Source organism: Helicoverpa zea, chromosome 20 (assembly GCF_022581195.2).
Source record: "Helicoverpa zea isolate HzStark_Cry1AcR chromosome 20, ilHelZeax1.1, whole genome shotgun sequence".
Lineage (NCBI taxonomy): Eukaryota > Metazoa > Arthropoda > Insecta > Lepidoptera > Noctuidae > Helicoverpa > Helicoverpa zea.
In genome coordinates, this window is record NC_061471.1 from 145,861 (window position 1) to 217,949 (window position 72,089).

Below are 72,089 nucleotides of genomic sequence, written 5' to 3' on the forward strand. Positions count from 1 at the left end.
ATTAAAATTCCATAAAAGACTGTACCAGCTATAAATAAGCGTAGAGCGAGGTTTTTACTCAACGCGTAGAGTTAAGCATGAAATATATCTCTCTGACTCTACAATGCTCTGACGTAGAGTCGCGATAAACATGTCAGCGGCTACTGAGCGTTATTAATAGTATTACCTAATATAATAATATTGCCGTGTTACATACAACCAAACAACTGTTTATTATATTATTCTGAAAACAAGAATTCAGAAATGATCGTCAATTCCTTTTTTCCCTTTAAAATGTCTTTGCATATTTATTTGGGTAGGTATGTCAGAAACCTTTCCCGCAGGTCCAATCCTCAGATGCTGAGATAAACCCTTGCATTTAAAAGATCAGTTATCTTTGAACCGAACCCACATAGTTGTGTCTTTGTTCTAAACCCGTTGTGTCCTCTAATTTGTACAACACGAGAGACAGATTAACTTAACTTATCGACTGCCTTTGTAAACGAACAAACAAACAAAACTACCGCTACTTCACATATAGAAAGCCACAACGTATATCACTCGAGTCCGATTGTTAATTAAAATCTAAAAATAAATAAGCTTTGGCATGTTTATCATTAAACAGGATCCGACGCTCAATTTCATTACTAATAGATTAATCAATATTAATCTCGCTCCATCAGTTTAACGGTTCGCCAATAAAATCCATTCCGATTCACGACCGGTCCGAGTACGCTCCATTACACGCGGTCGCAGCGGACGCCAATATTATGACAATTACTCTCGACAGATTTATCGACGTCGGCTAATCCCCGCTCTAATGTCGACGAAATCATTCGCACTCGAAATAAATGGCCGAAACGATCTCCTCTCAATACGAGTTCCTAATCAAAATAGTAATATCAGTTTCCAATTACGGCTCGTATATCTCCCGGCGGACATGTTAGAAAAGTTCGCGACGTTACTCACTCGACAGCGAATATAATTGAGCTGCGATTATCTGAGCACTCATAAATATAGTCGCGTAGTGTTGCGACACTTGCACAACAGTGCTGCGCGCCGGGCGTGTCGATGTGATCGATGTGTCCCGCACTAGCCCGCGGCGCAGCACTAGCGTGTGAACCTCACCATGAAGCCATTTGGAACACTCAAATTATACTGTTTTTGGTTTAGCAATTTGTTTGAATCATGATCTCGTCCAAAGCGAGCGCTGTTGCACAACGCGCAAATATTTGATTAGATTACATCTCGCATCGCGCTGCGCCCGCGCCGCCTGCGCCCGCGCCGGTGCCGACACAACAACACACACGCATATTATACAACTCGGATCGAGCAATGTGAATTATCTGTAGAGGAATTTAATTAAAATTACAATGAGGCCCTTACAGTTTACTGCGGCGATTAATGAACTAAATAGCGGGTTTTTAGAATTAATCAATTCCCAGCGCGCTTATAGTTTAAATTCCTATTTTATGGGTGAATAAAATCCACGTGTATGGCGATAATGTCTTATCGATAATCGATGTGAGCTTAATCTGCTATTAATTCAAATCGATGCATCGCGGCGTCGGTAGCATCGCCGCGGGTAAACAAACAGTGTGCGCGGGCGCAGGCGCGAGGCGGCCGCGGGACATTTGCTTATAATATAAATTACAGTGTTTGTGTGGTTATTTGCGGTAACCGTCAATAAACAATGCGCTCACTGCCGATAATGCGGCGACGAGGGGTATCCGCGCATGCGCAGTGGCACACCCCCGGGGAGGCCGCGGCCGGTGCGCCGGCGCACTCCGCGCACGACGCCTGCAGGGCACCCTGTAATGGCCCGCGCACCACCATACTACTGCGAACAACTACAGCAATGTATCATCATCCATCGCTGTTTATGCTTCACTTGACAAACAACAATCTATAGAGACGCCGCAATGTACGCGACACGACGCGGTGCGTGAGACACACCGCGCTGCGGGGAGGAGGGAAAATATAGGATTGTATGTTATCCATTAGCGCGCGTAATGAACGATGTCTGCAGGGCGACACTTTATGAAGACATTCTTCACGCTAATGAGATAATAAAATTCTTGGGAGTGTTCGCACAAGCTCTTGTTTCTTTTTCATATTATAATGTTCAGAAAAAACGTGAAAGACTGCGCCTGCACGGCCGCACACCGCCGTGAGAACGAGACACACGACGCGATACACTCGGGTTTAACGATTCAGAAGCTATTTTAAATTAGAAACGAATCATGTGTAGTTGTACGAAATGGTAAAAATAATAAAATTAACATTCAGTAAAGGAGCGTGCATGACATTAGCGCGGTGCGCGGGCGCAGACAGGTGTCGGGACGTGTTTACATACATACTGCGGTGTGCATCCATTAACTAAATGAGACGATTGGCTTGCCGCCGATAGAAGACTTACATTGCTGCGCTGAAGATTTAATTCATGCAAAAAACAAACGTAATTAACATGAATACCTCGATGAAACCCGTCAATGAAATTGATCAGATAATCAATAAGAATCCAGTTAATTTTAAAAGCTTTTTCAAATGTTAACCAAATACCCTTTTTTCCCACGAAATGATGTGAAACAAAGGCTAAGCGTGTGTGACATTGACGCTGTGAAAGTAAAGCATTTGAGATCAGTGCTCCAATTAGCCGAGCGATCACACGAGCTCGTGAAATATAATGATAGTCACAAAGTTGTTCGATACCGTGCGCCCACGCAGCGGCGACCATGCGGCAGAGATTGTCCCATAAAAGTTATGATCTACTTATTTCTACAAAGGTTAATAAGCTTTTAAAGTGAACAATAATGTATTTTTATATGTTATATTGGTTGGTCTTTTGAACAGCATTCTTGATATCTTAGTAAATAGCGAGCCTTGAACAAAGAATTTAAAGTTCACTGTTGAAAATGTTTGTAACTTTTCTACAATTGATAGCAAATTATATTATTTTCATTTCACTTCCCTTTTGACGAACTCGCATACCGACACCTCATGGTGACCCTACTTTCAGATCCAAAACACTTACTTCCACATAAGCGTCTAAGAGTCCGCCCACCGTCATATTGCGTGTGCGCATATCAGGATCATATGTTAGGCATTACGGGCATATTGAACTGGTGACAGTAACCCGCGTGACCGCGCGGCTCAGCGGGTGGAGCGAGTGGAGCCAGGAGATGGGATAATCCCTCATTGTACTATGATCTGTGACTTTATTACGAGTGCTCTCTGTTGACAGCGATGTAAAGGAAAACATACAGCGGCGGGATTAGTCTAATGTATGAACGATTCAATGAACAGATGAAAGCATTGAAGCCATAGTTGTCGCTTTCAAACTGGTTCAATCCAGATATATTGTGTTCTTACACAAATATAACGTTATGGTAGAAATTCTTGTTACTTAAGTGTTTACCTCTCAGTACAAATCATAGCGAATAGTATTCCCTCAGCACAAATAGGTCTGTCGAGCAATTTGTCAAGAATGCAGCCTGTGCCACTCTGAAGGCATAAACATGGCAACACCGGCCAGTGTTGCCAGCGTGTAATTTGCACAAATCATTGTCCGCCGCTTGCAGCCCACATGCGCCTGCGCAACGCAACTCGTGTGAGCCAAAACATTGATCTACATAGATCCTACGACAAGTGATGTAATGAAGCAAAACTAAGTAATACCTAAGCTGCTAAGCTACAGCTATATTGTGTTATCATCATAGACAAGCTATGTAAAGTTCTTCCTAAGGAGTTTACTCTGTGTTGCATAATTCCATGGCGAGGTGTGAACGTTGCGATACCGCGTTTCGGTCAGATTGTGCTGTGAGCAGTAATCGCGATAAATTACTTTGATGGATGTGTGCAAATTACACGCTCCGTGCTGCTCGATCAATGTTTAAACCATGTTATTGTAACTGTGCGGCGATAAATTCAGGGGAAAAACGTGAACTAAACCAAAATGAATCGACTGATTCACATTTTAATAACGAAAAAAGCCCACATTAATCTGTTTCATTAAATTAATTCAGCATAATAAGAGTGTATTGAAAGTCACGGCATCGTGACGGCGCGTCATCGCGTCCGCATTAATTACTTCACAGCCGAAATCCTCGACTCCTTTATATCGGTGGCAGCCATGAGCCACATAAAGAGCATGACTCTCACAATAATATAATCAATGAGTGGTTCTTAAAATTAATTTATTCAACAATGTTTGATAAAAACTCCACAGCGCAGCGGTTTGCTATAATTGCCGGTAATCTTCGTAATCTCGGTAGCCGCAGACACCACCTCACTGCGGACAGAAGTCCCACTTTCCTACGCTTTTGGAATTAATTTTTGGGAATGCAACAGCAGGTTGTTTCCGAAGATTCAGAGCAGAGTTCATGTAAGCAAAGTATTAAATGCTTAGATGCTACTCCTTCCACTTCGAGGTTAATGCAACAAACTGTTATAGCAAACGATAAAGTTAGCCTCAGTTCACTCAGACTATCAAAAGAGAGTCATAGGCTGTATGCCTTTCAGTTGGAGATTTGGAAATATTGACTGATTGGAAATGTTGATACGTATAAACAGAGTTTTAGACCTTCTGCACGTACACTGAGGGCTGCGCGCGCGCACGTTATAGGCGATTAATTCGGGACCGCCATTAGCGCGCATGACTTGACGCTACCGTACCCGCGCCGCTAGGGATGTACCTGCATATTACCTCCTTTATCGGTAATTATACTCAACTAAGAGTACAATCAGTCTTCAAGACATCCCAAATTATTGAAAGAAGTGGAAATAAAAGCATCGAATTACATCAACTACTTCTTTTAATTAGGCTGAATAAGTAACCTCGCTACAAAATTATAATCTCATATTGATTTACTCCGCATGACTTCTCACCTCATATTTCAAAAGAAAGTTACTCATTACGAATAGGAAACATATAAAATCCTGCTCCCATTTAATAACTGGACAAATCGACATAAAATATATTTTGACAGCAACAATTTACGAATTAACATCTATTTGTAATAATAGCTGCGTCCAGCCTGATGCTCGCGCTCGTCACTAGCCGCCGGGCCCCGGGGGGCATGAGGTGCGGGGCCCGGGGAGGCACGGACCCCGGAGGCACAAAAACGTGGCCCGCCTCCGAAACTCATCTCATTTAACGCTTCTATCCCAATTTAATTTCACTATTACGTGCTTTAGAAAACCAACTCGCACTTCTTACATGACAAGCAATCATCACCTTTATATTGAAGCGCATACGATTCACAGAGACCGCACTAAGTATCCTTAAACTAGTTATGCGAATATCGCCCTTAACTCTAAGCAGCTACAGCTTACGGACTAGTATCGGATTATGTCGAGTTCGGGTCAGCAGCCGCGCGGGCAATGGACCGATGTCTAATTGATGTTAATTGTGTAATTGTAAGGAGACGCGTGACGTCATCGCCTGTATTGCCTTGTTTATGTCATGTCGCTGATCCTCGCCTGACATACTGCGACACTCACACTTAAGCTCGTCACTTCAGCAAAGAACTCTTCAATCCTATTTAATGCAATCCATAAGCATTTCTTGGACAATAACTTCGTACGTATTCACCCGGGGTGGTCGGGGCTAAGACTGCCCAGGTATCGCAGGTTTTATTTATACAAACAATTACACACGCTGCTGATTATGTAGCAACAATCACATTGATGATGAGCTCATTGCAATATTCACGTGGAGCGGCACTTCAGTGACAACGCGGTGAGTACTAACGATGACAGACGAACAAACACAAGCGGTTAATGAATCGAATAACGATCGAATATGCAAAGCAGATAATTTGCACAAGTAAACTTCATTAGCTCAACATTTACATACTAAATTATAATATCTTTACACGAATGCTGAATTTATTAGCTGAACTAGCTGTTGCCCGCAACTTCGTCTGCGTGGGCAATATAGAATAGACAAAATACTACTTATCCCGTAGGTGCATTCTTTCACGTGACAGTATAATTAGGATTAGCACTTAGCAGTCGCATAGATTCATTGATCAAGGTTGTGTTGTGGATGTGACCATTTATCTAAACAAAAGAAGTAAAGTTTGTGACGTTGTGAATATCTCTGGATCTAGTCAGCCAATTTGGAAAATTATTACGTATGGTGAGTAAGTAATTTTCACAGGAAACAGCTATAATCTATGTCTATATGCTTTGGGTCTGACAAAGCTGTCATTTGTACATTTTCTGCAGCTGCTGCGACTAATCAGAAGCCAGAAAATCTGTCCGTCTTACCATGGATATCGTCTTGTGTAGTTGACTGGATTGAAGATAGGTAGATAGGTAGTCGCTCCAAGCAAAATATTGGTACTCAAACAGATTCGGTGACTGGAAGCCAACACCAACATAGTTGGGGAATAGCTGGATGGATGATAAAATGAGTCATCATCATCAGCAGGCGCATAGGGTAGGATAGTTTCACTTACTCACTATGGTAAGGCCGACCCCACATTAGGCGTGCGCGATCCTCGGGCGTGTGAGTAGCGCGGGCGTCGCGAGCGCGCTGCGTGAACGTCGCGTTTTGCTGCCCTGCGGCATGTGTGAAGTGAAGAGTGCAAGCGACGCGCTCGCGGCGAGCACGCGGCGCTCGAGTTGCGTTCTTACCCCTTCGCCCGCTATCCCCGCCGCCCGCTAAACGCCTTAGCAGTTAAACGTCAAGGAGAGCGGCGCGTGCGCGCCGCGAGCGCGCTGCAAATGCCGCAGGGCAGCAAAACGCGACGCTCACGCAACGCGCTCGCGACGCCCGCGCTACTCACACTCCCGAGGGTCGTGCACGCCTAATGTGGTGGCCTAAGCCGGGACTCCACCGAAATGTTTGCATTAGTTCACGAATAGGCAAAATGTACGTATCTGTGAGAGTCCACTTCATGTCTTCGTACTTGAAACCTGCAGTTTTGCCAAGATTTTCAAAATGTACGCTCGCAATTTGTCATTTCTTGGTGGAGCCAGCAAATCAAAAGAAACATAAGTGTTGTATATTGTGCGTCACTACCGCACACCGGGAAAATTTCGCTCTTGCGGAGGGCGTTTATATACCATATTTTGTGTCACACGTAAACAGGACGACAATAAGTATCCACCGAAACACTTTCAAAGATCTGATGAACGAACAAATCAGACCTGACTTGGTCACCTGGGGCCAATCAGAGCTCTATGAAGCGATAATACGCTTAGGCTCCTACTGTTATTGTGGTTTCTGAAAATTTATTCACCTCATTCAACGATGAATGTAATTCTGATGGTACTATTAAGAACACTTGCTTAGCGCAGAAGCTGACGTTGGCAGGTCAACTCTTTTGACTTCTCGAATAGGATACCATTGGTTTTTGTGCAATGCACACCTGCAATGCATGCTGGATTAGGATAGGATACAGGTGGATAGGATTTGCAACAGATAACAATTCTGTCTTTGTGATTAAATGACATCAAACGTAGTTTTATATAAAAGGTGTTTTCATCCCACCATCTCGGAAAGAGTAGTTTTACCCTTTGATATCTGAGCGCAAAAGCCGTTTTTATCCTCTAGAGCGGCAAAGTGATTTGAATTTAGAACATCGTGTGCAATACTCCATTTGTGACAATCTTGATAAGACTTTTCAAACAAATACATATTAAACAAATAAAATACTGCTTAAAATAATTATTCAATGAATTAAGTAATTTTTATTATTGTTTTTACATAGATTTTTAACTTCGTTTCATTTTTAAACTGCGTTTTCAAATAAATGAACTTTAATACGTACTTCTATTTATTTTGATATTCATATGTGCGCGCCATTTTGTTTTTTGCATTTCCTCGATGAGGTGGGATGAAAAGTTACGTGTTGCACTCGAGTGCAAAGATTTTTCACCTTGTGCTCTTTTGATTCCCTCGCTATCGCTCAGGATTCTAATTATTGAAACACTCGCTACGCTCGTGTTTCAATTTTAGAATCCTTCGCTTGCTCGGTCATCAAAATTGAGCACGCGGTTAAAAAGCAACTTTGCACTCTTGTATAACAAATAACTATTTTTTAGACTTGGCTCGGGTCTTACTGAGACTGTTCGTAATCGTGAACAGTGTATTTGCGATCAGAAGTTGAAAGTAAGCATGTCTCTGGTATGCGGCGCGTAATTTGTACGTTTTCAGACGCATAAAGCATTTTACGTGTGTATGGTATTAATCGAGAAAGCTCCCATTTCTTATCTGCACTTTGTATCTGGGCTTGTTTTTAACGCTTAGCAGCGCTTGCGAGAGATAGATCCTCATTTCTTCTAGGATTAAGTTTACATATTTTGCATCAGAAAAAATAATTAAGGTCTACTTAATACTACTCACTCAAAGTAATTTGTTTTAAGGCCACCACATTAGTGGAAGATAAGCTAAACTATGTTTATGAAAAAATCCTGATATGAACTCCATCTGTAACTTTAAATGATAATTAATTGTTCCACTAAAGTCATCATTTTTGACATAATGTTCAAAAAATAATTTAGATGGCACCGTTTTAAATTTGGCTGAGAACTATTAATTTTCTTTTCATCAAGGTAATAATTATAGTTGGATTTTGATGTGGCACGGCAAACTGACAAACACTATTGAAATGTCTATCGAAAAATTACACTACGTGTTAAAATATGGTGAATTACGGAAAATACACAACTCCATCTGTTGAAATAATAATCCTCTAGTATGGTAATATTGTCATTTACCACCTCGCTCCTTTGACAAATTTGATGTATTTTATTTACCACAGATGGAGCTACTTTAACCTTGGCTAAACAAAATTTTCATATTTTTTTTTTCTTCCGAAGTTACTTATAAAGGTGTGATTTTCTGTGTAAAGATTAATAATAGGCCGATCAACTAATGTGAGTACAACATTCAAATGTACAGTTTTGACAAATAGATTGCGTGTCGTAATATTTTACATCTTGAATTCACAAAATTAATCATATCTTTTGATAAAGTGAATCGATTTCGATGAAACAAAAACTAAGTAATACCCCAAGTTACGTAGAATTTTTGTATATAAGCATTGTCTGCATTTAATTCGTAGATTTTACGTGAATCGCGAACAAACAAACAGATAAACAGACAAACAGACAAAAATGACAAAAATGATGGAAATGGGTTCTGTTAGTTATCCTTTAACATGCTGGCTATTTTTTTTGTCAATTTCTTCAATGTGCAAAAATGACTTTTCTACAGATTTATTATATGTATAGATATAGACGACAGATTCCGAACTAGTTCCAACTTGTGAACTTATTCACAGCCCTCTATTAACTATAAACTAGAGAAACTGTAATTATTTATTATCTGTCAGTTGGTTTTAGGACAAGTCAATAAAATTAATAAATTAAAATAAAATTATAATTAGGTACAGTGGTTTCATTTAGTTGATTCCAATTAAATATTTTCGTGTCATCATAGAAGATGTTTTTGATTTATAGTCAAAGCATTTAAATAATTAATCGGATTAAGTAACTAAAAGTAGTTATAAATGTGTAAGTATAGGGAAGGCGACGGTAATCATATAAATTACAGCTAAGTGTGACGACACGCATGACACGGTCAATATAGTCGCTTTAGAGAAAGATATATGAAGATCTAAATGAACTGAAATATGATATCGCATAGAACCATCTAATAAGTCACAGCTCTAGTATTAGCCAGAGATTAGACACATCTATGAACAATACTAAAATATCAGAGTTCCAAGAGATGAAGTAGCAATGTAACTACGTACAGCTGCGGGTTTTGTCTTGCTTTGTCACTAGGCAAGTGTTTGCAGTTATATTTTTCCTTACAAATATTATGTGGTTCAAGAACCTTTTCTTCATTATACCTAGAAACTTTAACAATCTCCTAGCTGCTAGCTAGTGCAGTAGCAAATCACTCAGTGCAGTGTTACCCCGGCGGCTTCTCTCAGGTAATGAATGTTTGTGAGGTGCAAACTATTCTCATTGGCAGCTCGTTACGTGCGCTCCGCGTGGAATACGTTACACTACTGCGACGTTTTTGCTCAACGCAAATGAACGCAAACGTGCGCCTGCGCAGCCTCACCAGCTCTGACGCGCATCACAAGCAGGGTAGCGGAAATTGAAAAACAAAGCTAGAGTTTTATTATTGATACAATTGGCATGGTTGCACAATCAAGTAGATAAATAATGAAATTCGATATTATGTATCACTGTACTATAAGCCACTGTACCTACTGTGAGTAATTACCAAAATTAAATGGATTACATACATAATAAAGAACTACGAAGAACCGTTATGTATGTAGAAATGTTGATAGCACTACCATATTAATGTAAGAAAGCACTGCATTTAGAATGTTAGGAAGAACAATGCCTGTAGCCCAATTGAATGTGTATCATCATCGCACAGAACTGCTAGTCGGTCGTGTTGTATCCATGAACGGCAGGTTATTTACCGCTTTCTCGAAGGTTATTCACTCACCCTATTTCCTATTAAAGGTTTACCGTTTAATCGATTTCCCTCAAGACTTTCCCTGAAGATACAAAAATCCGCGAAGTAGTGGCGTCTCGGCCGGTGGTCGTCGCGGCGGTGATGGATGCGCGTGCGCGTAATTGACAGCGACATGCGCGGGCGCAGGCGGCATCAATCACGGCGCGTCACCGGCGCGGGCGCACCGCCACCCATGGGAACTGCTCGCGTAATTAGCAACATGCCTAGCGACCCGGAATTACGCGAACACTACCCACCACCATGCAGCGACAGCCACTAAATTACCCGCCGGAGAAACATTTCAGGAGATAATTAGTTTCAAGAAGGTCCCGTTCCCAATGACAGAAAATTATAAAGAGCATGAACGTATAAGACATCGAATTGGACAGAATCTCATCCGATCTCAACAAGTCAGTTACCTGCAACGTTCCAAAGGGTTTATTTCGCATTTCCCTGTCAGTATTGTGGTGCAAGTCCTGCGTAAATCTGCGGTGCGCAGGCGCAGCGGTGTGTGACTGCGCGGCGGGGCGCCGACAAGTACCGCGGAGTGCAACACTTGCGCACACGCCGACCGGGAGATATAGACGTGCCACGGTACATTACTGTACTATCCTGCTTACAGTGGGACAACTTTAAACCTGCCTTGATTTCCTCCTACCATTTATTCAGACCTATAAACCATGGATATTCTATATGGCTTAGATAAAATGAGTGGAACAAAAAAAAACTAACTTTGACCCACGGTATTGCCCGACGGGTCGTACAACATATATCCAACACATGACGGTATTAAGCCGTTTATTTGTATGAATTATAATATTATTTAATTTACTGCTGCATGTCTGTCAGTGCAACACGCGACGCGCGGTAAGCTGGCGATAACTTCACTTTACATTATACTTTAACATTCGAGGTTAATTCCACTGCAGTGAACTAATCCCAATTAATTGAATGTGAGCGATCACCAACAACACTTGACACGAAGGTATTTAACATGAGAATACATGACCCTCACACTGCAGATTTAAATTAAATCCCTGATTATGTTGATGGGCTTGCGCAGTAGCTTCTATACATGTAAATATTTACATAATATAACTGTAGGGGAATCCATTTTAATTTTAAGTGTAAAAAATATGGTACTACTTGAAACACAGCACTAGAAGGCTGCCTACTCCTGAATTGTTCAGACTACATTTTATGTTCCAACACGAGAAACACTGTCCATAGCATTTTTACATCCGCATCGCTACATGTTTATATTACAGTATCTTCTACCTCACCAGTAAAGATTATCACCCGCCGCTAATCTCCTGACATCCATTGAGGACACATCAGCTCTTAGAAATGAGGATTTCCATAAGATGCGCAGTGCTCGCAGCGGGGAGCGTCACCAAAGGTATTTAATCAGAATGATGTGTGAACGAGGCCTTACAAGTCTAGCGTTAAGGTGACCAAGCGTTTCATATCATATGAGATAATTATAACTCCATCAACAGCTTCTACTTCTTCTTTCGTGTCGATGACATGTCTCACAGTGACACTACACTTTGTCAGCCCAATATGCCGCCACAGCGAGAGCACGGTCGGACGCGCTCATTAGGTCCTCAATCAACAGCTATGTTACAGGAATACGATCGAAAAACGAAAATTGATTTAACACTTACCAATAACTTATTCAATAATTTGGAACCTACATATGTAAGAGAGCCCTTGCAAGTATCATCGCGCAGAAAAACCATTAAAGTGCTGCATACAAGTGGCACGGTATGAATAGTGCGCCGCAGGTCGGCGCCTGTGCATTGTGCGCGGCTCAGCGTGATGCATGGGCCGCGAGGGTGACAACTAATCATAATTTATTCGTAATTTATGCTTCACTCCGGCGCGTTATCCAATGTGTTGATTTGTATCACAAAGATGTGTTTCTGGACATGAATCAGGCTTATGGACCTTTCAGCCATGTTGTATACCTGTGTGAACACTCGCTGTCAGGACTTTGTAGACTATTTTAATATGAATTAGCATAAACTCCTGTGATACGCGGGACATATGATATATGTGTTTGTAACACGATGACAACTTGCCGCCAACACTACTGTGAGAGATGTATAAGGTAAGGTGTTTATGGTATTTTAAAACATCGCGAATCATTTCGAGGAAATGGATAAACTGAAGAGAGCTGTTCTGAAGTGACCGATAAATATAAAATACCCGCAAGACTCTCTGTCGGAACGTTGTCAAGTCGTAAAGTGTAAAACTGTATTCACTCCGAGAATTTCCACTTATGGGCGTAATGTGTCATAATTGTTTAACGGTTAACATTTTGTGAGCTATCCGTAGGCATGTACCTGTGCTAGAAAAAAATAACACACAACTAGGCCAATTTGATGCTGCAATCATCTGTACTTATCGTTATTTGTATGTTTCAATGGCTGAAAGACGAACCCTGTTAACAAAAACTCCATAAGTACCTAACCGTAGCGTCTCACACTGTCACGTACAACATCGCACTAGTTCCACTTCACAGCGAGTAAATCTGTCGCCTATCAGATCCCTCACAGCCTAACAAATGCCTGAGCATGTCGCACTGCACTGCAGCACTATACAGCATCAGCCTATCGGCGCATGCTGCACGATACCACGTCACGGCTCCGCCAATCAGATCGCCGTAAATAACATTAGGAGCAATGGCTGGTATTTTCACTTCCAAATGTGCTGGTCTGTGCGATGGTATCGAGAGGTATCGGGTGTCAGACACCGCGGACACTGCAGACACCGATATCGGCAGATCAGTAGATGTGGCGACGGTGTCCCAGCTCTAATGTAAGCAAGTGTAATGCGGAGGTGAATAGAATACTAAGATGGCGGCGACCGCGCTCGCCTCGTCTTTAGCAATAAATCCATGAGTTTAGAGTGCTAAGTGCTTTATCACTATTTAACGTATTCGACACTAAATTGACAGGCCGGTACAACCGTTTTCCTCCTAACAGTATATTTATGCATATAATAAACTTTCATCAATTATTCAATGTAGCTTCGCGGCTTAATAAAACCATGGCCATGAATGAGAACTCTGTTCTGAATCTAGTAACCCAGTTCTTACACCTTTACGCCCACACCGTGCTGCTGCTGTGACGTGGACAGGGCGCTGCTGTGGCGGCGCGGACACTACGGGGGCTATACGTTAGCCACCGACGTCTCATTACAACGCCTAAACCAGCGCTGACTCAGATTTATTACCAGCGAGTGTACACGGCGGCTGTTTGTTACCCATAACTGTGTAAGTGTAACATTGCTTGTTACCGTAATATCGGCTCTAAAGGGTAAGCCGCGATACGCTCCCAGATAACGCCGAGGTTATGCTGTTGTTAGCTAACACTAGTCCAATTGTTCACTTGCAATTCTGATAAATCTTCTATGATGTAGTGTAGCTGCGTCATTTTAGAGTTACATACCTATAGAAGTTATACATTACCATCATTATGCAAATAGAAGAAGATCAGTAAATATAGAAACTGTCTCACTAGGGAAGCAAACGTGCGAACTGCGTACGCGCAGTATACATGCGGCGACATTTTAATAGAAAGCGCAGAAGTATGATCCTGTAGAGCGCGCGATAGCATCGTACACGAGTAGTGCAGTCACTGCAGGCTGCACTAATGTCGCATTTACTGCAGCTTTATGTGCTGCACTCGTTGTAATGTGCCTGCCCTGCGTACCTATGCACAAACTACGCATACTTACATTGGAAACTTATATCGACAATTTGTATTTATTTTGTGCTTCTAGTGTAGGACTTTAAACTACAGACAGAGATGTTTAAAAAGTTTGTGAAAGTTACCACGTAGTTTCTCGAGTTATAGCTTTTAGCAATAGATCCCTTTTTTTTTTTTTTTTTTTTTTTTTTGTTTCAGCTGAGGAAAATGCCTGACGCATACACACACCGCCCGGGGAGACGGTGAGGTTATGTGGGGCTTGCACCCACTAAAAACCTCAGCGTTTGTGCCGTCTTCTGCCTTTTAGAGAGGGGCCACGAGGACCAAAGACGACTTTCGTGACCTCTCGGCAGTGGCTGGTCGCCTCCATCTACTGGCGATCCATCTCAGCAGCAGCTCGTGCAATGCAGGTAGCAGGAGTTCCCCGGTCTGCTACCCACTGGCTGCTGCTAGGGCGGCATCTGGGCGGCGTAACGCGTCCGACGCCTGCCCACCCTCCGGCGACGAATTGGGTCCGCATGAGCGTCTGCCTCACGGACCCGCTCCGCCGCCTCCTTCTGCGATATTACTTGTTCGCAGAAGGTATCTATGGCTTTCCAGCCGGCCTCGCTGCCGATCATCACCCTCACCAAATTCGGCAGCGAGAAGTCCTGTCCGGTATTTGCCGCCAACGCATTGCGCTGCTCGTCCCAGGCGGGACACAGCTCAATGGTGTGCTGCGCTGTATCTGGGCTACTACCGCACTGGTGGCACACGGGGGTAGGTTCCCGTCTAGCCACCTTATGCAGGTAGTAGCCGAAGCAACCATGGTTGGTCAAAATTTGGGTGATACGGAAGGACAGCACTCCGTGCCTTCTTCCCACCCACTCTTCGAGAATTGGCCCTATTGCCGCCGCAGTCCAATGACCAGCAGTAGGCGCCGCCAGTCTATCCTTCCACTGGGACAGGACATCCTCCTGCGCCTGCTCGCGCCATCTTCTCACAAGCTCGGGCGGAGGACGGTCGCCGCTCGAGCGAGCATTAGCTCTCCGGGAATAAATCTCCGCGAGCACTTGTGCCTCTAGATCCCACGGGGGGGTTCCAGCCAGGGCGCATGCGGCCTCCGCAGAAACGGTCTTATATCCACGGATGACCCTGTTCACCATGATCCTCTGTGGCTTACGCAGTAAAGCCCTATTTGAGGGGCTCCTCAAAGAATCTGCCCACACCGGTGCTCCATAGAGCGCCATCGACCTAACCACCCCCGTGTATAGCCGCCGACAAATCGCGCTTGGTCCGCCCGAGTTCGGCAACAATCGACCAAGGGAGGACGCAGCATTGATTAGCTTTGGCTGAAGCTGCAAGAAGTGCTCGCGGAAGTTCCACAATCGATCTATTACCAGGCCCAAGTATTTCATCTTGGTTTGAACTCTTACCCTTGTAGTCCCAAGGGCAAGGTGGGCCCCGGCAGGTGGACGACGCCGGGGTCCATGAAATACTAGGGCCTCCGTCTTCTCCAGAGCAACGCGCAGTCCGAGCGCTTCAATACGGCTGATGACCAGGGACACGCACTGGATTGCCGATTGAGCTGCTTCGTCAAAAGTCTCACCCCGAGCGGTAACGAGGGTGTCATCTGCATAGCAAATTGCACCCTGCCCGGCGGTAAAGCCGCCACGCAGGGCCCAATCGTATCCGATGTTCCACAGGAGTGGTCCCAGGACTGACCCCTGCGGAACACCGCACGTAACAGAGCACCGTACCATGCGCCCGTCGCGTCTCTGGTAGCAGACGCTCCGTCCTCTCAGGTAGTCTGCCACTAGCTGCCTCAGGTATGTAGGCACTCCGTGGAATTGGAGCGCTTCACCTATGCAGCTGAATGGCAGACTGTTAAATGCATTGGCGATGTCCAGTGACACCGCCAACAGCACGTTCCCTCCGGCGACCGCTTCCCTCGCCTCTGCTTTCAAGCGCAATATGGCATCCACAGTCGATCGTTCGGCCCGAAAGCCATACTGGGCATCCGACAGGTTGGGGCCGGTCGTATTAAGGTGTCGAGTTATGCGGCTGGCCAGAATCCCCTCCAGCATCTTACCCGCTTCGTCTAACAGGACAATGGGTCTGTAAGCCGAAGGTGAATCTGGCGGCCGACCCGGCTTTTGCAGAAGCACTAAGCGTCCTTCCTTCCAAGGCTCAGGGAACTGTCTCGACGTTAAACACGCGTCGAACAGTTCCTTCAGCTGATCCTTCATCGCATCGCTTAGTGCCATGGCTAGTACCTTGGAGGGTACGCCATCCGGGCCGGGAGCTTTATTCTTGGAGCGCGCCTTCAAAATCACAGTATTCATCTCCGCCTCAGTGATTGGCAGGATCTCCTCTTCATCGTGCTGTTCCTCCTCAGGTGGAGCCATAACTGGAGGTACATGTTCTGCCCGATTGGGAAATAGGGCTTCCACTACTTGGCTAAGGAACTGAGGTTCGAGGGCCTCCGTAAGTGGGGGGCCCTGAGCACGAAGTTTGTTCCTTGCTGAGAGATACGGGCGTCCCCAGGGATCGCGGTTAAGGCCATCCAGCATCTCGCTTCTGCTTTGGTCTTTCGCCCGGATTATCGCCACCCGTAGAGTTTCTCGTGCAGCCTGATACGTCTCATAAAGCTCAGCCTCTAAGATGTTAAGGCTGTCGCTGCGCTGGCGTCGCCTGCGGACGCTAGAGTAGCACCTCCGCGCATGAATACAGGCCTGCCGGAGGCCCGCCATTTCCTGAGACCACCAGTAGACCTCCTTCTTAGAAGGTCGCCGGCGCACACGAGGCATGGCCGCATCACAGATCGCCGTCATGGCGCTCCGGAAACGATGGGCCCCGACGTTGACGTCGGCCGCTTCTGAGCGTGTTGGTGGCAATAGCCACGCCTGAACAATGGCGGCCTCTTCCAGTAATTCTCTATCAAGCTGCTTTTGTGCCCATCGTGGAAACTTTTGGGCATTCGGATGTCGAGCAGCAGCGTCATTGTATGAAGACACAGATACATCCAGATGAATGTATCTGTGGTCGGATAAGGTTTCAGTATCCTGCACAACCCGCCAATCTAGTACGCGCGCGGAAAGAGCCGGCGTAGCGAAAGTGAGATCCACTATTGAACCCCCGTTCCACCGCACGCACGTGTTAACTGACCCCCTATTCAAAAGAACGAGTCCAGTTACCGCCGCCCATTCTTCGACAACACGTCCTCGTATGTCAGGTCGGGAGGAGCCCCATGCAGTAGACTTCGCATTGAAGTCCCCCATAATCAAAACCTGGCTTGGTGCCATCCGAAGAACAGAGGCCCCAAGTCTGTCAAGGAAGTCTTCAAACTCGGGAAGGGTCCTATTCGGAGAAAAGTATACGCCGAAGATGATGACCTCACCCCACTTAGCTGCAACGTATCCCGAGCCCCTTTCCTTGAGTATAGGAGGAGTGCAGTTGGGATCCGCTGAGCCGATTATAGCTACAGACGAGTCCACGTCACCCACCCAGTTAGGGCGAGGAGAGACAAAATATGGTTCTGCAGCTACGGCCACGCCTATCGACCACTCTGCCATGGTTTGCAGAAACAAGTCCTGTGCACCGGCACAGTGATTTAGGTTCGCCTGGAGTATTTTGTGATTACGGACTTGGTCCATTAGAGTCCTCGATAATCATTTCTATCTCCTGTTGCCTTTGGTCTGGCAATACTTCGCTATGGGGCCTGGTGGCCTGGATGTTAGCGGCCGTCTTCCCCCTCTTTGGCTTGGCTGGGGCCTTACAGCCCTTTCCTCCTACTGCGTGATTTGCGGGCAGCTTTGCTGCCTCGCAACCCAGGCAATGGGGATCGTCAGTGCAGGTATTTGCCTTATGACCTGGTTTTCCACAACGGTAACAAAGTCCGGCGTAGTCCACGGTAGAAGTGCATAGAGGAAAGGTATGTCCTAACCCCATGCACTTATAGCACCGTATAGGTCTTGTCTCCAGAACCTGAACCTTTGCGGAGCTCCAGCCAACGAGAAGTCGATTGGCTTCGCCTAACATCTTGGCAGAGGCTACGGGGCACCGAATTCTGGCAGAACCGGCTCCTCCAGGACCAACACGAATTGCGCTGACGCGCACCGCCTCCTGGGAGCAGCCCGTCCTGCGCGCAACCGCCTCACATATGTCATCTTCGGTGACAGAATCGTCAAGGCCGACAATGCGCAGTTCGGCACACTTTGTTGGCCTTGAGATCCGGATGCCCTCCGGAAAGATCTGGCGCAGCTGTTCAGCTACACGATCCGCTTCTGCAGCGCCATTGGCTCCCGTGAACTCAAAAAGTCGAGCCCCCGTTGCAGCTCGACGGTATCTGATGTCGGTGATACCGTTCTCTTCATGATTGGCCGCTTGTCTGGCCTTTGTCAGGACATCTTTGTAAGTAAGCCCCTTTTCTGCTGCCTCAGGTTGAAGCGTCAAAACGAGGGCAGCTGACTTCGGTTCGCGAAGCTTTCTGCGTCGATTCCGTGACTTTTTATTTTTCTTCCGTCCTTTGGCTTGTGACGACGAGGGCTTAGCACCGCCTAAGATGGTGGCAGCGGCCTCTTTCGACGTAACAGCTTTCTTTTTATTCTTCCTGTCTTTCTTCCTATTAGAGGCAGTTTGCCACTCCTGCTGTGGTTGCGCAGACGACGGTGCCTCTGAGACTGAGGCTTGAGTTGCCGCGATGACAGTTGCGGTTGCGGACGCCTGGCTTGTACCAGCCGCAGCACTCTGCCGCTGTTTCTGGGCTGCCGTCTTTCGATCGGCTGCTAATGGAGGGCGAAGATTCACCTGTGGTAGAAGGCGATCTTCAATCCCCGCCATACGAGCATCCAACATTTTGCCTACGCGGTCAATAACGCCACGCAGCAGCTCGTCGTCTACTGTGGACTTTTCCGGGGTGGAAGATATCGACGGCTGCGGTTGCTGACGTGGCAAGTTAACTGAGTGGAGACGCAACGAGAGCATCTCCTCTTTGAGAGCTTCAATCTCCTTGTCCTGGGATCCAACCTGCTGCCTCAGGCGCTGGATTTCCAGCTGGAGGCGGTTAGTCTCCTCTGTGGTACTCCTGGCAGCGAGCATCTCGACGCAGCAGCGCACCTGCTCCGCCGCTTCTCTCATGGTACGTTGACTCGTACCTTTAAGGTTCTTTGATTTCCGGATGGACTCCAGAAGAACCTCCACATTCTGGATGCCTGTCCGCTCCAGTCCTGCCACCGAGCTGTCGGTGCCCGTAGGTGGCAGTAAGGAGCATGCGGCTTCCACGTCCATCGCTTCAGAGACTCGTCTGATCCTTGGTTCAATCGAGGCTTGAGACGTGTCCGTATCGCTTTCGTCACTTAAGCGTGACGTACTTGGCCGCCAAAAGCGTCCCCTTCCATGACGGCCAGGCTTTTCCTTGGCCTTCGTCGGCACCTTGGGAGGCGGCAGCAACTTATCGTCACTGGACGCCGCCTCATACTGCCGCTTCTCAATTTTCCTCAGCCTGGAGGACCAAGGTTCCAGTGATGCGGATGTGCCGGGCATAGAACCCAGCGACTCTACATCACAAGGAGTATTTCCATCCTTCTTTTTACAAACATCATCCAATCGGTCAGTATCAATAATCGGTATCCGGTTTTCGCGCGTTTGGTCGTTGGTAGAATTGTGGCAAATGTTGTCCCCCCCAGAATACGCGGGACAGACAGAGCCGTTAGACGGGTCTGTGGAGGATTCTCCCATTTGGGTACCTCCCTGGGGTACGCTATCTGTTACATGTGCCATTTCCATAAGGTTCCTTTTAAGGGTGAGGTCCCTATCTCCCACATTCTTGTCTCAATATATACATACAGATATATACAGTAATATATTTATCATAATTATAATATTAATACTATATGTACACTATAAAATATAATATATACTCGTATAAATATAACCCTGACCCGCACCATCCGATGACCATAGCTATGGCCCACAAACGGTGCATTCCCTTCCAAAAATTCCAGCCTGCTTACAGGAGCAGGGCAGATCGTATGTATCACCAAAGGTGTAGGCTAAAACCCCTCAACATTCACAGCCTGATTAGATCAAGGAGCGAATCCCATACCACCTGAGCGGCCAACCAAGGCAGGAGAGACAGGATTGTACAACTTAGTGATTTTTTATAGAGGTTTTCTTCCTCGCGACCCTGTAAACAGAGCCCCCGTTCCGCTCAATGAGGCTTACGGGTTGTCCGACAGTAACCGAAGTCGACGTCTAGCCAGCAGAAGTAGCACTGACTGACCGAACCTGCCGCACGCGATCGCTTTCTCTACTGAGGAGCAATCCCATCACCTGGTTTTGGTCCGCGCCGAGTAAACCCGGTACCGCACATATCTGTGCGGTGTTCCCCTATCCGCCACCTGGGGACGCGCCCGGTTGGAAACCAGAAACTCCACCGGGTAGCAATAGATCCCTGCCTACAGGTTCTGTCCTGGGCGTAGAAATTATGTGACATAGTGGAGGCAACGCCTCGCGTCTTGTCAGCCTGTAATCGATTCCCCGATACAGAAGCAAATTACAGCAATAACTCTGCGCGGACGCACTTTATTCGTCACCCGGTGGATCTCTCGCGCTGCCGTAAAACGTGGCAAACATGTGAAGTGGAGTTACAATAAAGCAGAGAATTGAGTGCGACAAGTGATTGCGTAGGCGCACCGTTACTAGGATTTACTGCGATCGATAGCGGGCACCAAGTAGGGGCGCGCGCGCCGCTAGCCGCCGCCTAATGCGCGACACTCGTGAAATGTTAGCCGCTAGACACGTCGCCGCGTCGCCGAGATTTGTGTGGGAAGCCGAAGCTATTGCACTATTTTTACCGACGTCACCCATGTGCAGGAAGAGGTGTATCCACGTCTGTCAGGCGCTCAGTGCAACTGCACGTGATTAAGATGTTTCCGTGGCTTTGAGGGAAAAGCTCCGCCGAGGTTTATTGACAGCCAAGCTATACATCTATAAATCAATATTACTGAATTACATATATGCATACGCAGGTCCAGTCGCGAACTGAAGTAATATTTAATAGATGATTACACAAACACGGCACTGTTCGGCTGATCACGAATATCTGCTGAAGTTTAATTAAGTATTCTCTATCTGATGTAACATAAATAATAAATACCTACCTACTAGCCGAAATATGGTCGTAAAAGTGCACACAAGTAGGCCGATGGTCTAGCGGCTGGACATTGATCGCCACATAATCATTGTAATGATAATCCGCGAGCCCCCCTCACCCCCCCCCCCCCCCCCCCCCCCCTCCCCAAACTCGCGTCGGTCACGAACTGCAGTAATTGTGGTTAATCGCCCACGCCGCTGCGCCACTTATTAGGGCTCCGTAGAACAAACCAAACATGGAAAGCTTCCAGGATTCATTGCAGCTAGATAATCTTTGATGTACTACTTCTGACTTTCACCAATCCCCTGCTGTGAGGGACCGCAGTATTCTTCAATTTAATAGTCTATAATACCCTCAGAAAACTACTAAGATAGACGGAAAAATAACAACTATATACTGTTTACGGAACCGTGGTTATGAAAAAGGCAATTCATACCGGTCGTATATTGGGAGCCGCCCCGTAATCCGGTTCATAACTAGATCGGCTTCGTATCACTACTTTCTAACTCAATTATAGTTTGAGCAGTAACGTATAGCTACGATCTAATTATTATTGTTCACCGTTCTCAAATTGATATGCCAGTAAAAGTGCGCGTGCAAAAAATCTTCAGATTAATAATATGTTAGCAATACCTGAGCTTATAGTTAAACTTCTAGATTGAGATCTGCACCAACGGCATGTATTGCTCAATTGCCCACTATTAATGCTCAACTGTAAGAAGACGTGGTGCTATGATAATGAAAAATCTATTTGAACGAAAAGGTACTGAATACCAACTACCTACTGTAGGAAAATGAGTGTATTAGTTTGAGGAAAACTTTCAAATAGTTTTTATAGGACTGGTTTTTACCTTCTTAAATGCTGGCAAAGTATAATCGTGGGCATTAACAGTAGTACATGTGCTGTAATGTAGGCAAGTAATTCGGGTCACCGCCCGCTCGCAACACTACCAATGTGTCAAATTAATATCAACACTATACAGATACACGCAGAAGTTTCGTTTCCTGACGTATTTTCACGTTAGTGAAATGCCACTAACAGAAATTAAAGACGCGACAGATAAGGGTGCGTCCACATCTGGCGAATGTGCCGCGAATATGCAGCTCGCGAGCCGTTTGCGACCTACCCGTGAGCTGCGCGCGTGCTGTCACTGCAACAGTTTGGTGCGCCTCTTTAGCGCAACTCATGCAAGGCTCGTATAGAGCGCGCGAGTGGCGCGCGATCTGCGCGCACTCAGTTCTCACCCTTACAATTTAGGTTCATTTACAGTTTAGGATCCCATAATACTGGATACCTTTTATATGTTTCAATTAAGCGTAAACAATTCTCCTCCGTCCACTCCATGACAACACGAGCTTAGCCTCCAGTAATCAAAAACGAATTGAGCGGGTAAGATATGAATTATTTAATAACTAGCGCGTCGCGCGCCGCCTGCGCGCTGATCGCGTACGGCGCTTAGGTCGCGCGCGAACTGCGCGCGGGCGGCGCAGAAGCGGCGCACGAACAAAAATGCACGCGCGCAGCTCGCGGGCAGGTTGCAAACGGCTCGCGAGCTGCATATTCGCGGCACATTCGCCAGATGTGGACGCACCCTTAGAAGCCTGAGGTTATGCCAGCATGAGATAATATCATAATGGGCATTCTATGCAGTGCAGATAACAAATAAAAATAGGTGATAATATTGCGCTGAATACTGTAGCCTATGATGCGTCACCTCCCTTTTCAGTTTTACAAAGAATGAAACTTATCATTATTCACTGTCATTTAGAATTCTCCTTCTAGGCAGCATGCCTCTGTGGTGGCTGGCGTGTGCATGTGTGTGTGATAAATTAAAAACGCAATAAAATGGTGTGTGTCGGAGTGTCGACCGCGAATTAGTCTCGTTTAGCAGCCATTAGCCGCCGTGGGAACTGGAGCTGCTGATGAATCTTCACACTCATACACAATGACGAATCGCTTCACGCTTCTATTATGCTATCCGAATAACATTTCTATTAGCTCACAGACTTGTTGAACTATCTTTTATCTGTACTTTCCCAGAATAGTCTTCAGATAATAATCAGCTTGAAAAGAACGATTTTAACACGTAAATTGTTCCTAACATCGTACATAACCGACTCAGTTTTCTTCTTTATTGCACACTAAACAGTAAATACATACGAGATACAGACAGTTTATGTACAACGGCGAGCTTAACCCAGAATTGGGTTCTCTTACAGCCAACCTTAAAGCGATAGAGATATTCGATAGACTCATTTAGTTATTTTATAATTATGTATGCACGAATAACATTGGTAATAAAGCTTACAGACGCTAGCGATACCTGTAGTTCACGGTAACACGCAGCCTCTGTAGCAACAGTGACTGCACAACGTCTAGGGTTCACAGCATTCCCAGACAGGCAGCTCTCGTGCTTGACTATAAGTCAGGGTCTCTCATCAGCCAGTAATTAGCCGCGCGATGACGCGGGAGGTCACCCGCTTCCCAGACAACTGGACCGCCCAGGTAATTGATCCACATTCAGAAATGTAACAAACATATCTAGTTTGAAAGTGAAACGTCAATAAATTCCGTAAGTAAATACAGTAACGCAATGTGGGGCTTCACTTCCGCTGACGTTTGTTGATTAGTTACGAAGTTTAACATATTGAGGAAATCAATCCGAGATCCATCTGCACGTGCAAAGCATTTCACTTTTACAACGTGCATACAGCTCAATTAATTAATGTAAGAATTCAAGACACATTGATACAGGAAACATTGAGAGAAAATGGTGGTTGCTACGAATCATTGCTCAAACTTCAATATTAATTCAACGTGGTCAATAACTTTGCACAATTCGTAATAATGCTAATTGATCTGCCCCTGAAACGTAAAACAGCACAAAAAAGAACGTAGTTTGAAACATCCGTCAATAAGATAAATGATGTAAACAAGCAGGACCGCCACTCAGCATCAGCACCCGGTGATTATTACATCCACAACTATTATCATCTGTACGTATAATTGTCGCTCAGCGAACACGCTTCTATGAAGAAGTTTTACATAAATACTTAATGACCCCCTGTGCTCACTTGTGAACGACTCACAAATGTCAGAGGTCGACAAAACGTTGACATTTCATTATGCCCGCCAATTTCCCTGTAGACAGTGCTTGTTACTGTGAAAACGTTACAGAAGAATGGTGAATTAAGAGACAACAATCTTATGATATTCGATACTAAAGAATTAATTACAAGACAGTTCTTTTACTCTTTAAGCAATTCCATATTGGTGTTGTCCATTATGGTGTTTCCATATTGGTTCCATAGCGGACAGCCACGCTATGCATCCAGCTCAATTAATTTTCATCGATGTGAACTTACTTATATCCCAAGACGAGCTAGGCAATACCACTAAGGCATACAAATGATTAGTTGTAGATAAAAGTGTGAGCACTATCGAGTGACACGGCGAGGGCGGGTCGAGATGCGCGCGCGCATCATTACCGACCGTTACACTTGCGGATACAGATAACCAGCGGATAACTAGCCGAGCAATTAAGCAGTAATTGCGGATATGATTTATGTACTTTACTATTTATTTGTTATGTTCATTACTCGGAAACAGAATGAAAATCTCGTTTTAATTGAGCTTATGTTTAATGTGAAAGTTTGTGACGATAACTGGATGTTTTATTAGTTTTATAGGAGAAACTCTTAAAAGATAGATAATATACCGTGTACTGACCAATATGCCACAATTAAACTTATGAGCTAATATCTATATGTATTTCACGTACATGCTAGTTCTAAGGTGAGCGCCCTTACTAAGCTATCTTGAAACTTATCTTACCTAATCAACCTTAATGATGGGATTTCAGCGTAGCTTGAAACAACAGGAAAAGCAAATAGGCAAAGTATGAAAGTATGTAGATGCGCAAGAGTCGCAACTAACTCCGTACCGCTACGTGACCGCGGCCTGCGCGCGCGCAGCTGGGCGGCTAGCGATGAACATGGCACAGTGTGGCTATCAACAGTGCTACAATTCCGTACAGCATTCTAATCAGTTTAGCTTTAGCTTAAGGATTACCCCAAAGATTAGCTTGATCTCTCCTGATATTTAGACGCTCATGACTCGCTATATAATACACAGATTATATGTACTTGGAAATAACTTGACCCCGAGAATTCAAGGAAAGCAATTCTGTTCTTGATAAGTGGACATAATAATTATATATGTTCCTCTACCGGTCTATAAACGATCTCAATAGGAAGTGAATAGCTAGATATGTATGTAAATGTAGTTGTAGTTCAAGACTTCTGCTCACGTTAGTGCGGTTATCTCGACGGCGTCAGTTCGTCGTGCGCTGATCAGTATGCTGCGCGCGCGCAACCCGCTTTCAGCTTATCTGCGTCTCGTCAACCCCCGACAAATACCCTCTCCCCGCACGTCCCGCCCCGCCGCGGCCGTGTACCCCTCCCGGCCCACGCGTGTGTCACAGCACTAACGGATTATACGGACATGTGCCGGCGATATGCAGAAGTAGCATTCTGAACAAAACAGACATCGCTGAAGTCTAAAGTATCTTTACCACCTCCCAAAGTTGGTATAATGTACCCACTTTATAGACAGATTGAATGGAATTATCGATGGTCGTATTTGAATTCATTTATGCCACTTCTGATAGCTCCACAACTGTATATTTGTTTTAGCTAACTAAGATGTTGTTAGACCTTCTCCTCAATACCTGCCTTGTGGCATGCCTACATAAAGTGAATGAGATCAAAAACAGTCTTTGCTCACGACACTTGTGAAAGCGGTAATCTCCTGAGATAAATCTGTGCACTGCGCAGGCGCATGATTTGAATACTTGTCACAAAAATTAATGACGCGCTCTGTTGTTCGGCAGAGGAAGGTTCGCCGTAAATCAGAGATTAGTATCAATTGTAATTAACTAGTCAATATTAACATATTGTTAACAGCATCCGCTTCTCGCGCGCTTCAATATTGTTGATTAATAAAAATAATTCAATATTTAATCAGCGGAGAGTTATTGCGTAGCTGTAATGGTTTTGTGTTGGAGTTATTTCTAACTTGACTTTGAGGTCAGAATGTCTACGACATTACATTCAAATGTATTTCAATTAATTGCATTAGTGTTGGAATGATATTTCTCTATAACGTACGAAGAATATCACTTCTCGCACGTGAATAAAAACTATGCTATTAACTCGGATATGGCTAATAACCGAGAAAGGCAAGTATTACACAATTGTAGATAGGATTTATGGTAAATATGTAAATTCCAATATACGCAGTGTATACCCGCCATGACGTACGACGGACAGACAAGCCCAGTATTACGGCATTAACGTAACGGAGTCTAAACATAGTACGCAGCCGCGGAGCCGCGCCTTCTAGTTAGTTATCTATGAAGGGCCTAGTTCCGAGTTACCGACAACATACCTACATACGTCTGTTTTTCTTAACACAATCATTTTCATAGTTAACTGCTGTTTTAAGAAAAACTACACCTTATGTACTCTTATATTATCTCTTATATACTTCTTTCTCATGCAAATTCCAGGATATTCAGAGAATGAGTAAAATTACATTGAATAATTCTGAGAGTGGGAGAGGTATCAATTGATTTTACGTTAAAAGACATGATTCACGAAGAAATCTAAGGCGCCATCAATGCTGCAACTTCGTTGATATACCTAATAATTTTGATAATTGCAAGAAAGATGCAAGCAACCGGCCACCAAATTGTCAATTATTGACGACATGCATTTTAAGAGAAAAGTTCGCAAGCATCTGAGCAAATAGCCTCTATATTAATGCAAACGGTGTCACAATACGGAATAATGACAGGTTTTCCTCATCGACAAGCCAGCTGACCTCAACCCGGCTCACCCGGCACACGGCCACAGGTACCACAGGTACCACAGGCACCGTGCATTCAGTGCAGAAGTAATTAACATTATTTATCGGCATATTCACATAAACCTCAAGATGAATGCATCAATATCGGCACAGCTTTATGTATCCGTGACACAGAGGATAGAGGCAATGGAGACATCATTAGATTAGCACTCATGTGACCTCTCAGAAATAATATTTAGATCGTATGTTTAAAGAAGTAATCGTACCTACTATAAGAGATGTAAGTGTGATAAAATGAATTACAATTATCTCTGTATTGATTTTCTTCTTTATTAATCTTGATATTGAACTTTATTGAAAGTGCATCGTACTATATAAAATCCAGGATATACACATGTAGTTATTACTATACAATAACTGTCTATTATGTATATCTCGAAAAAAACATTATTTTTGTTGCTGCTATCAGGAAATGAAATAGCATTCCACTATTTTATGATCCTTCAACCACGCATCCCGGTTTGATGCGGAGATGCGTGCGCGCAGCCGTCACCGGGAGGATACAGTGAAGCTGCGCCGGCGCAGTTTACAGCATGTTTTACGACGCCGATAGCATTGATAGCGATCACATCACTGGCCGCATGGTAATGTCTTGATATCGATGCAGATATACGAAGATAGACATGCTGCAAGTTGTGTGCACATTGCGGAACTCAGAATATTTGTTTTTGAATTGTATGGGTTTGCGAAGATGACATAACGCATATGTTTTCCTACATGTCGATCAGTCCATGTGCAACCAGTCCCGATTATGATCTTTTCATGTCAGTAGATACCATCTAAATATTAACAGCGATATTGCAAATTCAATTCATTTCATTTCAATTCATACAAAAGTTGAATCCAATTATACCAATTTCTCGAATAGCCTACAAAAACATTAAGTAAACTGATAAAGCACAAGACAAATGCTGACGACATTATCTGCAGAACAGCTCTCAGCTGGAAGCTGTTACTCATCAGCCGAGCCATCGCCCGCGGGAACGCCACGCGCCGGCTGTTCCCAAATGTATAGTTACCATTATGGTCTATAGTATTATCCCAAATGTATAGTCATTCGTATGCGCAGGCGCTCAGGACAGCACGACTCCTCGTTAAAATATTATACAAATGTGCAAAATTATAATAAATGCGCCCTGCCGCGCCTTTATCGCTTCGTCATTACAATAATCATTTGTACGTATGTATTGATAAACATCTCGGTCACATCTCACAGTGATGCTGTGACACCTGCCGTCACGCGGCTCATTATACGCGCGCCGAGTATCCGCTCTCAAGCGATTTCTTTCATTCGGTTAATATATATTTTTTTTATTTTTTATTTATTTGTTTACCTCAGGCAACTAGGGCCCATAGAAAGTACAATACATACATAATTTAATATTGCAATACTTATAAACTAATACATATAAAATAACAATAATCAGCAGGACAATTTCTATTTGTTAACACGAATAGGCGGTGTCGTGTTGCACTGCGTGGTGTCGCGTAGCCTCCCGCGGAACCGCCGGAAAACGACACCTTTCGGCCAAAACGCTTCTTGGAACATGTCGAGATGCTGAGTCGGCACACGTACCACAAACGATTTGAAATTTGTGTTGTGTCTGGGCTCCAACCTCTCGACTCTTAAGGTCCAGTTCGTCTTGACTCGTATATACTCCACGATCTCCTCAACCTTCGTGGAGTGATGTAAACGCGAAACATACAGCTGCGTCGTCGGTATTGCGGGGCGCAGCAGCATGTTCGGACCAGTCAACGCAGTTCCGCATTGATTTCGGCTAGATGGCTTCTTCTTCCTTCTTTCCACCTTCACGAAACCATCTGCATCAACTTTCCCTTTACATGGTACAGATTGTACCGTACCTCGGGTTCCTTCGGGCTGATATTGTATCGCCACAGTAGCTTTAGGTGGCCGTTGGACGGGATCTCGCTTTACGGCATCCGAGTAAACACGTCCAAGCCTAGACGTGCTTACATTCGTCGGCGTCCCGTAGGCAGGGGACGCGGGGAGGGCGGGGCACGGTGACGCATCACTAGTAGTGGCGACGGCAGGCGACGAGTGCAATTTTGCTGACTCGGCGCGTTGCGGCGATGCGTTGACCTGTCCGTGGCGTGTGTTGTCGCTGTTGGCATGCGCGTGTGACCTACATGCAGAGTTTCGCAATTCTGCTACCTCGTTACGTAGATCACAGATGGTGGATTGTGATGCCTCCAGCTTCAATTGCAGCTCGACCAGGCTGGACCTCATACTCGTGATGTCCTTTAACAGCCTGGTGACGTCGACGTGATCGAAAGTGACCGGGGGCAGCTTCCGCAACTCCTTTGCCACGAACGTTGGCACGTCGTCCGGGTCGGTCTCCTTCAACAGCCTTATAGTGTCTTGGAGACTCCTCTCTCCCTTTTCATCTCGCCTGCGGGTCGGCATTCGGTCTGCCATTTGCAGCGACTCGTACAACAGCTTCTTTGCGCTGCGTATCTCCTCCTCGGTGAAGTTTGAGGTGCAAATCTGGGTCACACTGACCTCATCCATGACGTCCAGCTGGTACTGCAGGAACGCCAGGACCTTGTTCGCCACGAGTTCTTCCGAACGCATGGTATCGACTTAGCGGCGGCTGACGCCGCGCTCGGCACGAAATTAAAATAATTTCTGCGAACAGTGCAAACGCGTCCGACGTCAACGAATGAACGCGACACACTGCGATATAATATATGGCAGCGAACGTTCGTTAAGTGAAAATGTGTTGCTCTTAAACCTGATACGTTATTGCAGTAACTCGTTTAATGTACTTTATCATCAAATAAATGGCTTTTGAATTTCAACTTGCTATCGCAACCATTATGGGTGTTAAAAGTTTTACGTACTCAAAACAAACTGGATGACGTATTCGCAATACTAAGCACATAGGTAAACTTAGAGTAATATTACCATATCAAGAGTTAGATGAAGCTGCTCTTATACATTTCACTGCACCGACAAGCCGGACTTGTATTCCTCTACCGTATCTGCACGTAGCGCGCAATATATCTTTCTATCACTAGTTAAATCGTGTAAATCAGTATTTATCACCGTTTCTCGGGAACGCTGTGGCGCACGGTTATCACAAGTCGTTGCGCGGGCGCCGCTCAGGCATCGAACCCGCAACCCCATCATTCAGGCACATCACGACTGCCGCGGCACGGAGTTAGGCGCTCTGCACACTGAACACATCCAGCTAAGATATCAATACTGCATTAAAGCTATTTCTTTGGCATTTTCAGAAAAGTAACTTCTTATAAAAATACTTAGAAATCTAGACTTGATTTTAACGATTGTCAAACAAAATCAATACCGACACATTATGTAGCTCCTTGTTCAATAAATTGGTTATAGTTGGATCATAAATATATAATCATCTTTACCGTGAGCCTGCACATGATACCTTGAGAAGGCGAGTATACAGCAGATCAGAAAGTACCTATTCTTACTGTTAGTACTTTAGTACATCTGCGTGTTGTGTACATAACTCGAGGATCTGTAGTGCAGGCAACTATTCGTCTAAACATCAGTGCACTGTAATCTGCTAGATAACATCACCTCTGTTCGTGCATCGTATCCTCGATATACCGATATCCTGCATCACTAGCAATACTTACAGACATTCCTGCTCAACTTTATGAATTTACTTCTCCATCGAAACAATATTTTCTATAAAGTGTTAAGCTAATCTATGAGTGTCAAATAAATATAAAAGATCATCAAGTTTATTAATCATCCAGCTAAGTCAAAGTCAAAGTCAAAGTATCTTTATAGCTAAAACTAATTGTTCCTCCCTGATTAGTCATAAACATCTCCGGTAGGTAATTTATAACAGTTCTAGCCTTTTACTCAATTATATTTAACGTTATTTGTTTGAGCATGACTAATGTTGTAACGTTGTATCAATGCGTGAGAAATAAAATAAATTATTGCGTCAAATAGAAATTAATGAGTGTTGAGATAGTGCGGATGTCGTCCTTGCACAGTTCACTGACTTGACCCCTCGATATATTAGCATAAAGCTGGTGTTAGCGACCATTCAGTAGTACCTGATGCGTCGCATAGCCTCGCGCCCCGGCTGCACCTGTAGCGTGATTTGTGAGTCTGCTCGTCCTCCCAACATCGGCTAGCTTCGGAACACTTCGTGCGAACTCGTGTCGGATCGCATGCTCCACGACGCGTATTTACGAGGTGTCGACTGTGCCGGCGCACCGTGCACATACATGAGAAGATTTTATAGATAAAAGAGGATTCCGTTAATGCAGATTACATCGGCTAGGTAACTATTGCTTTTCACGGCTTTAAGACGATATTTGATCACATTTGATTTTAGACAAAGACTTGCCCATTTAACTATATAAAATTTATACCTAAAATATTTAATACCCTCAAAGGAATGTAAACCATGAAATTAAATAAGTAATGGTGTTCAGTCAGCTGGGCATGTCGTCATTTACCGTGGTGACCGCAAGCGCTGCGCCCGCGCCGACCACAACACACAGCGCACAAAAAGATGACTTACTCCTGACAACGGGAGATGAAACATATTCACTGGGTAACCACAAATGTAACATGCTTCCTTGCATTGTACCGACTTGTCTGGTGAAGAGGTTCATCTATATAATTTGCTTTACATCCTTTCCATGGCAACAGATCAATCGTTTTCAATCGACACTTACATACCTATACTGAACTCAGCAACGATTTGAAAAACTTTCAATAGACATAGACAGATAGGTTCAGTATGATTAAACGCAGATGATCAAGCTTGTTTAATTTATCGTTATCAGTGATATCGCACTGATAACATGCAGAAGAAACCCTTATCCATACAGCGATGCGATGGTTAATTTTGAAGCCACACCCCTACCGCGAGGTCAGCTCTCACGGACACCCCGCACTGATGCGCTTGCGCATTGCTACAGCTTGTACCCACTGTACGCGAACAACCTGTGTGCCTGATAGTACAGGGGGAACTGATGTCCACGACTGTACGTGTGAGATCTACGATTCTGTCTATAGATGGTAAAACAGAACAATGAACGACGAGAAATATCTAAATAGTATTAAGCCAACTGTACTTCTAATATTATTTTCTCTATGATCGCATACTCCTGGTAATTTCATTTGTAGGTTCCTGTCCAGCATCAGGCGTTTCTTACAAAATTCCTACCCTTCACGGTGTTGAACCTACATTAATTAGCAATACTTAGTTATATAAAATATCACCAATACAAATACATATATTGATTACAGCTCCTGACCCTATTCGTCGTCTGCGCAGCGCTTCATGGGACCTGCGCGTACGCACAATATACCGTAGCGTCGGCACAAGTATCAATACCTGTTGTATTAAGGCAATATAACCGCTCATAATATGCTTTATTTTCGACAATTAAATAGAACATGTCTATAAGTATTCATTAGTCTGCTTTACTTTAGATCAGGCCGCTAATTATGATTGGCTGTAAACCCGCTAATGACGCGGTTTATGTACGTGACGGCGGCGGCGGTTTCACTGTCAATATAAACTCTTATACAACTAATTAGAGGTAATGAGTTACATATTCGTTATTTGTCGATAGATTTACATCTGTGGAAAACTTATCTGTAGTTATCTACTTAAATATTGGTTTCAGTTAGTCATACTTAACGATGTCATTACATACATCCACAGTCCGTTTATATTCATACATTTAATAAATAAATAATATTTACACGGAGAAGAAGATTTAATCCTCGCAGCAGCCATTGCTCAGCCTAAACAAATAACCAGCTTATTAATTACAATTGTATGCAATTTCTAATTAACATTTGCGGGTGGAATCCTCACCGCGGGGTAAAGGGCACGCCACACGACCGCGCGTTTATCACGCTATGTGCCGTCTGTACATGCTTTATTTACTACTGATACACTCTCCGATAACCATCTTCACGTGAGATTCGTACAAACATACATACTAGCCGACAATTTATTGCTGTATTAACTAACTTGTATATGGAGAAATTGGAATATTTGTCGTAGTAAAGTGAACCAGTCAAATTCTTTAAATAATCAATTGGAAAAGATTTCTCCCAATATTGAGGTAATGAAGTCGACGATGATCATTATTTTGTCTACAATGCAAACATCGAGCCGGCCGTTGATGACCACGCTTCGGTAACATCCGTTAGTCCAGATACCCTGACGATGTTATTCTTGGCAAACCAACACGTAGGACCAGTGCCGAGGGCTGGTCCAACATTAAAAGCCCATTACAAACACTGCGGTGGAGTGGCGGCCGCTGTTTTCACTCAGCTATAATAACAAGCTGGTTGTTATTGTAAGCCACACACACAGACATACACACAGACACACGAACAGACAGAGCGAAGCAGTTCAACAAACACGATGCGTTTCCGAGCGGTGAGTGCGCAAACGATGCACCTGCTAGGGATGTCACGACTTCCCATACATACGGTGAAGTTGAGATGGGTTCAATGTAGGTACCTCTTACAACCGACAATGTTTCTATATCACTGAATATCACATAAGTAGCTAAAGCTGATGAACGGTACCTAATTGTTTAGATAAGAATAACGAAAAGACAAAACACTACTAATCTAACAAATACACAGTAAATGGTAGATGTTTCATGGAAGCTATCAAATCTTAGAAATGTGAACGATTCTAACATTCTGTTGTGACAGTGTAGCCCTGCGGCATGCGTGTGCGCAGCGTGGGCGGACCCGGCGTGTTTGCTCCTAATACTCGGCTAAACACGGCGGACAACCATTAACTGTGCACTTTATTGGGCACTTGTTTGAACGTATCCCCTCACCCCTCACCCCCCTCGCCCCCCGCTGTCTCCTCACTAGACCACGTCACATAGGATGCAAACAAAGGGAAATAGAAGATCTACCTTATCGAGGAAAGGTATGTAACTGAGTATTTTATAGAGTTAAGAGCTTAGGACACCTCGCTGTCTGCAGTTCCAGTAACCAGTTCATGAATGTACTCATAGTAAAAACATTACCCTCCTTCTTTGGCAGTCGGGTAAAAATATCTCGAGCATTTGTGACGACAATATTATATTGAATTGCGTAACAAGTGAATCAACTAATGCATACCACCGGCTCTATGGCAGCGACTACGAACCGTGTGGAGATAACGATTGTTTTGGAAATAAAATATAAATAGTGGAACTTTCCACGAAAGTATTTGTCGGTTCAGATGCCGTATATCAAACGTAACACCTGAGAGAAACCATCGCCACCAAATTAAAATCAATGAAACACAAGATGTTCCCCTCGTAGATCACAATAATGTAAACAATCGATGACTACCGATGATAAGTAACAACTACATAAATATCCCATTCACGTCGCGACGCACAGCCGCCGTCACTTAGCAGCACCGTGTACAGCAGTCCGTACCAGGTCGGTCAGGCCCACTGCCCACTGCCCACTGCTGGACATAAATAACTGAGTTACACACATTATTAATGCCGCGACAACGCCGACAAATTGGAATAAACACTATCTACAAGTAGAGATCTTAAATTGAAAACGGTAATGTCACCAGGAAATTAATTGAAACACCTCTCAGTTATGCAGCTAACTATTAGCCCAAACGCTCACAAATCAACTTCGAACCGTTCAAGTAGCAATATTTATGGTGGGTACATTATCTAACAACATAGGTGCTGGCTCTCACAAAAATCATCACGATTCATATATCCTGGCCTTATCAAGTTTTATGGGGTCGGTATAATAGCATAAGATCTTCTTTAATACTTCTCTCTAATGTCAACAAATAATAAAGTTCACATGAAAGCCTGGTTGTCAACTTTTTTTAACCAGTTTGGATTGATTCAAGAAACGATAACAGATTGCTTTCCATCACTGCAGCAATGATCCATATAATTCAAGCATTGGATTACCAGAGGAAGACATCTGGAGCTCGAGTTCAGAGGAAAGTGGTTGAGGATACAATTGTTGTGGTCTGGAACAAATTTTCTAAATATAAGGTGCTTTAATATTACCTGCCAGGACTTGAATGGGGGGTAGTATTGCGTTTATAGATCGCAATAGTGAAGAAATTTCGTTCCCCGGAACAGTCAATTCAATTTGAGACATTAAACAAATTAAATTAACATTGGCTCTACTCTGCATAACGTGGTTCACAAATTACGCGCGTAGTGTTACTTTGTCAATGAAAACAACTGCTATCTCTTTCTATCTGTTCTGCACGAGTGGCAACGCGCAACTCTACTGGACGGTTTTAAACTAATAAATTAAGTCAAATTTATACGTATTTTTTTTTATATGAAAAAAAATATGACATACAATCAATTATTTATCTTCACTATTGTAATCTATAAACGCAATACTACCCCCCATTCAAGTCCTGGCAGGTAATATTAAAGCACCTTATATAGATTAGTTTTCCCAACATCTGAATTTTCTATTGTCCAGTTTGCTAACAGCCCTTTTTACAACGCACCTCCATCAGAATATGAAACATTTGTAGCACCTATTTTTGAGATTTCGATGTAAACAATGCTCTATGCTATGTGGTAAGCATGTTCCCACAGCTACCTGTATGTATGTGTATATAATCACGTGTAGTATGTATATGGTCACATATTATACAATATCATAGAAATATTGTCACCACGTATATTTATCATGTTGTAACACATTTGTGTCCACGCGTACAGTCGGCGCCTGCGCATCCAACTGAATAGGGACTTACATTCATGGGACGATTATTAAATGCGACTAGAATATGTATATTGCCACATTGCCAGTTTTGGATTTCTTCACATTAGCTGATAAAACCACATAACTGAAATGCTATTTGAGAATACACCAGGAACTTATTCTCTTGTAAAAGTAACTTATTCATAAGCATAGGTATACCAAGGATAACTGAGAAGAAAATCATTATTGAAAATTAGTTGGAAATTTTCCATTTTCCCTGTCGCATCATGAACAGTGCTGCTTACCCAAACTCTAAAGTATTTAAAAACGGCATCCGATAAGGTAGACAGTCAACAATTTAGTGCGACACACAGCTGCGACCGCGACACTGCGACAGATAACTAATTGTCGATACATACGATTTATTGTCTCGCGGCGACCGACCTGTGTCCCCTTGTGTATTGTTACATATCTCGCGAGATAATTGGGAGGCTGCCTTATCGGCTTTTACCGTAACACTTCCTACGGCTTGTAAAGATAAATGAATGTGAAGATTACACGAGAACTTGCCTCACAAATAATGTTTATAAACTTGAAATATATCAACTTAAGCTGTATATCGAAGATGGTACATGGACTTCGTTTTGATCATTAAAAGTGGCTTCTAAGTAACTGTCACGTATTACGCAATAATTTTACCTTTCCGTATATAAGACCTGTTCATCCTAGTTCCCCTTTAAATAAATAATTAGCAGAGCAACAAGGACACCGTCTCCCAGTAACGGTAACAGATCGCAACCTAATTAGTGAAATCCGTTGGTAGTGCGCGTACGCACCCTCAATATGATCGCAATCTTAATGGATTTAGTGTTGCGCCGGCGCATACAGCGCGGCTAGTTTAGAGCACGAGGAAGCGCACAATTAGCCGATACCATCGCCAGGGTTAATGAAATGCCCCCGGCCAAGGATACAGTTGCGCCTTTAATTACTAACGTATCATATTTAGTGAGTTATTCGCTGGGAGTTTCGACTTGACCCTCAGGAGTGCGAGTCTGCTGGATGCGGGTAATTGTTTGCCGACCAGCTCGCCGCTCAGATGAGAATCTCTCAGAATTAATAAAGGTTCTGTGCTATCCACTTGAACCTGTACGCGCTAGCAGTGTACCGGTATTCTTGTCAAAACAACGAATCTTGAGTCTACTTCAAAACGCTTTTAATGAATTTACGACCTCGTACTTGTAAATGAAAACACAAATACTAGATTTCTTGTTTATAATCTTCACGTGAAATGGGATAATGCCAGTTAAATGATGAATCTTCACGTAAATACATAAAGGGGATAGTTAGCAAGATTGCAGAATTAACTCTAGTGCTGACCAACCCACAGCATTTTATCAATAACCGGCTTTACATAGAACACTCATTACTTGCGATGTTCACGGAGTTTACTCTCAATGTTGATCTTACGGTCAGTTATAATAACCGCTTGGTTATCCCGATTACGCAATAACCACGATAACCACTGATTACTTATTAATGAAGTACTTACGTACAGGAAGTCTTGTTACAATATTACGACTGTTATTACTTTATAGTTATTAGTTCCGCAACTGTGGGAACGAATACATTGTATTTCTGAAACTTCAACTATTTCAACCCTTTCATAATGTGCGTAATGAACAACGCAGAAAGTTGTTAAGGACTGTGTTGAGCTTTACAGCTACATAGAAGAAGCAGATACTATGTGTCCTTACTTAAGATTCATTCCAATATAGAACATTTTTTTAAAGCAGACTAACTTATTTATGTTCCCTGGTCCATCGCTGTGAATAGTGACAGGGTTTAAGAGATTACACTAAATATAACGGTTACAAATAGCTGATCTGACATGGTCAGCAAAGTTTCCGGCACATTGACTAATATTGTAAAAGCCGTCTAATCGTTGGTGTGAAGAACATGGTCAGCGACAAAATACGAGCAACCTTCCACCTCGCGCTATCTCTTAACTTATTTATCACTTAACAAACATCGCACAGCTATGCTGCTAACATTAGCTTTACATTTTTACTTCACCCACAAAAACTTTAACCCGTGACCCGCGGCTCTAAATATGCGCAGACGCAGCGCGGGCCGTGGGCGTCACTACAAACATATCTGTCTGAACTATTAGTGCAACAATTAATTGGTCGCGTATCGCGGCGCGGGCGCAGCTCGGGGTTACCTGATATACTGCGCTACAGTTAAGATGGCCGATGGATGTTACGATAAAATGGAGATATTCAAGTGATTCTGGTGTTGTCGTGGAACACTGTACAGTTGCTGTGAATAATTTAATTGAGCGGCCGCTGACCTGCGACCCCGACCACTCGTATATTACCTATACTAGCTTCTGCCCGCGACTTCGTACGCGGATCCTGTCCCTTCTGCCAGCGACTTCGGGGTCAGCAAAATCAAAGATCTTAATCGTCTGATATTGAATTTTAAGAGCCCGTTGACTTGAAAACAGCGGAATACGCATTAGAAACGTTACATATATTTTATTTTTGTACTTCAACGGCAAAAGCACAGCAGACTAAACAAAACGCTGAGAACTGAACCGCAATAGACGCGACCATAGGGATAAAAGTAGTGATTCTAATTAGTCCGCATTTAAGTTGTGTGTGGCAAACATATTACACGTATTATTACGTAAAAAACATTAAATAGATAAGAAAGTCGTGGTGACTTAGTGGAAGTCGTGGTGGTTTATAGGGTAGAGAACGTCTTTGATTCCAGCTTTGGCAAGTACCTGCCAATGCAACTTTTCTAAGTTCGTATGTACTTTCTACGTATATTTTGGATACCAATGACCGTTATTTGGAAGGCATGTTAAACTGTAGGTTCCGGCTGTCATTGAACATTCTTGGCAGTCGTTATGGGTAGTCAGACCAGTAAGTCTGACCAGTTTTACCAAGGGGTGTTGGGTTGAGCGGGTAACCGGGTTGTGGAGGTCAGATAGGCAGTCGCTCCTTGTAAAACACTGGTACTCAGTTGCATCGTGACTGGAAGTCGACTCTAACATAATTGGGATAAAGGCTCTTGAGATAATAACGACAATAATAATGAGCTATAAGCACCGCAGGACATCTGAGGCTGATGACGGGGAGTAGCTACCCCGCGGGGCTATATATACTGAGTTCTCCAGGGAGAGTATACTGCCCCCATCTCCGGCCGGTCGGAGTGAACCATGACGGGGGTAGGTCTCAAGCCTCTGGCTTGGCTTAGCCGTCAAGAGTGGAGTCGCTAGAGCAGGGTTAGTAGCCCTGCTCGGAGGATGCCTCGTGGTAAGTGACCCACAGGGAGCGCGTAATCTGCGTTTAAAATCCGCCGAGGTATTCTCACACTTCAGCCGCTCATGTCCCTGTTGCCCTCTTGTTGCTATTCAGTGACTGATCTGTACAGTAAGTGAGCTGGCGAAGTCTCCACCTGCAATTTTTACATGTATCTAATACATTGTCATCGGCAGGTGCCATAGTTCCCGTAGTTTCCCCATTCCTAGTCCATTAGCATCCCATCACAATAGCCCAAGTAGTTTTCATCCACAGTTAGCAATGGTATAGCACAGAACCGGGGATTGTCTTTTTTTAACGACGTCCACCGGGGATTGTCCTTGAGTTCATATTTCTATAGTGTATAAAGGGATAATCGTCGGTTTTGTCAAGTGTAGTATTGCTCTTGAAGTTCCACATCAGGTGTTCCAGATCTTCGATGTATATACGTCAATAGAGAGTGCTTATTAGATTGAACCACTTTTGCAAAAACGTCATATCTTTATATGCTATAGTATAGCTGGGCTCCTGGGGTTCCACATCAGGTGTTTTACATCTTCAATTTTTATAAGTCAACAGAGAGTGCTTATCAGATTGAACAACTTTTGCTAAAACGTCACACCTCTATATGCTATAGTCTAGCTGGGCCCCTGGAGTTCCACATCAGGTGTTTTAGATCTTCAATTTGTATAAGTCAATAGAAAGTGCTTATCAAGTTGAACAACTTTTGCTAAAACGTCATACCTGTATATGGTACAGAGAAGCTGGGCTCTTGGGGTTCCACATCAGGTGTTCCAGATCTTAAAATGTATTATCTCAGCTGAAAATGCTCATCACATGAAACAATTTTTGCTATGGCACCATTTTGGTATCTCTTATAGTTTTGTTGGTCTGTTGGTGTTCTGCATCAGGTCTTCAAGTTTCGAAGATAAATTATAGCCTATATGTTGACCAGGCTTAATACTGATACAACAAAGAAAAAATCATTGAAATCCGTCCAGTAGTTCCGAAGATTAGCGTGTACAAACAAACAGACATACAGACATACAGACATACAGACATACAGACATACAGACAGAATTTTTTTTTTGGATTTGTGCTCCATTACTGTTTCTAAACCCCACCCAATTAATATTTTTTTAATATATTCAATGTACAGACACAGTTTTTTTACAGATTTATTATATGTATATTTAGATAATATTTGGTTATAGTTGTGACGGTGGAATGTGACAGCTGCTGGTTTATTTGTGTGCTCGTGGAATTTGGCCTAACGAACTTCAGATATACTTCTGCCATTTTATGTTTTAATAACGAGAATTCATCAGTGTCTCAACAGTCAACGGATTTGTGAAGCCTTATTAAACGCGATGAACAAAATAAACACGACTTAATATAGGTATAATACATTCTTCGACTTTGTCCAAAACAAAAATTAATCACATGATTTCCTCAAGTCGTTGATCATTATAACATGAACCTCGCCAGATGTACGATGATTCATGATTTTTTCCAACGTATCGGATCAATTAATCTGCATGTTTTAGCGTCCTAATAAAATGGGTTCCCAAACTGGACCAAATACTAGTTTATTAGTACCAATAAATATAATGTCCAAATATATTTTGTACAGTTAAGAATGTTTAATGAAGTCGGACAGTTATCTTGCTATCCTAACTCAATTGAATTAAAATCTTATTAACTATCGAGTGTAGAGGCATATATTTTAGATATTTATCTCCACACTCGAACACATACAAATGGGCACGATTGCCCAAAATGAATTAATAGTCTAATCTAGCGACAAGTGAACTAACATAAATATAGTGAGCCAACAGTAATAAATGCTGTATCGATACAGATGAGTGTATCTACACGCATAGATAAGGCTGTCGTCTAATTTAAATAAAACACAGTGCAGTGCGCACGCGCAGGGGGCAGCGATGCCGAATTTATTGTAAGCAGTTGACGCGCCGCGCCGGGCGGCAAGCTATTTACATGTCACAGTCGTTTGTCATACGAGAATTAGTTAAACGTTGTGTGTATGTAGGCGGAACACGCCCGAGGAATGTACCAGACATCAGCAGGGAAAATATCCAAAAACAAAAGCCACAAATAAGCCTCCATATGAAGTTACATTTCAGAAGCAATGCTGATGAGTAAGCAGTTTAATTTTGCATGTAAAAAACAACAATTAAGGCATATAAGAAAAAAAGTACTGGTTATGATGGTATTTGCGTAACAATTTTAAAACAATTCAGTCATATAATCTCACCCATACTGAGTCACATTATAAATCTCTGCTTTGAACAAGGTACCTTTCCGTCATCTTTAAAAACCACTGTAATTAAGCCAATTCATAAAAAAATCGGTAAAAAAAACTTTTAAGTTAAACGGTTTTACTTTATGTGCACTGAAAACTAGAAAATAAAAAAAACTGTTAAGTCCTTACCTATAAACCTACGTAGGTGGTCCCGGTCATATTAGACTAAAATAAAAACGTGGGGCCCATTACCTAACTATTGCTGTAGTACTTTCTTCTAGAGGTATAATAGGTGTGGATTGCATCGACTTACTATAATCGTAACTGGAGATTTTGACAATCAATAATCAGCCGTAGCGGCTTCACCAGCGCACGCCGAGCTCATGATCTACCAAAGTATAAAGATATGCTTTGCCATAGGTAGGATTTCCCCACGTTTTTATTTTAGTCTAATATGACCGGGACCACCTACGTAGGTTTATAGGTAAGGACTTAACAGTTTTTTTTATTTTCTAGTTTTCAGTGCACATAAAGTAAAACCGTTTAACTTAAAAGTTTTTTTTACCGATTTTTTATTTTCTAGTTTTTAGTATTTAATGAAAATGCCTACCGAATATTCCTCATTCTATATATGGGTCAGCAGCGGTGAGGGAGTGCCAGTCTCTTACTGACTAAAAACCGTTGTGTTTCGTCGTAGGCTTTTTATGTACCAGGACCGCGGCAACTCTTTCGAACAATCCCGCAGGCCTGGGCCCCGCTGAGGTTGCTGACAGTATTCTACTTGTGAAGCCCTTTCATTTGATACCCATATTGAGGGGGTTGTGGAAAAAATATGTAATCCGTCATTTTGTACCGGCGGCCATCTTGGATTTACAATGTTATTGATATCACTATATTGTATTGTCATCGGAATTGAAGGTGTGTACCAAATTTCAGATCAATCTGACAACAGGAAGGTACTTAAATTTGAATTACTAAATTTGACCCAAGAATAATAAATAAATAAAAAAAAAAAAAAAAAACAAACAGGGTGAGCTAAATAAAACCGTTTAAAAAGATACCAAATCTGAAATGAAAAATTATAGGCCGATTGCTCTTATCCCTATATTTTCTAAAATATTTGAAAAGGCTATTTATAACCAACTCTATAACTATTTTGACAAAAACCACATCTTTTCCGACAAGCAAAAAGGTTTTAGGAAGAATATGTCCATAACTTAGCTATATATGATTTTCTGAGTATGATCTATCCCAGAGTAGATGCTAGACAGCCGTCATTCGCTTTGTTTATGGATATGACAAAGGCCTTTGATTTTGTAGACAACTCAATTTTATTGAATAAACTGGAGATATATGGTATCAGAGGCAATGCCCCTAACTTAATTAAATCATATCTCACTAATAGAACTCAAGTCACGAGTATAACCAAAAGTCCTAGGAGTAAAATTGAAACTGAGTATGAATCAGGCCCTAGAATAGTTAAATTCGGAGTCCCTCAAGGCAGTGTTTTGGGTCCTTTGCTCTTCCTTATATATATTAATGACCTTCCCAACTCAACCAATGATAATAATAATAATAATAGCCCCGCAGGGCATCTGAGGTGGATGACGGGGAGTAGCGACCCCGCGGGGCTATATATCCGAGTGCTCCAGGGAGAGTATACTGTCCCCCACCTCCGGCTTGCCGGAGTGAAGCATGACGGGGGATAGGTCTCCCGCCTCTTGGCTTGCCTTCATCGGCCGGTCAGAGTGGAGTCGCTAGAGCAAGGTTAGTCCTGCTCGGAGGGTAGGTGCCTCGTGGTAAGTGGCGAGTGGGCCGGTGATGCTGGACCCACAGGGAGCGCGTGATCTGCGTTTAAAGTCCGCCGAGGTATCCTCACCCTTCTCAGCCGCTCATGTCCCTGTTGCCCTCTTGTTGCTTTTCAGTGACTGATTCCCGGGGGCCCAGTAAGTGAGTTGGCGAGTCTCCACCTGCCATTTTAACATGTATTTAATACATTGTCATCGGCAGGTGCCATAGTTCCCGTAGTTTCCCCATTCCTAGTCCATTAGCATCCCATCACAATAGCCTAAGTAGTTTTCATCCATAGTTAGCAATAGTTTAGCACAGAACCGGGGATTGTCCTTGGGTACATTTCTATAGTGTATACAGGGATAATCGTCGGTTTTGTGTCACCATTTCATTAAAGTTGTCTCAAAAGGGCTTCAGCGTGTTGGCTTCGGCCCCACGTTCGCCTCCCAAAAATCCGGGACTCTATAGTCCCGAGGTCTGGAAGAGACATACATTTAAATAATAATAATAATATGTTTATTCAACCAAAAAATGTACAGATAAAGAAGCACAAGGATATAGAATAGGTTTACAATATCACAATTCTAAGATATATAGTTATGTTGTAAAACTGTACTAAATATTTTTACAGCCCTGTCCCTCAAACTAGGTTGTAACCTGTATTTTGAGGAACAGTGAAAAGCCTCAGAACTCTAATGCTATTTTACAACAATTGATGGACGGTGTCGTCTAACCTCAGCTACAATATGTATGTGTTCCAAAATTGTGTAAGGTGTATATTTTATCTGTATGATGGGGTGTGTGTGTATGGTGTGCGTGTGTGTGTATGGTGTATGTGGAATGGTGTGTAAGGTAAGTATTTTGAGAGACAGTGTGTGTGTATGATAATGATAGAATGGTGCTATTCGCAGATGATTGCACAGTTGTTTATAATAATGAAAGTGATATCAATAGAAGTCTATGTTCCATAATAGAATGGTTGGAGAATAACAACTTATTAATAAATCTAGATAAAACTAAACTCATGCATTTCAAACAAAAAACCAATCACAAATTAGATACAAAAGTAGAATATTTGGGAAAAGAAGTAGAACTAACCACAACAACTAAGTTTCTCGGAGTTCACATAGATAATAACCTGAAGTGGCAAACACACATTGAATTCCTATGCAAAAAAATATCCCAATCGTCTTACAGCCTCTACCTACTATCCAAAAAAGTGAGCCTCCCCTCACTACTTGTCGCATACCATGGTTATGTAGTTTCTAGGTTAAGATATGCAATAATCTTTTGGGGCAATGCTACTAATTGGGACAAGGTTTTTAAATGCCAAAAGAAATGCGTCCGTGCTATGTGTGGTCTGAAAAAAACTGATAGTTGCAGAGAACACTTCAAAAAACTTGGTTTACTTACAGTTCCATCAATTTATATTCTAGAATCGGCTCTATTCATAAAACAAAATCCAAAATTATTTACGTTAGAATCTGGAACTCGTGATAGAAGTAGAATATATAATAACGTTAGCAGAAGATTTAAAACCACATTGTATGAAAAAAGTGTTTTCAACATGACCACTAAAATTTATAATAACATTCCAAAAGATATTAAAGAAATTGAGAATGTAAACATTTTTAAACAAAATTAAACCGACTTCCAAAAACACTAGAAAGCAAAAAAAAAAAATTATTTTAGGTGCATCGGCCTAGAAGTCGGTGTCTAATGGATGTTACTAAGTTAATTTTGCCACCGACTTCTAGGCCGATGCACCTAAAATTATTTTTTTTTGCTTTTTAGTGTTTTTGGAAGTCGGTTTAATTTTTTTGTAAAAAGTTTTTTATTTACAGCTTTTTAGTGATACGAATAGTTGTCACTATCCATATAAGTGGAAAGTTCTTATCAATTCAAAGAATATAAGCCCAAATACGAGGTATTTTGCGCTAAGTCGTGTCAGAAGTATAGAAGGTATAGTTTTGTCAGATTTGGATGCGAACAAGTTACTTAATCGACCACACGACGACAGGGCGTTGCAGAAATAACGAGGTTAAGAAATCTTCCTTCCAATACTTAAACGTCGGTAAACATTTCCATTTAGAATATCCTTAAACTGTTTTTCGTCTTCACTGTCGAATCTGCAATATTACCCATCTCAGCTTAAAGTGTACATCAATACGAATAAAATACGCCCAAACACTATATAGCTGCTGTCGACCATTAAGGAGTTCCCTAAACTGTACTGCACCTGCATCACTGACCTTGCTGTGGCAGTCATAACCCATCTCAGCTTAAAGTTCTAGTCACCACGAATAAAATAAACCCAAACATTATGTAGCTGCTATCAACCATTAAGGAGTTCCCTAAACTGTACTGCATCTGCATCTCGGACCTTGCAGTGGCAGTCATTACTCATTTCGGTGTAAAGATCTTGTCAACACTAATAAAATAAGCCCAAACACGAGGTAGTTAAGATGTGCCGTTTAGGAGTTCCCTCGATCCTCTGTCGTCTCCATCATCAGATCTGCCCTAAACCTCCATAGTATTGTAGTCTCATCAGATAAACACATAAATATAAAGTTTGTACCCCATGCTCGCCTACAATTTTCAAGAGATGCCCTCGATTTCTCAGGGTTTCCACCATCAGATCCTGATCTGACGACAATGGGACCAAATGACAAGCATACCCTTTCAAATAAAAAAAGAATTTTTGAAATGGGTCCAGGCGTCTTTGAGAAATCGAGTAACAAACATAAAAAAAAAAAAAAAACCTCCTCCTTTTTTTTGAAGTCGGTTGATAAATTATGTAATTTTTTGATGGATAATTGTTATTACTGTGTTAATGATTTTTTGTCAAACTAGGCAATAATTTGCAACATTAAGCTCGGTCCTCATTTCTTTTGTTTTTGTTATTGTGTAATATTAGTTGTGTTTGTATTTTTTTTTCCTTTTTCTATTTGTATGCCCTGTGTGGCAGATCACGGCATGAACATATTATTATATTTAAGACCTATTATTGTACCTGTGTATCACAAATAAATGATTTGAATTTGAAAAGAAAAAGAGTGACCTTGGCAACGATTTATCGACTGTTACAGGATTACGTTCATAATACTCAAATGAACTAAAATAACATTAAATTCCTGAAGTCAGTGACTCCTTATACAGCCTCAAATAAAAAAAAACTTTAATAAGTGTTAAATTAAATTGATACGGATATTAAATATTTTCGTTTCGTCGGCTTAATGGATAATATTTTATGCAAAAAGACAAATTGATTTATGCAAAACGGCAAACAAAATACGCAGACGTATCATCCCGCACAAACTACATATTACTCGGTAGAAACTACATTAAAAAAGTATTTTGCCAGAATAAACTACATGCTCGGCACCAATTTAGGTAGTTTTGAGTTTGGTTCCTAATTGATCTGGTGGCAACAAATGGGACCTCTACAAGATTCGAATCTTGAATCGGAAATACTCGGAATGCAATTTTATTTCTCCTGGTCATACCTGAAGACTAAAATGCCTAAGTCTAATACAGTATGTGTAACTTTCAGCTACAACGAAACATACATATAACTTAAGAATGGAATAACTAACCATATCAGTATAAAGTTTTCCAGCCTTAAATTCCTTTATTTTTTCAAGTAAAGATAATAAAGTATTTTGCCATAAAAATCTGATCCTCTTGCAAATACATATTTAAACAAATTTTGTGTTCACCTGTACAAACATTTAAACAGGTCCTAATCGATCCCCGCAGTACATCTCTCTCGGCTTTATCCTGTTATTTATACTCACGCACGTTCATTTCTTATCCGGGACATATTTATTAAGCCAATTATACATTCGAAGGAGGTCGACTGACTTCGGCTGAGTTCGGGCGACTTCGGCCCAAATATTCGGATTATGCAGATCAGTGGAGTGGCCTGTGACCCGGGTATCTCGGGACAGTTGTGAAGCGCTTCTAAATGGGAGCCATGGATTATTCATGATCTACTTACTTACTGTTAGTTTATTTTAGTTACGTAATGTTGAGTTTGTAGAAGTTGGAATCAAACTGTCAACATAACTTCTTCATTTAGTTAACAATTTGATGACAAAAACCTCCTTTCTTCTTGAACTACATATTTTTATAAATGTTTAGGTATATCTTTTGCAAAATCTAGTCGAAATGTTCGTGTTTATTTCCCTAATCGTGGCGTTTCGTTTAGAAACCGTTTTACAAGCCATTATAGGAAACAGGTGTGAACAACATTAATTCCGTTATGATGCCTACGTTAGTAGCGAATAAAGAAATAAATTAATATTTATACGTTTGTCGTGTTTGGAGAAGATGACATATTGTTGTCTTATTTGCAATTAATTACACGCTCATCTATATTCACAATACTTCAGACATTAGCATAATGAACTGGGCTGAGACTAATGTAGTTTTTATTAAGTAAATCTATCAATTTTATAATTTATTGCATCAGTTACTCATTTCCGAAATATTTGTGTTTAACATAACAAGTTTCCATGTAAGCTAGAAACAGACTATTATATTAGTTTATCGATCCTGTAGTACTAATACTACTATAAAGCAGAGTGCTTGTAAAGGCTGTTGACTCGCGGGGACTTTAACCTTTCTGTCAATAAATATCGATGGCTTATACTTTTTATTTGTATTAGTCTTCATAGTTGAATGTTGATGGAACCGGATAAAATCATTTTTGCAAATTCTTGTGAACAGCATATAGTACTTTGATTTTCATATTATGTGTCGGCCAGTTTCGATCGAAAGCGAATTGACTTGCCACACCCTAGTTTTGCATACCTGCAGACCCCAATAATTAGTCGCATGTCCGTCATTACTCGCTATCTGACAGATAAACGTACAAGAGATATCTCGAATCACACCAGTCATATACTTAGTTGTGAAATATATGACGCCTCAACAATAGCATTTAATGCGATTGGAAAGTAAACACTGTAAGTACCTACCGGCTAAACTTTCGTATCTTTCAATTCACTCCATTTATAGCACTCTATGGGTTGACCTTTATTACTTCTTGTATAATCTTCTGAGGTCTGACTTCACATAATGTTGCCTGACAACAGTTATGCGTTTTCGCTTAAACACTACATTTTGGTATCTACCAACTAAATGTGGGACCTCCTATAACCAAACCTACAATTACCTAATTCTAAAATTGAAGACGACTATAGACTTAACTAAGCCTCAGGATTGCCAATAAATAAAGAATTTATTATCGTTTAATCAAAAGCCAACTTAAACACCAAATATACAAACACAGAACGTTGAACATAGAGTAGAAAACAGATAATCAAATAAAGAACAAACATTTAGATGAAGTGGAATTCGCCAGGCAATGATTACACCGTGCTTATTTAAAGGGAATTAAGTGGATCATTAACTTATTAAAGTCACGCGACATTACCGACGAGACGGTGATAAATAGTACTTATCGAGAATATCTCGATTATATTATTAAGATACGGATGATACTCGACAGATTAACATAAGTTAAATATTTGTTTTCATTACGATCACGTTATCTAAATAAAATATGTCTCTTAATTGTGTGTATTTTTTGTTTCTAGCGCCATTTATCTGGCGGGATTAACCTGCGGGTTACAGGTACACTAAGCTTTACATTAATATTAACTTAACAAGCTGTTACTCGTTTAATTTACACAATTTATTATAAAATCGTTTAAAGTATCTATTTCAGTAGAACATTCCAGAAGGATGACATTTGACCTGTTCAATTACATTGATTAGTTTGTAGTTATCAGATTGCAGCTTCTTTACTTACATATTAATCAAACTAGCTTCTGCCCGCGACTTTGTACGCGGATCCTGTCCCTTATGCCAGCGACTACGGGGTCAGCAAAATCAAATATCTGAATAGTCTAATATTGAATTTTAAGGGCCCGTTGACTTGAAAACAACGGAATACGCTTAACCATTAGAAACGTTCCATATATTTAATTTTTGTACTTTAACGGCAAAAGCACAGCAGACTAAACAAAACGCTGAGAACTGAACCGCAATAGACGTGACCATATTGATAAAAGTGGTGATTCTAATTAGTCCGCATTTAAGTTGTGAGTGGCAAAAATATTAGGTACACGTATTATTACGTAAAAAAACATTAAATAGATGACAAAGTCGTGGTGACTTAGTGGAAGTCGTGGTGGTTTAGTGGGTAGAGAACCAATCTCTCAAGTATGAGCGTGCGGCTTTGATTCCAGGTCTGGCAAGTGCCTGCCAATGCAACTTTTCTAAGTTCGTATGTACTTTCTACGTATATTTTGGATACCAATGACCGTTTTTTGGAGGGGATGTTAAACTGTAGGTTCCGGCTGTCATTGAACATTCTTGGCAGTCGTTATGGGTAGTCAGAAGCCAGTAAGTCTTACCAAGGGGTGTTGGGTTGAGCGGGTAACCGGGTTGTGGAGGTCAGATAGGCAGTCGCTCCCTATAAAACACTGGTACTCAGTTGCATCGTGACTGGAAGTCGACCCTAACATAATTGGGACAAAGGCTCTGGAGATAATAACGACAATAATTATGAGATACAGGCACCGCAAGACATCTGAGGCTGATGACGGGGAGTAGCGACCCCGCGGGGCTATATATACTGAGTTCTCCAGGGAGAGTATACTGTCCCCCATCTCCGGCCGGTCGGAGTGAACCATGACGGGGGTAGGTCTCACGCCTCTGGCTTGGCTTGGCCGTCCAGAGTGGAGTCGCTAGAGCAGGATTAGTAGCCCTGCTCGGAGGGTAGGTGCCTCATGGTAAGCACAGGGAGCGCGTAATCAGCGTTTAAAGTCCACCGAGGTATCCTCACCCTACAGCCGCTCATGTACCTGTTGCCCTCTTGTTGCTATTCAGTGACTGGTTCCCGGGGGCCCAGTAAGTGAGGTGGCAAGCCTCCACCTGCCATTTTTACATGTACCTAATACATTGTCATCCACTAACATCCCATCACAATAGCCCAAGTACTTTTCCTCCATAGTTAGCAATAGTTTAGCACAGAACCGGGGATTGTCTTTTTTTAACGACGTCCACCGGGGATTGTCCTTGGGTTCATTTCTATAGTGTATAAAGGGATAATCGTCGGTTTTGTGTCACCATTTCATTAAAGTTGTCTCAAAAGGGCTTCGGCGTGTTGGCTTCGGCTCCACGTTTACCTCCCAAAAATTCGGAACTCTGTAGTCCCGAGGTCTGGAAGAGACATACAAAATAATAATGAGATATAACGCAATAAAGTCGGAGAGTGGGGGCTCGTGACGCCACGTCTAGGTATGTAAAATTTGTACTAAGCAGTGACTTAACACAAAATTCAAGCGTGTTGTATCTTCGTTATTATTTGTTTGTGAGAGAGAGAAAAGAAAAATATGTGTCCATTATTTTAGGGTTATCTAAAAGACGGACTAATTACTTTTTTTTGATTCGCCATACCTATTTCATAACATTCATTTCTATACATTTCAAGTGTAGTATTGCTCTTGAAGTTCCACATCAGGTGTTCCAGATCTTCGATGTTTATACGTCAATAGAGAGTGCTTATCAGATTGAACCACTTTTGCTAAAACGTCATATCTTCATATGCTATAGTCTAGCTGGGCCCCTGGAGTTCCACATCAGGTGTTTTAGATCTTCAATTTGTATAAGTCAATAGAAAGTGCTAATCAAATTGAACAACTTTTGCTAAAACATCATACCTGTATAATATGGTACAGAGAAGCTGGGCTCTTGGGGTTCCACATCAGGTGTTCCAGATCTTCAAATTTATTATCTCAGCTGAAAATGCTTATCACATGAAACAATTTTTGCCATGGCACCATTTTTGTATCTCTTATAGTTTTGTTGGTCTGTTGGAGTTCTGCATCAGGTCTTCAAGTTTCGAAGATAAATTATAGCCTATATGTTGACCAGGCTTAATACTGATACAACAAAGAAAAAATCATTGAAATCCGTTCAGTAGTTCGGAAGATTAGCGTGTACAAACAAACAGACATACAGACATACAGACATACAGACATACAGACATGCAGACATACAGACATACAGACAGATTTTTTTTTTTGGATTTGTGCTCCATTACTGTTTCTAAACCCCACCCAATTATTATTTTTTTAATATATTCAATGTACAGACACAGTTTTTTTAAACTAACTCACCTGCCCTCAATGTGCTCGGACTTTCCTCGCAAAGATAGGGTACATTAGCCATCTTCGGGCGCATGAGCGCCAAAATACCAATTAGGAGTTTAAGCGGTCGCCATGGCCGAAATCGGTCGGATATATATATATGTATATAGATTGATGAGGTACATAAGGAGGTGAGGTAGCCTCTAATATAACAACCAGAAGCCGTATGGCACAGGCGGACTGCCACACGAGGCCTCAGCGATATTGTAACGAACTTGACTATTAAACTTAGATAATGAGTTCGTGACTGCGCCTCAATCCATTATGTAAATAAGCCGAAACAAAGTAAAGCACTGTGTGTTATCACGCGCTGTGCCTGATCGCCTTACACGAGACACGCTCATTATACCGACCAGAGGGATCAATTAAGATTGCGCGCGCATCTTACGCGGTGGCCTGCGCCCGCGCAAGCTGCACACTCGGTAGGAATGTTAGAGAAGGTGTACAGTACGTAGAGTAAGCCTAGGTAACCGATTACAAAAGTTTTTCATGTCAATGGACAAGGCCACAAAAGAGCTCAGCTTATTGCAGAACGATGCATGGATAAAATGTATTGCGCTATGATACTCAAATCTAGCCTCGTTTCCAGCCAAAAGTACAGAGTAGTGCAGAGACAGAACTACATAGTTAATGGGTAATTTTGGAAGATAGTAAAATACTAGCTTTGATTTCGACTAATTTTTTTTGGCTTATGTTTAACTGATCACCAGAAATAGTAACAAATAGCAGACAAAAATAGTAAATGATCACCAAAATGAAACTCGCATTTTAATGTAAAATGATAACCAAAGTTTTAACACTTTGCTATCCCATTTAAGTGAAATTACTCCAAAATAAATCATGCGCAAGCCAAAAATAGTAAATGATCACCAAAATTAAACCACCATTTTAAAGTAAAATGATAACCAAAGTTTTTACATTCTGCTATCCTATTTAAGCAAAATGAGTCCAAATAAATCATTGTTATCCCAAAAGTAGTAAATGATCACCAAAAGTAGTGAATGATCATCAAAATTATACCAGCGTTTTAATATAAAATGATAATCAAAGTTTTTACATCTTGCTATCCTGTTTAAGTAAACTGACTCCAAAAAAATAAGTTCGGCCTGATACAATAAATGTAATTACATTATGGGGACCCTTTTCCTGCACTAGGGTGGAAAATTGTCTATTGCATGCCTCTAAACAGTGCGATAAGAGTGTGTTTTCGAGGGAGTGTATTGAGAAACACATTCTTCTTCTTCTTTCTCCTGCCCTGTTCCCAATTTTACTTGGGGTCGGCGCAATATGTCATTTTCTTCCATTTTCCCCTGTCACTCGTCATACTGACACTCACGCATGCATTGCAAGCCGGACACATAACTTAATATGGCATCATAATACTTTATTTGATAATAAGCCTACATTTTATGGCAATCACAGTGACTTATTTAGGCAAAAATAATACATTAATTTGGTCGTCAAGAGTTGGTGATCATTTACTAAATTTGGTGGTCGAATACAATTTAAAGTGAAGTCGTGACTAAAATAGCTGGTACTATTACATTTTTAGACTTTATTTTTCTGGTGTTCAGTAGATTTTTCTGGTTGCAAAACTAAGGGTATCAAAGCATTTTATGGTGGTCATTATATTTGTTCCCATTTTTTTTTAAGAGTATCCCTTCTGAGCGGTGAAATTCTCCTGTTATAACTGGCCCTTTTGCCCTGCTCTGCCTACACAGTGGACCCTGGCTGGACGCTATTAATACACAAGTTATGTGCCCGTCGCCGGCGCATTTAGATTGAGATTTTAGTTTTATTGAGCATCAGCCTCTCGGCGTAACGCTCTATTCATTCGCTCTCTCAATGGGACTTGTCCGAGGATATAGTTATTCTAATGGGATATTAAGTTATCTTCGACATCAATAGCCGGTTTACAGCAGGAGATGTCCTAATGGTGGGCTTGCTTCGTTGGTCCAGTTGCTACCAACCAGAAATGAAGTCAAACTTGTCCAATTAGTGTTTGATTGCTCTTGAAGATGAAAAAAATTGGAATCATAGGATTCTTTTCTTATTAGGTATTCCGGAAAATATAACTTTTAACAGAAGCCACTTTTTTTACTCTTTTTTTTTAAATGCTACCATGTCTATAATCAAGAAACCAGTTTAATAGAATCGAGTGCATCACTTGCAAGTCTGTCACGTAACCAGCAGTTAGTGACCACAAGTGAGCAGAATGAATCGCGTGCGCAGGCGCAATCACTGATCGACCGCAAGCGACTGATTTGTGGTCAAACAGATCCGATACAGTTACTTCTAGTTTATTAACCAAAGCTATAGCATTCATTGCATTAATCTTGTCACCCAGAACATTGCCACCGAGAATTAAATTAGCTAGCAATCTAGCAATAATGAATTGAGTGTTGTCGGCGTTCGATCAAACCTGTCAAAATGTTCTAATTGGGATTAACAATAGCAAGTCTGATAAATCAATCTAATCGATCCTGGGCTCGATTACATTCAAAAAACTTTGAGTGTTCAAATATTAGATATGAAGAATAAAAATCACACACCTAAAATAAACGATAATCTATAAAAGCCAATAAAATTCCGTTACTAGGCAAACTTCCGCGTACAGGGCTAGATGCGCACGCGCACCGCCCGGCCGCCGCTGATTGGCGCGTCGTGTCGGGTTGTCATAACAACCGCTCGTCATCGCAGACGTGTGCGGTACTGTTTGCAGATGACGGCTACGTGCCATCTACTCGTCAAGTCGAATAGCATAGCTTTAAAACATTTACAATGTATTTCCTTCTAATAGTTATGAAAGTCAATAACATTACCTAAGAAAAATTACAAATGCATTCCATCATTTAAAAACTGTAATGTAGCTGTAACCGGAAAGTTTCAACACAGTTACCTTTAGTTTTCTTCTTATTGGAATTTTCATATAAGTAAGTAGATAAATGTAGTGCATTGATAAACTTATATTGTGAGCAACATTCTCAGACTATAATGACCGTCACTCTATTGAATTGGTCTCGTACAGAAATCCATCTAGGATAAATTATATCTTCGGCGCGATTGAATACCTGAAGCACTAAACACACTACATTGTCACAGTACCTCATGTTGCGACATCTTAGAAATCATAGTCAATACAAACCGCGCCATTGTTACATCATAACGCATAAATCGAACCCGGGACCCACCGCGACGCTCTCGTGTTACTCCTGATAGCTTTACCACCTAACCACCGAGCCCACGGTGCTAAGTTATGGCTGTTTACCCGACAATATAGGAAAACCTATCGGATCGGATATCGGAAGTATCGACACGTATCGGATAGTATCGAGTTGTCACGCGTGTCGATGCGGGTGTTCCGTTTAACTTAGAATTGAGTCGTTGTTTATGGTCGATTAGTTAATGCTTGTGTAATGTGGGGCGGAGCCCTGCGCCGGACATCGCGTGGAGCTCCGACTAACTGTTCGCTTTGTGAGTTATTGATCTATCATGCAGGTATACAAGCATGAAAGAGCTATGGTGCCATTGAGCTGAATAACGAACCAAGGTTTTTTGAAAGTAGTTCCTCGATAAAACCTGCTGCCTGATCGCCTCCTCTGTGAAGATTAGTATTGTAACTATAAATTGGTTTTGCATCCCACAAAAACTAATTGAAGTTCAATACAACGCTAACCGGATCACACAATGTAACTGTGAACGCTAATATTGATTTCAATAAAGATTAACGAGCTCGCACCAAATGAGTCACCGTCCCGGACGTGAACCTGGGCCTTCAACTATTGAACTATTGTCGCTTCAGATACGCATCTCAATTGCAAGCATTATGTTCAACATTATTTTCGAAATGTATTGACTGTTGCTCAAAAGAAATATCGTAGATACTTCAGAGATAACCGGCCAGTTAATGAGGCGGTTACCAAACAACGGACAATGGTAACAAAGAAACATTAAAGTTAACCGGCCGATGGTTATCGATAGTTGACGGGAACACTGACGACGCAGCAAATGGAGAGCTCACACCAAGGGGCCTTGCAGTGCATACTATTTGCCGTGATCTGAATGGCTTCAGCCGTGTCTTGATGAGCGGCTTTCCCTATGGTGCAGCGTGAACTTATAAATTATATATTTTTTATTTTTCTGTTTCGATTTTCTTTTAAATATCTCGTATCTGGAACCTGAATACATACAAACGCACCTGTAACCTTCGTTCTCCATTGACTGGCTCCTCCATGCGTTGTCTTGTCCGTGGCACATGATCAGCGATACTCTCGCTATTGACAACAATGGTCAATCACTGTGACCTGCGAACTGCACGGTACTGACACTGTGGAGAGATGAGCGGGCAAAACTATGTATGTATGTAGTACCAATGTTTGGCTTTTTAAGACACCATGAATACTTACCTGAATAAATACATAAGTCTGAAATCCAAAAAAAAAACCGGTCAAAAATTTCCATTAACTTATATATCCAGGATTTCTATGCCCGTGATGAAAAGAAAATCGGCTTGTAGATACAAAGGACAACATCATCATTATCGTAGTCCTTTGGAACCCTCTTATATTGTTGTGCAACTTATTAAGCACTTCTGTTATTTCGCTCATACCTTTCCATAGGTGTTGAGAGTCCGCTATCTGCGGCACTTAGTCCACCACACAACGCATAACATCGCCAAAATGTTTAGACTGTACACACGCATTACATAATGTACAAATTCCGTAAATACAGTTTATGTAACGCATCAAGCGTATCTACATGACAAGAATATTGTTCAAGATGTCTGCGTACATTCCCTACATGGCTCGAAAATTTGCTGGTTGCTTCATTAGATTGTGGTTGCTCTCGAGTTCTTTGTGAAAGAGCAAGTCCATCACCACTAGTATACCACCCACCGAAGTTTGGAAAATTCTCTGTATTTATTCTATTTTGATCACTCACCGTCAGATGAGCTCCGGCTTAATCAATTTTAATTAAAACGTTCGTATAATTAGTACCTATTCAATAAAAGTATTTTAAAAGAAACTTGTCTTGTTACCAATTATAAATTAATTGATACTGTCAGTTTTGCAAATCAAACTAACACAAATCTATTCATCTCAACTCCGATCCAAACTTCCAAACGCTTAACATTCCTATTGCGAGCATCACACAGACACACACGTATCCACTGTCCTAAGAGGCATCACCGTCTGTTTGTCCGACTGCACAAACATTTGTGTAGGCCATAAAAACACCGTGTAAACGCCATAAGCGGGACAATGGCGGGCTTCACGGGAACAGCGAGTGTCAACAATTAATATTCGATTACTGGTCGCTTGGAGTTGTCTCAAGTGCATCCCTCGCTGCAGCGCTGGGAGAATATTCCACATTGATCTCGAGTCTGCTCTACAAACCTGTTCCTAAAATATCTTTGTTTTTTTTCTAAATGCTTGAGGGGTGAGCTTGTTTATCGATTTTTTATTTGTGGGAAGACTTCCAAAGATTTTTTGTTAATCCAAACTTTATGAAGTTTATCGCAGTCAATTTATCAGTGTCTAAAGTATCGACTTATTAATTAAAACGGAAAATGTTTTGTAGCAATTGATTGACCGTTAAAGTTCTTTAAAAGCAAAGCAGAAGATTGATTGATCATAGATGACCATTTGACCATACATAGTTGAGCTGTGTTCAGATACTTTGAAATATCCACACTTATTCACTTTAATCGTAAAGACTACGCTTTCTATTAAAAACTTCACTTTAACATCAATTATAATAAGTTAGATATAAATGACTATTCCAATATATTGCACAATAGCCACCCGGTAGGTACAGGATATCGATGTGCAATAAGTCGATTACTGCAACAGTCGCTGCACTCGAGGATGCTCTAATTCTCGATGTCATTTAACATGTCAAACCTTGTAAAACCATCAGCCGGAGCCGATCGATTGATCTTCTTTATTATCCAGTTGCGCGGGCGCATCATACAGGGCTGTCAAACTAGACAAACGAGTTTCTATGAAGGATAAAATCATTGGGATACAGTCTGAGATGTATACCGGTTTCAAAGAAGCATTTCTGTAAACTGATGTTCAGTTAAATCTGAATTGAATTCTTCTGAACATATATTACTGATATCTCAGTTATTTTAAGTTTTACTTATTTCAGTATTAAATATGAAGAAAGGAAACCCCGATACAGAACCAATTAGAATGTGTATCAGCCCTGCACTAGTTGTGCTCAATTACATGGTGCGATCAATAAGGCTCGCTATATATCACGGCTACAGAGGCAGGGCTGCGGCGCTGCAGGGCTCCGGTACTGCAGGGCTCCGGTACTGCAGGGGAGCCCCATCCGTCAGCACCGTGGCTCGACCGGGAAGTCACGGAGACGACCCAATAAGACTATAACAAAAACGTAATCTAATTACTAACAATAACTGCTGCAGATTTGTACAATAGCATCGGAAATTATTGATGTCATTAAGAATAAAGGCTTTATAGAATAGTTTCATAATTCCTGGTATATTCACATAAAGGTGATAAAATAAAGGAAACGTTCAAGAAACTACCTATTTGCGTAAATAGTACCCAACTTGTACGAACGAATAATTTAGCAAATACTAGTTGAATGGTACACAAACGTGAACGCATGATGTGTGCATGCATGTCGAACACGTAACATCTTAATGTATTGACGAATTACGTACAATTTAGTATTTAGTAGCCGCAGCAAGCGCACGACTTAACAACTCATTGTGTAAAGCGTGTGAACTGACAATAACTCTGTATTAGTGCATACAATTGCCGCGCTATAACTCCTACTGTCGTAATATTTAACGTTTGCTTAGCGAATTTATTCTCAATTAAACAGAGCATTAGCTGACACGATTAACATTAAGTTTCCGCACTTGCAGCGTTATGGTGCGACACGCTACGAAACGCGGCGACCACGCTGCGGCGATACGCTGTCGACGCGAGTGTGCGGGAACTAGCGGGGCGACTTATGTTGGAGGGAAGTGTGCTGTATTTTATTGGGAATTATGTGTGAAACTTGGTAATAAAGATCATTTAAATGCTTCTGTGCTAATATTACCTAGTTGTTTGTTTGTTTATCTTTCGAACACAAATTAGTATTGATTACTGTAAATATGCAAAATTATTTTCAGGACTTGTTTATGTAAATACCAAATCAAAGCTAACAGCGTGTTAGTGTCAAGCATTACAATGAGTGAGATATGAATGTTTTCCTGCGCCTGAGTTATTCGTGGTTTCCTATTTAACTTCCTGCTCGTGGACTAATAAGCATTTAACATAATGAGCTGATCCATAAATAAAGCTGCTCGCTACAGAATATTCTCATCTGAGAACTATTTCGTGACTACAGCCATCCAATTAGGCGCAGCCGATGCACGTTACTAATAGCTGCAATAATTTGCGCGCGCGCACGTCCACCCCGCGCGGCGCGCATGCGCACACTGGCCGCCATATTTCTTTCTGGAAAAGGACGCGGCAACGTTTGTAAGGTCGTGTATTAAACTATTAAGGCGTTGTTCACCTTAGCGGAGGGTATTTACATCATTATTATCGGTAATGCATCGTTTTTGTGAGTAGTTAGAATGTTCCCGAGTGGGAGACACGACGCGGATGCACTGAATAATGCAACGCGATGAAGCATCGCCGCAATATCGCGTCGACAGATGATGCGTCTGTACGAGAGGCTCATGAATGAACAACTCCTGTATTCAATAAAAACTTGTTGTAAAACACTTCACATGGATGACTTGTGTGAACGATCATAATGCTTCGATACAGTTTAGAATGGCTCGATACTCAGATAAAACATACATTGAAGAAATTGGAAAACAAAGTAGTCACTTTTTGTTATGAGTACATCGATTCCATTATCCGTCAGCATGACAATACTTTACCCCTTTGTATTGTTCTAGTTTCTAATTCTACCAATACTCAGTCTTATCAATAATACCGCCCTCCTACGTATGGTACTTATTACAATGCCTTTCTTTTTCTAACTGTCGATTAGAAATCTAAACTCCTTTACTTTCTAACGTCACACAAAGTGCATTAACATGACAAAGCAATGCAGGTTCCTCCCGAGCCTCACTAACCAACTGTTTAAGTGTTATTTGTAATTACTGGCGCAGTTTACAGCATCATTTGAATGTATCGACAGTGAACACTTTTAATCCTTATTCCGCTGAGAGTTAATTATTAACTTATCTGAATTATTGCGTGTAATCATATGCGTTATTGTGTTATTATCGCAGTTAATTATTTCAGTAAGTGTAAAGTAGTGTTATGGTTATTTAAGTGTGGTGTGGAGTTAAGTGGCGAAATAATAATAAACATTTGAGATAAGCCGTGGAGGCTGCGCCGGCGCATTAAACGTGTTATCAAATTATACAAACTAAGTGTTGGATAACAAGAGGGAATGCAACAATTATGTATATGTTTAAAACAGGTTACTAATGATTTAGAAACCAAAAGTTTCCACAAGAACGTCTAATTAATCTTAACCTTTTAAACTGAAAACGGTAACTCCTTCAACCATTTGAGATAAGTACTGGATATCGCGTTACATAAATCTCGACTCTGATAACATCCATCAACATCCTGAGAGTTCCTCTGGAGCATACATCAGTATGAAGCTGATAAGTATTGCAAATCAAACGGTTTATCGGCCGCAGTGGGACATGCGTCTGCGCATATCTGGCGGCGATCGGCCGCGTGACGCGCGTTGCAGCCGCGACGGCCGCTAATGACCGCACTCTGGCGCATCCTAATGAAAGCGTCTCAATTTCAACCAGAGATGTTGTTTTTTGTATCATGATACGATAAGTGGTTTGGTCACTATTAATTAAGGTAATTTGAATTAATGGTGGCATTTACTCCTTATCATAAGTATGATCAAAGCTGTTCTGTGAGGCCACAGGACACAGCAGAGTGTTCAATGCAGTAGCCACGGCCACCACGGAAGCAATTATCCGTTGTAACAGCAAGACATCACCCCTCCCCGCCTCATATATATCATATACTATATATACCATAGTGTTATCATCAACTATACGTTGAAAATCCCAATCCATCTTATCCAAACCTGAAAATGGGAAATCAGTACCTTACTTAGTTCACTGCAAGTTCATGAACATAGTCCTCAAAGTTCATTGTAGGTAACATTCAGACTTGACTGATGCTGCAATACCTATATAGGTATAATCCCAAGTACATTACATACATACGTAGCGAAAATGTCCAGACATTACATTGCCCCTATACCTAAGTAATCAGCGAGCTAATCAAATTAACTGCCTTGTGGCCCCGCCCCCGTCACGCGCGTCACGCGCATGCGCGGGGGACGCTTATCGCAATAATATTACAATATTATACTTACTGCACTATCATCACTGTGGCATCGCACTGTCTGTCAGTCTCGACAGTTTCGCTTGATTTGCTTGTTGGAGGCTGGTGAGGGCGCAGACATGTATTATGTGAAGGTTTCAGTCAGATTGTGGAAGAATGTTTCAATTTTGCAGTGATTACTCAAAAGTAATTTTTTGTAGAGGTATGTACAGAAAAAACGTTCGCTAACCCATTGACGTTTGCCGCTAGCCTAAGTAAGTTAAATTTAATATCGATTTTGTTCATACCAATTTCTATTTCATACCTATTCCTAGCAAAACACAACAACACATTTTTAATATTTTTATTCGCCTATACTGTCCTACTTATTGCTGGGCAAAGGCCAAACAAGACCCACCTGTATTCATTTTCATTTGAATTTAAATCAAACTAATCTCAAACTCTTTACCCGACTACTCAAAAAGAGTATATCTGACATAATACTTGTTTGCACCCGTTAATACGTCAACATTACCGGCAGTTAGTATGCGGTGGGCGGCGCGTCGTGGGACATGCGCGCGCGCACTGCACTCACGTACTTAATTGTTGAGTAACTGTACTCGCGGCCGATCATCAGTTTGTACAAATTATGATTCATATGGGAACTGATTCGTCGACCGAAACTTTCAGAAGACATGTCAACCTAAGAATAGGCTTCCTCAAGCGTGAACTATAATATTGAAGAAATTTGAGGAAGCCTTGTACAGGCTGATTTTTCTGAAGATTATATGTATACTTCCGACTAACTGAAAAAAAAACATGATAAAATTCAATTTTCAGGCAGTAAAGTTGGTTTTCTTTTGATTATGAACTTTACGTTCAGCTGTCGCGCTTACAACCACTGGTCTATCTCGAAATCTATTGGATTGTACTTTTTTGCTTTCCAATTTCAGAAAGCTTTAAATATATACTTATAATAAATCTGTAAAGAGATCAATTTTGGAATATATTTTGGAAATATATTTAATGTACAGAATATAATAAAATATCTATCAGGGGGTGATTAGTGATCGATACTGATGCCAAAAAGGCAATCAGTAAAATTTTTGTCTGTCTGTCCGTCTGTCTTTCTGTCTGTCTGTCTGTCTGTATGTTCGTTATGGAAACAAAAACTACTCGACGGATTTTAATGAAACTTGGCACAAATATTCTTCATACTCCTGGGCAGGTTATAGGATACTTTTCAACACGCTACGATCAATAGGAGCAGAGCAGTGATGGGAAATAGTCGCTCACACAGGACACCGCGTTAGTGGCTAAAGCTAAGTGTAATAGGCTAGGTACGCATAGATTTAGATAATTGGATAGGCTGGTGATTATTATTACTTCCTCTCTTTGTACAAAGTTCGAATCTAACGCGGACGAAGTCGCTGGCAGAAGCTAGTGTACTGTAATAGAGTATATCATAACACAGAATCCTGTCTTCTTCATAATGGTACTTAATACTAATAGACATTCATGACTTCCGGCTCAGATCTAATTGCAGTCATAAACAATAAATCTCGAAAGATTGATGCTTCCTTTATCTCATACATACTCTTAACGTGTCGTTAGCGTGATTTACAGCCTCAGGTGATCTACCTACGTGTACCGGATGTGCCAATCATAGAGTTAGGCAAGTTAGCCTTCACAATTTATATCAAATTTGACCTCAAAACATTTTTTCTAGAAAAAAGACAATAATCCAGCAGTAAAACAACTTATGAATTGTCGTTTTCAATGTGTGTCACGTTTAGTACTACTAGAGATGAATTTTGACATGAGTATTGTCAAATTGCTATCTCTTATACGGACGGGAACGAACGTTACTCAAGGAATTTTGAAGTGTTACTTGAAATGAGTTGAACGCGTAGCACAGTACAAAAGACATCAACGAACCAAACTAATTAAGGTCTTAAAACGAAGTTATTAATAAATTATATTTATTAACAATTTTATGAATAAGATTCATCATTCATCGGTAATCGTGTATTGTTTTCAGCAATTTCAAGTTTACTAAGTATCAACTATGCTCAATCCTTCTCCATGTGAGAGGAGGCCTGTGCCCAGCAGTGGGACGATAAAAAGGCTGTAACAGTAACAGTAAGTATCAACGAACTGTGGTGGTGAGCAAGCAGTGTTTTATTTTAAAAACCTCTACTAAGCACTGCTAGGCGTGGAAAATTACATAGGCCCACCATAATGTATTTCATTTCATCTTTCTCGAACATAATTTAAAAAATCAGTGCAAATAAGATTGCGCTGTTTATTGTTATAAGCTGGGCTCAGGTTACACAACGTGGCACTATACAGCAAACAATCACAAGTTGATGTCGTAACGCAGTAACTGGTCCGAGTGAATTAATCAGCGTTTCCTCAAACAGCAATAACAAGATCGCCGCGCATCGCCTGCAATACTAACGCAACAATCATAAAAACGCCCCTCCCCGCCCCTCCCTGCCCCTCACCGCCCCGCACCGCCCCGCACCGCACCGCGCCGTGCCGCGTCGTGCCGCGCCGTGCGTCGCCGGCCGCTCAGCAATTTTAATCGCTGCAAAGAAAAAGCGTGCGCCGCAACATCCTCTCATGTTACGACAAAAAACAAACAAGTTACAATGAGCCACTCTGGTTGCGCCACGTCGTGCAATTGAAACGGGAACAGAACCCGCGACCCCGCGGTCACGTTTCACTCCATTGTTTACGTTCTCCGGCATTGTTTAAGGAGTTGACCATCAAATCGCTAATAAAGCGCAGTGAATGCGCGTGCGCCTTTCTAACAGCCGGCCAATAGCAGCGCGGTGCAGCCACGCCCCCTCCCCCCGCCCGGCCCCGCCCCGCGCTAGGCTAGACCTCCCCGTGACCTGCGCCTGCGCCGCTCCTCGCTGCAGCCAGCGATGCTTTATTAGCGGAGCAGCGCGGGGTCACACGATCGATCCCCGTCTGGTGTAGTCGTGAAATCGGACCGAGCCAACACCTCACACAGACACACAGTAACGGTAACTAGCCAACACTACGAACTGAAGGAAACAGCACCAGACTAGTACTAACTAAACAAATGCTCCTCTCATGCACTCACCGACAAGTATCGATAGCCATCACGTGCGAATGTGCTCGCCAGTAGGAAAACTTCCACGATTGCATCTCAGCTTTAACGTGTACCTACTCAAACCCAGACGAGCAGAACATTATTAGGTAAATGTTGTAAATATCTTTCTTACCCCTGTAGATACCACAACCATGTATTTACTTCATTTTATGTATACACTGCAAGCATTAATTTGAATTGGAATATGACAATTGAGTGCAAAGGTACTGCTTATTTCTTATGAAATTTCTACCAGCAGACCTGCGAAAGGAGATCAGCCCTTCTCAATAAAAACACTTCTGACAAACTTAACAAATGCTGCGAAATAAATCGGCAGCAATTACCGAGCTGACAGCAACAATATAGTCGAATGTATCGAGCAACATAAATAAATGGTTCCATTCCCCATAAGTGATGGGATCTATGATTACCGGCTACTACTGCAGCCTTAAATCAAAATCATAGTGATACACTAACCGCCACTTATATCGATTCGCAAAAACTCGACTAACATAATTAGGAGCTTCGATCGAGAACAACGATCACATTAGATTTGCGAACCGTTAAGTTAATTCGTGATGTTCATTGAACCTGCAGATTAGACGAGCTATAAACTAGTCTGGGAGTTATCTTGTAATTAATGATTTTGTTGTTACCGCGTTGTTTTGTGATGTGGGGAAAATGGTTTTAAATTAAATACACAACCATGTTTTGATATGTGCACATATTTACATTAGTAGCCCATAAAACTAAAATCAAGTACATAATTTTGAAATAGTGGTGAGGTCACTGGATGGTGGGAATTTCATATACATATAGGTGCTTTTCGTAACAAACATCTAAATCTCTTCAAAAAAATTCGCATAACTGAAAATCCTGGTGAATAAAACCCCTTTTTATCGGTGGATTCCACCAATCAATATAGTTCATATTTAAGCCACATTAAATAAAATAGCAGGTAATTTATAATTTCACGTTACTTCTTAGTTATAATTCCCCTAACATCGTCGGAAATGCACCAGGCGTTACACTATGCTGTCGACAGGCGCTAAAATTCGCCGCGCGCAGCCTCCGTCTGATAGCTGCTATCTGTCTGATCTATGCGCGAGATTACACGCTTCATTACAGCCGTGAATGATTGCACTTATTTCAGCCACGAATACATCTACCTCACACCACTCCAAGTTATTGCTGGGCCAGGATGTTATTTACACATTTTGCGTAGAGAGAATTATGTTCTTTGTGCTGAAAACTTTCAGCTCCGTGTTTCAATAATTGCCAGAGAAATCGCAATACACATTAAGTTGTTAGTATCTCCTTGTATAGACGTACATAATAGTCACTTAAAGCGACCATTGCGAAAGAAAAATCATTAGCGAGTAATTGCATCCTATAAAGCAGATAGGATCGAACGTGCTAACCTTAACAACAAATACAGTTACAACAATAGCAATATTTACGAGCTGTTGGAACAATAAATTGCGTCATTGTGTTGCGAGCGTGTTGCGATACAGCCTCCTTGTTCCGCGCTATCGGCTCATCGGCGCGGACGACCAATCGCCGGATAAAGACATGCGCTCACTAATGGAATATGTTGCGCAAAGCTATTGACGACTACCGTCAACATTGACAGTTAAGAAGCTGTTTTGATACTCGATACCTTTGGACATGCCATACATGCCTATCGACTGATTGAACAGTGATTGAAGATAGTTCCTGTATAGCACTGCAGACTACTAGCCAAAACCCTCAGCTACTATTTAAACCACATAAAGGCTAGCTGCTAGACGCCAACGCAACACAATTCACTCCTGAGTGGAACCTCAAATTATGTGAACGCTTTGTATTCTGGATACTGACATTTTGGACTTTGGATTCTTTTTAGCTGTCTTTGTTTTAATGAGTACTTGATGTGGTGCCATGGTGTACCCTACCCCTCAGAGTAGTTGAGCGTGGCGTACGCTGGACGTGTGAGCGGCGTGGTATCGCGCATCTCGCGCGTGTACCAATCAGAGCAGCGCGTATCGTGCCGCGACAAACGACGCGCGCGCACGCCACCGCCCGCCGAACACGTCGACCATGATGAGATGATGATACTGATATAATTAGGCTCCACCAGGGCAAGGGAGCAGTGGCAAGAGCATTTCCTGAATACAAAATTAACAATTTCAATATGACTGTGAACTTGTTAGTGTAAGATTTGCTACTAGCTCTGCTGCGATGTTCGAGCGACCGCGACTCTGGGACTCAAAGGTTTATGTATCAAGGAATGCGAGTGAATTTTCAGTAATTTATGAAACTCATGCCCATTTTCACCAACAATCTCTTAACGCTTTCCTAACTAAGCGACACTTAGAATTAGGGCTCCCCCAATTCTTAAAGATTATAAGGGACACTTAAGCTTTGGTGAAAACGAAATTCGTAGTAAGTGTTTCTTAACTGCTCTTAGGGAATCCCAAAATTGGTATTTGTTGGTGAAAATGGGCATCAATCTCGTTTCAGTTACATTGTATGCTGCCTTGTCTTCTCTTATTCAAAAAAAAAACAAGAAGCTTAAGGGCAATTTAAGGTTTTAATGCTCATGTAGGTATTCTCTCAATTTGGACTGATCAGGTTCTTTCCCAGCAGAATGATATCACATAAAAAAGTACTTGCACTTACTAGAGAAGAAAGATCAATTTCTTGGAACAAACAAATGTGAAATTCAGTAAAAAAAACCCAGTGTCGTTTATGGCCATTGGAATGCCTTCGAAGAGTACAAGTGCAAAATACATTAAATTAAATCAGTCCAGCGATGTGAATGGCGATAGTGAATCCTATTTAATAATCCCGAGCATAGCGTAAACGGGGTAAAAATATTGTAGATATAAAAGTAATTTATCCACGTATCACGGCGCTGTCCATCGATTTATCCCTATTAATCAGCATAAACATAGAGGCTGCAGCCACCACACAATCGGTTGCAGAAAGTCAAGTCTAACTAATCGCTATGGTTTTTAGATAAAGCGATGAGTCATCACTCATAGTCATATACAATGGCACTAAAAACCATGTTCTTCTTGTGAATCGAATGGCACATAATAATTATTATATCCTAGTTTCGATTTAAGAAACGTCTAATTGGTTTTGCTTTCCTATCAGCAAAACGGTACGTAGCGTGACCGACACAACTAAACTTTAACACTTATTGCTTGGTTGCTTTAAGATCTTCGCATGTAACATACATAAATTAGTTATGGTAAACTTCACCGGTCGGCTTACTTTTTTGGAGTGAAAGTGTCCTAGGGTTTGCTACGTAAAACTACAAAGTGGCGAGTGTAACATTATCTTTCCAACGTATCGGAAGTCCACTAGTACTTCTGGCTGTACCCTGTTTGCGTGCTTGGGTCGTGCTCCGGCGCGCGCAGGGCACGTCACGCGCCGCCATTGCGCCGATAATTTATGAACGACGCCACTTTTTCATTGTGCGCGCTGCCTGTTGCCGGCGCGGCCGTGAGTTCTCTGTAGAGGACCTCAATATTGTGACGATTAGAGGATACTTCAAGACCAGCTAGGTTTTAGATAAGGAGATTTCGTCATTAACGTTTGGTGGTCTAATGGTTCAGCCAGATACATTGTGGGTGGTACAATCAATTTTTAAACAAAGAGTAGTTTGCTTGGACTTGGACAACAGTCTACAGAGAACAGTCAACTGTGGTCAGTGACTTCGACAAACATTCATACAGTCATACAAGAAATATTTTGCCGTCACTGTCTTCTTTCAATTCAATTGACAGCATAACGACCCTCAAAATCTTGAAGAAAGAATTGTTGCATCATAACAAAAATTCCATGAAACAATATCCCAGGTTAGGATCTAGGCTAGTTGAGGCGGTCACCCTACCGCCGGGACGTGCGCAGCCGGCAGAGGTCGCTCGGCTGCAATCTATCTGTCACGCTGCGCTCGCGCACGGACATGCTCCCACCGCTCCGCCGCTCCCACCGCTCCACCGCTCGCTCTCTGACGAGTAGCTAGACAACTACTTACAGGTCCTTACTCCTGATCGCTCTTGTACAGCGGCTGTGTTCGCGAAGAAATCAACAATATCCTGCGGAATTTAGACTACCTACCTTGAGAACTTGGTACGAACTCGCTTGCTTAGATCTACGACTGCACCCGTTCAACAGAGATAGTCTGAATTTCGGAGCGAGACTAACTAAAAAGCCTAAACGATGTAGGTAACCATTGATACTAAAGATTTGGGAAGTCGTTAAAGAACGCAGTATACGGATGTTGAAGCAGCTGTGACAAAACCTTTTACACCTCGATCTAACAGACGACCTCCACATTTAATATAGCCATAGTTTTAGTTAACTATTTACATAATAAGTATCTGTCCAATTTCATATGAGTTATGTGAAGTTGGTCTTAATCAATTCTATGATTGAACCAAAATGTCTTCACTTCCAAACACTTTTGTATTTCGAAACGGCACCATTTGAAGCTTAACCCGAACCCTTAACAAATAGGTATTTCAACATCGGAATAACCTGTGGCCATTATCCTTATTGAACAAATTATTTCGAGCCTGACTTTGTCTGCAAGAATTTCAATACCTATAAGAAAGGCACACGTAAATCAGTAATTACAATATTAATAGCGGCACGATGAGCGGCCGCCGGCCGGCACTCCCACTCCTGTGCTCGATATTCTTTCATCCCTAAATAGCAGAATACTGCAGAATATGGTACATGCAGGCAGCGTTAAACACTGTGATTCATGCGCCCACTATTTAAAATGTTTTGTACTCGATAATTTTGTTGTGAAGTCGTGTTGTCCTATTTGTGCGCAGGCGCACGCAACGGGGCAAGGGACTGTAACTGCAGCACTCGGATGCGCACATATTTTGTTTTTCTCGTGTACAAGCTGCAATATGAACTATGTGTTGTGAGTGCACCTGTAGCGACCGACTTAGATTTAATTCCATGAGCAAATTGAATTGATAGCGTACTTCGATTGTAAACCCGTTTTATGATCACCAATCGATCAGAATGTAACAAATTCTAAGCATAAAATGCAGTAATATTGTTGCTGTTGGTTTATTTCAATATAACTTTAAATAAAGATTGAGATTCTTGTGCAAGTTTTGTGAAGGATTCTTGTTACCTACATGAAAAAAGCACCACTTCGATGAAATGACGTTAACAAAATACCTACGTAAGTATGGCCCTAGAATGTAACGATCACAGCTATAAATTACAGAATTGATAGGCACCAACATCTTCACAATATTAAGAATTTTATGGGAAATCATCGACAATGACCAAAAATATAACTTTATAACCCAATCACCTAATTTCGGCCCACATGACGTGAGAGGATCCATCGCGCCTGCATGGCCGGCCGGGTGTGAACGCTGCGTGGGCGCATATCCACGGACGTCGTAATGTGGCGCGCTGTAAACGACACTATTATGTTAACATATGATCCCACAAGTATCTCGTCTTATTTGTATGACGATCCTTACTCATAATCCTTACATTTATCCTTATCTGTACTGTCTGGATGTTTGTTTGCATACTTATTCTAAGTAACAAGATGATGTTGTTTTTGAAATGTCCGGGGGATTGCTCATCTTTTTACTGATAGCTATTACTGGCTGTAAAGGAGATAATAATTGGGTACTGCAGTTCTGAGTCCATCATAAAATAAATACCTAGTACCTAAACTGAAGAAAGTGATGCCTACTCTTCACGTACAACATAACGAATAAGTATTTAAATGGGACGTAGATACAATACTGAAATTAGAAAGTAGGTATGCGCCAGACGAACCCTCGGTTCTGAGCTAGTAACAACAGCGTCGATAGAAGCCATAACGAGGGGTAATCTATGTGGACTATCGGCGCCATAACGCGGTAATAGCCATAATAGTGAGATGTTACACGGATACCGGCCAAAACACGTGAAACTACAGTCCTATTCATAACGCGGTGGTTTATGGGGGTCAGCAGAACTCTACTGGCTTACTAACTGAGAGCTCCACTTTCATATTTGTTACCGTATTGGTATTATGGATTATAGATAACTTTGGAAAAGTGTGTTAAACCTTTGCAGACTACACAAACAAATGCGTTTTACGTAGAAATTGCTCTTTCCCGCATTCAAAAAAGAAATCGTCAAGGAATACGCACTTAAAGCAATTCCGTATAATGGCGGGCACCGGACGATGTATGTATGTATGTACCTACAGAGCGGAGGTTCCGTGTCCCCTGACCGTGCTATGTAAATGTGACTCCAACCCGACACCGCGACACGCCACACTTCGCTAATTAGCCTACGCCCGCGCACTAAACACGACCGCAAGCGATTCTTTTTACTGAAATAAATGGAGGAAATGCTTGAAACATTATTTTATTATCAGTAGATTTCGGTTTTGTTGCTATAAGTGCTCATGGATATTAAGTTCGATTTCTACGACTGTTCGAAAGAGTTACCCCGGCCCTGCTACCTAAACAAAGGGCTCCAGAAGAAACAAAGATAGGTTTTAGTCAGTGTATATCTGACCCTATGCAGTCACAACAGGCAGGGTCACCTCATATTCTGTCTCAAAAAATATACCTATTTATTTTAAAGACTGACTAAAATGTCGGATACCTATATCGTGTTTCAAAGTAGGTAATATGGAAACGTTATACTGAATGTTCTCTAATTAATAGGTAATTCAGTTAATTCATGGCCTATCTGGCCGCAGTCCTTATCACATCAGTCTTCCACGTCCCCTGCTTAGTTATCAGACCTCCCGCGTCAGCCCGTCACCGCCGCATCTATTCCTTCTAATTAAAATGTAAATGAGCTGCGCGCGCACCGCGTGTCATCAGGCCCTCCCATTACCTGCCCATACTTATTTATTACTTATCAACCACAATTAAAATGTCTACAATTCGATCCGGTGACTCTCAACTTTCCTATAAAGTATCAAATTAGATTAGATAATTCCAAATGAGCTTTTATCGTAGATTGAGTATGTGCACCGATGTAGGTGCCAGATTCAAATGATAATGAAATTGATATGATTTCTCCATGTTTTTGATAGAGTCCCACTGTATTGGAATTAAGATTAAAGAAGTATTTTTATGTTGAAAGTCAGAATTATGATGTAATCTTGGATTTTATGTTTAATTCATTTCATAGTGTCCCGTAATAGTGTGTTTCAAGAGTTTCACAGAAAAACTGCTCTTATTTACGTAAGCATAGGTACTTCTTATTACGTATAAACTATCAGTAAATTAACTTTCTGCGCGTATTTTCAGGATCGCCATCTAACATGAAACGAGTACCTCTTCAGGCAACATGTAAGAAGTTCCGTTAGGCGAGCACATAAGCGGTCAGCAATAAAAGCTATTAGATGGGACATGCGGGTTGGAGCAGGAGGGCAGTGCGCCGGCGCAGCCTAATTAGCGCGGCGTGTAGTCGTCGTCGCGGAAGCGGCAACGCGCGACACGACGACGCGCACGACGCGGACGTTGGACGCTCACAGCTCGCGTCAGGGTGCAACTGATAGAAAACAACGCTAATAATTGATAAGGATAAGGAACTTAATCCTATTGGAATACTAAATAAATAAAAAAATGCTTTTGTACCTAATTGTACAATAATTTACTTAATTCTAAATGAATGTGTCATTTCCCTGAACTAACGGCGACTAGCATGAATCTACGGTTCATTAAGACTTTCTTCACTATTTATTTGAGTTTGCACGGCGCGGCGACGTCAAGCGTTATACCAACCATTGGTTTCATAAAATATTGCATTTGTACCATACGTATTTGCACAAGAACCCTCATCATGTGAAACGAAACAAAACTGAATATAAACTCAGAGACATTAGCGATATGATAATGTGAATGCCTCGTTAACAGCACTGAAGTATTTAGAAACGCAGCATAAGTGAACTGCGATATTTTCCGCATTACAATTACAGTAAGTTCAGCAAACGAATGTAAGTAGTTGCTTATTACTTCAGCAGCAAGTGCGCAGGCGCACGACGCGAGCGCGGCGCGGCATTATGCAGCTAATAGCTGATACATTATTTATTCAGGA

General features: G+C 41.9%; 2 protein-coding genes across 2 annotated transcripts; both read right to left on the reverse strand.

The window, feature by feature from the left end:
* Positions 1 to 17,808: 17,808 nt before the first annotated feature.
* Positions 17,809 to 19,950, reverse strand: LOC124640284. The gene has a single exon (XM_047177996.1). The coding sequence runs from the start codon at positions 19,948 to 19,950 to the stop codon at positions 17,809 to 17,811; it is 2,142 nt and encodes a 713-aa protein (XP_047033952.1).
* Positions 19,951 to 28,614: 8,664 nt separating this feature from the next.
* Positions 28,615 to 29,938, reverse strand: LOC124640456. The gene has a single exon (XM_047178233.1). It carries the CDS (start codon positions 29,845 to 29,847, stop codon positions 28,693 to 28,695), a length of 1,155 nt encoding a protein of 384 aa, XP_047034189.1. The 5' UTR covers positions 29,848 to 29,938; the 3' UTR covers positions 28,615 to 28,692.
* Positions 29,939 to 72,089: the final 42,151 nt, after the last annotated feature.

What these genes read in the sequence shown, in the direction of transcription:
- LOC124640284 (XM_047177996.1), bottom strand. Translation starts at nt 19,950, where the DNA reads ATGGCACATGTAACAGATAGCGTACCCCAGGGAGGTACCCAAATGGGA.
- LOC124640456 (XM_047178233.1), bottom strand. Translation starts at nt 29,847, where the DNA reads ATGCGTTCGGAAGAACTCGTGGCGAACAAGGTCCTGGCGTTCCTGCAG.